Genomic DNA, 70438 nt, shown 5'->3' on the forward strand with positions numbered 1-70438 from the left:
CCCTTAAAAACAGCTTCGTATTTTGTGGCAAACAACGTGTTGCCATGGCAACGGCTTTTGGTGAAAACTCAAAAGCTTCACGAGTTATCATCATCAAGGTGTTACACCTTGGCTAACCGAATTTGATGTGTTTCTGACTAACCTGCTAGGAGTAGTTAGCAAGAGAGGCGCTTCAAACTTCCTGTTGCCAGTAGGTAGCCAAGAGACTTTTTGGTGCGTCTGGTCATGATACATATGTATACCGAATTTCGTTCTTCTACGACAATCCGTGTCGAGGGGCTCAATTGTCTTAATGTTCTAGGGGGCGCTGTCGAGACATTTTGCTCCGCCTTTTTGCGAGACCCATAAAATATTAAATTTTCTGCAACCACTTCTGATGTATGTGCAAAGTTTAACAACTTTTCGTGCATGTTTAGGCCCTCAAAAATGCGTTTGTTTTGGAAGAATAATAATATAGAAGAAAAATAATTATTCCTTCAGATCCAATAGGGCCTTTGCACCGCTTGGTGCTTGGGCCCTAATTATAATAATGCTAATAATTATAATAGTAATGCTAATAATAATGATAATAATAATAATAATATAACTTGTATGTATATAGCACCTTTTGAAACTACAGTTGCAAAATGCTTCACAAACAAAGACAAATAAAAGAAAGCAGGAGAACAGTCAAATACAAAATTACAGTCAACAAATTAAATAACACATGAAACAATTAAAAGTAAAGATAAAATAATGGATAAAAGTAACAAATAAAAGTACCAGGCTTGGAGCCCTAATAGCAAAAGCCCTGTCACCCTTGGTCTTCAGCCTTGACTGAGGAATAGCTAGCAGGGCCTTAAAAGAGGATCTCAAGCTACGGGCTGGTAAGAAATGATTTAGAAGTTTGATTTAGTAGCTTTGTGCCATACCATGCAGGGCCTTAAAAGTCAAGACTAAAATTTTAAAGCAAATTTTAAAGCAAGAAAGGGAAGCTTAAAAATTGGACGCTGGTTGCTATGGTTGGAGTGATCAGAACCAGGTTTTTTGAGAAGTAGCTGGACACTAGCGGTCTTAAAATAATCGGGAACACATCCAGAAAATAAAGAACTGTTGATGATAGAGCAGGCATGGGCTACAGTATCTAGAACCTCTAATAAAAATTTGGTAGGTATTTTGTCCAGTGGGCTTGATGATGGTGTCATATGTGCAATAGTTCCAGTTAATTATTGGATAGTTATTTCCTTAAAAACATATAAAGTATTCAGCTGAGGACAATACATGGCAGACACAGAAGTGGGGGTGTTAAATTTTGATGGAATGTCATCAATCTTGTCTATGAAAAAGGTTAAAAACCTTTGACAGTCTGCATTTGAAGTAATAGGCACACCAGGAGAACCAGTGGTCGATCAGTGGACTTGAATGGGCATCTAGGCTTGTGCTGGTTGGAAGTGATGAGCTCTGAAAAATATTTTGCTCTTGCATCTTTAATTGCACTGTTATAAGATTGTAATAAAAATTTTATAGCTCATAGTGTACCGAGAGCTTTGGTTTCTTCCACTGTCTCTCAACCTTCCTACATTCCCTTTTAATGCCACAGATTCTTTCAGTAATCCAAGGTGATACAATAGATTATTTGGATTTAAATAAACATTTTAGAAGAGAAACCGTATCTTAAGCAATTGTGCACATATCATTGAAGCAGTTCACTAAGTCATTTGTGTTTGAGAGCAAATGTAAGGATTCACCAGACTTCACAAATAATGAGGAAAATTTTGAAGCACTAGTGTCATTAAAGATGCGTGAGCAAATTTCCAGCTTATGAAGATTCCTGTTCACACAGAGTTAAAAACAAGACAGAGATGATTAGAGATAAAAACATCACTTAAAACCAAAGATGATAAATCCAGATTCAAAGTAAAAACTAAGTCCAATGTATGGCCACATTTATGAGTGGGGCCTGGCACATGTTGAGTGAAATTAAAAGACTCCATAATGTTTAAAAATTCAGTAGCAAAGCCATCAGAAATATCATCAACGTGGATGTCAAAGTCACCAGCAATTGAAACTCTGTCATGATAAACTGAGGATAATAACTGACAGTGTGGGCAAAATCAGTATTGCTGGATTGTGGAGGACGATAAAGGACAAACAACAGGATCTATGCAATAAGATTTTAGGACAAGGGCCTCAAAGCTAGTGAGATTGTTGGAAGGTAACAGGCCACATTTAAAAAGATTTTTTAAATACAACACCTAGCCCACCACCCCGACCACGAGCCCTGGGAGAGCTGATAAAATCATGATCCTGGCGGGTATCATTCTAAAAACAAGCTATGCTCACCTGGTTACCAGGTCTCAGCAAGAAACATAAAGTCAAGATTTTCGGATAAAATAAAATCATTTTAAATAAATGTCTTATTTTAAAGTGGGCATATATTTAAAAGAGCTAATTTGACATCAGAAGTAATAGGCACGGCAGTTTTAGCAACTAGAGAAATACGCCAAAGGTTCCTCTTGGTTAGGTGAGTCTTTCTAAGTACCTGATTTTCAGGCAGGATGACCAAAATTAGAAATTTCAGGTTTCACCAGGTGAAGTTTAAAAACTCTTTATTTTCAAGATTTTTTTTTTTTTTTTTTTTTTTTACAATAAAACCACATATCCGAGAGTACATTTACATTTTCTTCAGAGTATGAATCACAAACATTTTACAGTTTCCACTCCATGACAGCAGTTATAGTTCAAGTGTAAAAACATTTGATTTGTATATTAATATTTTCATGAACAAGTAAATGAAGTGCAAACTATTCTGCATTTTATTGTACTATTCAAAAAGAACAGGGGAGTTAATCAGCTGCAGGTACTTATTTTGAATGACTTGAATGCTGTAGAGAAAAGGGCATTAAATCAAATAATATCCCATGTACTGATAAATGTGGCACATCACATGACAACATCATTCATCTTCAGGCTGACAGGAGACATTCTGTGTGTCAAAGGGGATCCTGAGGTGATGGATGGAGATGTTCTCCTGACAGCAGGCTGGTTTGTCCCATCTTCACTCACTGCTACTCTTCATCCAAACAGCAACAGCAGCACGATACAGACCGAATTCACTGCAATCAATGGCACTGCAGGGCAAGTAGACACACAGTAGACGACATGATCAGCATCAGCCATTAGACTTGTGAACAGCCACAGTACAAGAAAGGGTCAGTTTACCTCGTGTATAGACTGATAAATGCACTTTGCCTTTGTGGTGTTGGATATTGTTGGCCAGCTACAGACCGGCCTCTGCCATGAATCCTGTATTTAAACTCTTTCTAACACTGTCATATTTGTATTCTTTCTTTTTATTATGTGTGTTAATGAATTGTATTGTGTAGTATGTGTCACTCATCGTTTAAGAGTGAGTGAATGAGTGTGTGTGTGTGGACACATACCTCTCATCACTGTCCTCACAGAGCGAATAAGGTTCATCAGCTGCTCTTTGATACCTGGTTCATCACCAAACCCTCCGACACTTTGGTCCACTCCCCAGCCAACTAATGATCAGATAATGTAAATAAAAGAAACATAGATTATGCTTAGAATGAGTAGTTTTCTTTAAATTAGAAAGACACTTTTGAAATCGTCATGCTCATTTAGATTATTATTTGAAGAAACTGCAACACGTTTTCTGTCTATTTGTTGTTTTATCAGTATTTTCATTCCAGTTTTGTACTTCAGTCTGTACTGTATCATTGTAGCGCCTCGGCTTTGCTAATAAAGTTTATTGAAGTAGGCTATTTAAACCAGTAGGCTATTAAACCAATATTCATCTGCTATATTAAAACGATATAGAAACTCTCTCTCAGCTGTCCATTGAAGGCAGGTATACCAACTTTAAGCTGCGTTACCTTTTACTGAACATTAAAATGTTTTTACATTTCCTCTGTTTGGTTGCTAGCTGGTTACCACTAGCTAATTTAATGACTAGTTGAAATGACACTTGACGGCGTATATTATTTTACAGCCACTTACTTTTACTTAGAAATCTTTCCTCGTGTAATACAGCCACCGCATTCACACACAGGATTGCAGCTTGAATGAGGGAGTACAAGGAAAAAGCCATGATGTCTCAACAAGCAGTTAGCTGTGAGTTAGCCGAAACTGTTTAGGTCTGACGTAGCCTACGGTGGTGGAGGAAGGACAAACTTCATGAATGCTAAGCATGTTGATTTTTCGCGGTCGTACAGATCAGATACACATTTACCAGGGTGCATTTATCTTGAGTATGCTTAAATAAAAGTATCACCACAATGCAAAATTAGTCAAAAATTAAGTCCTGAATTAAAAGTGTATAAAGTACAATAACCATTATTATGGAAAAAGCATTATCTGTAAAATGACTTAAAGATCCCCTCTTGTTTTCATGTGCTTGGAATAATAAATGGTATAATAAAGTCCTAAAAAAAATCCAGAATCTATGAATACACAAATGCTGTTAATTTCAAGTTTAACTGTTGGACACAAGATGTCGCCTACTTCACTGTTAAGTCCAGTGTTTGTGCACTGGAGGCCTCAAGTTTCCACATCACACTGGCCCTCAATTGGCTCCAAACTAGTCATGATGTCACAAATCATGCTCACAGATACACCCCTTAACTCAGATTTAAGGTGAGCACAGAGAAATTTTCCCCCTTCAGCAGATGAATGTGAAAACAGCCTTTTAATGTCAGCCTCTGCACACACATCGTCCTACACAGTGAAGCTCAAACATCCAACTCTAGGAACAAGAAGAAAAACACATTTTTGACTAGAGGGGGACTTTAAAGCAGCATAAGTAAAATGATGCAAAATGATCTCATCCATAGTATTTAATTGTATTGTTGGATTATAATTGATGCAATAATGTTGGAGGCGTTTTAAATGTAGCTGGTCATGGGGAAGCTAATTTGATTAGTTATATACTGTTGGTAGTTTAATTAGTAAGAATTGCAAACTAGGAACTACAGCTGTCACATAAAGTGGAGTAAAAAGTTTTTCCTGTAAAATGTAGTGAGGTGGATATAAAGTATCATACAATAAACATACTCAAATACCTCAAATTTGTGCTGTAGTAGAGTACTTCGGTAGATGTAGTTACTTCCCACCACTGCTTAGCTACCATCAGTACCTGTGCTACTCCACAAATTAAAACATCTGTTTACAAAAGAGTTATGGTGCAAGTTCAGATAAGTTACAACAAATATACAGAAGTTCTTGTGTTTATCTGAGCAAATACTGTGCAGACTGAATCCATACAGTTTCCCTTATTTAATACAGAATTTGCTGCCAGTCTTCAGCTGTGCAAAAATGATCCACATCATCTACAATCAACAAACACATCCCAGACAGAATCATGAGAATAAAAATCTTTATTAGTGTTTTATGAAGTCTGCATAATATGCCACACGCCTGAGAAGCTTATGGTCAGAAAAAAAAAAAAAAAAAAAGAACTGCTCTATCAATACCGCCCTCTACTGGTAAAACAACTGCGACATCTACTGTACTGACTGCTTTGCAAAAAGATTACTGTTAAATACACACATACTGTACTACTGTTATGTATATGTACGTCTGGTCCACGTCAGTTTTTGTAATGTATTTTTTCACATTCATATGTTGTAGGCCAAAGATAAAAACAATGTAACACTGGACCCTAACACATGGTTCATTTCCCCAAATCCAAACTTGACTAGGTGCACTTAAAGTACAATCACTAGTGCCAAAAGGTAAACACATTTACACCAAAAAGAAGGGAAATTCTGCCATTATTGTCATTATGTGGCTGTCACAGCATCAGCCACATAATGACAATAATGGCAGAGTTTAAGATAAAAAGTCTTGTTGTACATACTGTATTTTATAGACAGAACAAATACAATACACACATTAACACAGAATGTCCCAGTGTGCAGGCACATTTGCGCTTCTTTCCTCATGGAAGAACACTGGTCTCCTCCCATGTTTCTGTAACATTTGCAAAGCCAATTATATCTGGTTGACCTTAACCCGCTTGACTAAGCACCAAAAGGCTACAAGAGGTCATGTGGTTTATTCAAAAAAAGTGAAGAGATGAATGAACGGCCATTGCCAAGTTTTACATGCCTCTGGAATCATTAAAACCTTTACAAGAAAGTAGATTTGGGGTTTTAGGCAAATCAGTTATTTTGTGTACTTTAAATGCACCAGATTTCTTTGGAAAAACAATGAATAGAAACAGGCTACACATCATGTGGGGCAGTGATTTCTTTTTTTTACTTTTTTTTTTCTTTTTTTTTTTAAACCAAGACAAAGAGCTGCAATTGGAAATGAATTTCAACTAAACCTTTTGGGTAAAACGAAGGAATGATCCATGCCCTCCATGTCACTTTAGAAACAGCTGTGGTCTTGAAAATATTACTTTAATAAAAAGTGAACGACAGAAAATTTTAAGTATATTTATATATAAAAATACATGAGAATACAAAAAAGTAGCAAAACAATGGGGATATAGGCTAAAAACAGAATGAATTCATTGATACCTTCAATTTCTCCTGGTGAGACTTTTTAATGCTTCGCCTTGGAGAGCCCCAGGACTCCCAGTGTCGTGTCAAAGAGAGAAAAAAAGCTTTTGCTAACAGCTGATATTCTCTGGTCCCTGCCCAGTGCACCCTGCAAAAAGCCTGGCCAATGTCTCATTAGCTTCTGTACCAGGCTGTTCAGTGGGGATGCAAATCAACTAAACCCAGGACACTAAGAGTGCCATATAATGACAAAGAAATAAACTACAGCCTGACTGAGTTTGCAGTTTGTTTAGGGATTTACTTTTTTTAAACTAACATTCCTATTTGTCCGTTAAGAAGTATGTCTTACAACGACACACATCAAGAGTTATAAAAGGGCCGTTCTGGCAAACAGTGAAGTCAATTCAATCAAATTTCATAAACACATTGTGGCGTTTCCCTCAGAAGAGAACGGCCACCAAGGCCATCATTTCTTCACTAAGCCAACTCCCCCTGACAAAAAGATGGGGCCAAGTTTCCCAGAGAAAAGTAAACTTAGGTTCAGAACAATGGTTGGGGTGGGCTGGAACAAAAATCATTTTAGCATTCAAGCTCGTGTTACTCATACAAGCAATCTTCAATACTGAGAAACTATTCACAGATATTTTTGGTATTTCCCCTACTTCCTGGACTAAAAACCAATATACATTTTATTTGTACCACAAATAGATCTAATATTAAGGATTTGGGGAAAAGCAATTTAACAAGGTGCATGACATAGATGGGTAACAAAGTGCCAATTTTTTTTTTTTTACTGAAAAGTCTGTATGTGTGTGTTGTGAGTGCAACAGTGTAGGTGCATTTGTGTGAGTGTGTGTGTAAAGTTAAAAGAGGGATGTGGAACTGGGCCACAAATACTATGAAGAATGTTACAGAAAACTCATTCTGTGGGGTTTCCATTTTTTTCATGAAAGGACTTACAAGTTTAGAATTTAATGATCTTTGTAATGGGCTGCGTTTTTTGGGGGCGTTTCCTTAGCTGTTTAGGACATACTGGAGCAGCGTGCAGACGGGGAACCCATCTGGGTCAGAACCTTGTCCAGCCACTGCAGGGGACCGTTCAAATGCAGCTCGATCCAGCATGGAGTGCTTGTGACAGTCTGCCGCCTGTGAAACCAAAGACATACATTTTAATGTCTGAGCTGTGCTGACGCAGCCTTTTCACTCCTAACCACATGTGACTTGAGATATTTAATGCTGTGTTTTAGTATGAACAGTATGTATTACTGTTTCCAAGAAGAGGATGTTGTGGTTAATAGGTCTCCACTTGAAATGTATTGTGAAGGAAATGTGTGTGAAAACAAGTCTGACTCCCCTTCCCAAATGACAAGAAACATTCCTGGGTTGGATTTAACTATCTGAGTCAAGTGTGATGATGTCCTACATTGTCATTAATGACATAAGCTTCATGCTCCAAATGATAAAATAAATAAAACAAGTAAAAACTTAACAATGCAGCTACTGAGGAAGCATTGACCTAATTCATTCATTAAAATTTCATTTCTCAATATATCCTTTCTTTAGTGGTAATAAAGCCATTATATGACCAGTAAGTCCAGTCAAAAATCTTTAACTAAAAAATTTCACATTAAACAATTATTTGGTGTATATTTGGTTAAAAATAGTCATAACTACAATGAAATTTTCCACGTTTGAAAATCTTTTTTTTCATTTCAAAGTGCTACATATCCATTCATTTTTAAACAAGGCCAGTTTTGGTGGCAGTGCTCACCTGTACTCGGCTCCCCAGCCTTTGACAAAGCTCATGCGGATGGTGCACATCCTTGTGAGCTGGTAGACGGCCTCGAAGCCCTGGTTCACTGACTGAGCAAGCAGGGCTGCAAATTCCTGGTTGTTGAAGATTTTTAGATTACAACCTGAGGGGACAAAGACGTACGCCGGGCAGCAGTTAATGTGGGTTGTCCCAGTGGCTCATAGGGACCAAAAACAGAAAAAAATCTTTGGGCCGTAACACACCAAGGTGGCATTTGGCCTTTGTGTGCCAGTGACCAACTTTTGTCCACTGATTTTGTGGCATATTCATCATTATTGCATCTAGTCTTAATTGGTTTGAACTGATCACAAAGACGCCAACTACAAGCTTTCCTGAGATATCTTTCAAGCATAATGGATGTAGATAATTGATACTGAAGCTACATTTTTGAGGTGTTTCAGGGTACATCTGCTGAGTGTGCACAGCCTTGTTCAGCACTGTTTTGATTTACCTGGAAACAGCTACTAATAGTTCTTAAGGTCAACAGACAATTTTTTAAAAAATCCAGCTAATTTCACTGATTGCTACACATGTGACAACTTCAGCTCTTTACCTGGAGGAATTTTACACACTGTTGCTGGATGCCAGCCATACCGCTGATTGCAGTTTGGACTCTGGACAAAGATGGCGCTATCACTTAGGCACTCAGCAAATACTTCCCCTCCAATGTAGTAGAGTCTAACTCCTCTTCCTGTAAACACAGAGACATACACACATCAGAATCCATTTGCTCATCAAGTACAATAAACCTTTGTCTTAAAACAAGATTTGAGAGTATGCATGTCTATACTGGGGAAATTGTTTTGAAAGCTAATGCAAACTGGAGGAGGCTAACAGGTGGGTTACTGACAATTTATTACTGTGAAGCTACATGAAGCTGTGCCATACCTATGTGCCTCCGGGTCATCTCCACAGTGGCATTCCTGTTGACATTAGACAGCAGGCCCAGGCAGAAACGTTCAGAGTTTGATGGGTCTGTGAATCCGTCCACTGTCAGTGAGGGCTGAGAGGCATGGAACGTCTCCCCCACACGTTGGTTGAGCTCGTAGTAGGCTATTGAGCACCAAAAGGCCGGCTCTGAGTAAGTCACCGGCTGCAGGTCTACAGTAGAGGAAAGGCCAGTGAGATTCACCTCAAATACCCTCAATTTGATAAAACACTGTTTACATTCTGATAAAAAGATCTTACTAGGTGACAGACTATGATGTACTAATTGTCGTTTGCTCTGTCTGGCATCAGTGTTTATATCGTTTCAGTTGGGAAAGATTTGCATCTTACCCATGCTGTGATTGACAGGAGACAGAGTGCTGGGGGAAAGCTCTGCTGGAGAACCTGGCAAAGCAAACAGGAAGTCAACAATCTGACTGAGTGCACAAGAGGTCATAACATAGGTAAAAGGTGGATCAGATCAAAGATTCATGATGAAGCTGGTGACTGACTTGCAATGGAATGCTAAAATGCTACTGTAAACAGACTTGTTTACATCAGGATGATTACCAAAGATGCTGTTTCCATGACACTAGCCTTGTCTCCACTTCCCAAATATTTGTTTGTTGAGATTATACAGTTTCAGTATATCTTAATTGATTGCATAATGAATTAAATAAATGATGCACAGACAATATTCAGCATGTTGCTGCTGTTATCGTTACTCTTTACGGCACATCAAAAATGCAAACACACTTGGATCTACAAGCTGCTATGTTGTGATCCAAAGGATGTGCCATGCTTTAAAAGTATAACTTTTACTCAAATGTATTTTACAGTCAAAAACTCAAGATGCCACCAGCTTTGAATGGAATAATAGGTAGCATTGCAACGCTCTCAAACTATTTGGTATTGTCATGAATCTTTGATATAAGATTGGCTTTTAATAACTGTGTTGCCTAATATTAATTTAACTATTTGGTGGGGAAAAAAACCAACAGATCTATTCCATGTAAACAAACATTTTGACCTGGCTGGAGTGGAGAGGCAGACAGACGAGGGATGTAGGAGGGGGTGCTAGTCTAGTGTACCTGTGTCCATACTTTGATTCATCTGTTGATCGCTGGCCTCCCCATCCTCACTGATGTAGCCTGGCGGAGGTGTTTCTGTTCAAATGATACAGGGAGAAAAAAAAAAAAAAAAGATTTGGTGTTATCATAATTTAATACAGCTGTTCAACCGACTGAACACAGATAAACATACTTTTACTAATATCACCATTTCTCTCCTGAAGTGATGTAAATAGTAGAAGCAGACGAAATTCACAGCTTTTACTTGTATTTCAAAAATAATGCACCTCATACTAACCCCAGAATAAAGAGAATCACTTTACATAAACAAACTAGAGATACTAAATAATATAGTGCATACTTCACTTTCAGACTTCTTTCAGCACATCTTGTAACCAGCAGTGCATTGTCAAATATAATCACTCACATCCAGTGCAAAGATAAACTAACCTGGTATATAGTTGTTTGGAGGTTCAATTCCTGCAGGAAAGTTTGTGTTCTCAGGTATGGAATGAGTGTAGTCATCCAGAGGTGGCAGCTCTGTCAGGATTTCTGAGTGTCTTGGCACAAGAACAGGAGGCAGCACTACATTGTTGGGTAAAAGAGTCAAAAGATCAGTGGAGATGAATTAGACTCATATCAGCTGTATACTTTTCCAAAATGATTGTCAATTATTTTAGTTAACAAGTTCTTTGAAAGAAATTTTACTTTTTTTACATTCGCAACAGCAAAGATGGAATACTCGAACTTCCCATTGAAACATAAACTGAAATCTTAAACTAATTGATGGCTTTTTAAGGCAGGATGAAGCAGGTTCTATTGCAGAAACTGAAACTCTCATGAGAAAAGTTCGATATTTTGAAAAATATGCTTCTTCACTTTGTTGCTGAGAGTTAGATGAGAAGATTGACACACTCTCATGTCTGTACAATAAACATGAAGTTACAACCAGCAGCCAGTTGGCTAAGCAGAAAGACTGTAAACAGCTAGCCTGGCTCTGTCCACAGGTAACAAAATCCACCTAACAGCACCTCTACAGTTCACTAATTAACATGTTTTATCTCCTTTGTTTAATCTCTTCAAAAACTGGGGTGTTTTCTGGAATTTTGTTACCCATTTTGCCAGTCTTTATGCTACACTTAACGAACCAGCTGCTGTCTGTAGCTTCAATATAAGTGTACAGACATGACCTTGTATTGATTGCATTTCCCAAAGTGTCGAACTATTCTTTCAGTTGACAAAAAGGAGGAAGTCTCAAAATAAAAAAAAGAAAAAAAAGTGTGCAACAGAGACTTGCCCATTTTTCAGATAATGGGCCAAAACTGTCTCAGTTTGCATCACACTAATGCTGTGGTCACTGTTAAGTTAAAGAAAATGCTACAAAGTCAAATAACAAATATATTTAAAATATTACTGCTCAGCATTCAGTTAAACTTTACTGATCTCAGTGGATGCCAACAGATTTAAGAGGAAACAATCATGCAGAAAACATTGAAATATGAGGACATGTCTATGTTTGAAGTGATAAACATCCACAGGACAGAATCATCTCACCTGGGGTCTCCACCCTCTGGTAGTGGTAGGGGTTGATGCAGACCTCATCCTTCTTGAGGTGGAAGGCATACTCACAGGCCTCGATGGCGCGCAGCTCGTGGTGGCTGTGAAGGTCCGGCCATCGCCACAAACGGCAGTAGATAACATGGGGAAGCCCCTTCCTGTGGGAGACCTGCAGGCGGCCATCCAGGGATCTGATTGGACAGCAAACAGGAGATGGAGGTGAGACAGGTAGGAGATACACAGGGGAGGGAGATGACATAATATGGCCAGGTAAGGGAGGGAAATGGAAATGGATTGGATTGAGTGGCGAGAACGAAACAAAGATGTTCTCAATGTCCGTCACCTCAAACATTGTAATGACAACTCTCCCACATCAAAGTTGTATGCAACACCATACAATAGTTGAGGATAGTCACCTGGTTTGGTCAGGGTAGCTGTATAGGCCTGATGTATCCCACTGTTCTATCGTATTTGGTGTACTCAGTCCCCATATTTCAGAGCAATTGCTGTGCACAGAGAAAACAACAAAACAAAAACAAAAAACAAATGATAAACATGGGACATGGCTCATTGAGAATTATCAGTATGGGTAATGTGAACATTAAAAGGCCTCTTTTATTGGAGTCTTGTGGCAAAATAAAGACATCAAATTAGGGATGCAAATTTTAAGCAGTTTCTTTAATTGACAGTCAGCCGTGTTACCAATCGATTATCGGTTAATCATTAACAATTTCTGAAATACGCTGGACGCTTTTCCATTATAAAACCATATTAAACACTAACTAGACCTATGTTCCACACAAAATCATGAGGCTACATTAGTAATTAGTTCAAATAACAGATGAAAACCAAGTTACTTGAATGATAAATTAAATAACAAAATAATGACTTTAAGGTATAATGTTGAAGATTTTCATTTAAATAAATGTCTGTTAAGTCACTATCCATTGCTGAATGAGATGACACAATGGTGACTGAGCCTATGATCTGCTGATGAACGCTCCTGTATTTTTAGTATTATGATCATTACGAACCGGGTGTCGATGGTGACTTTCCTGCCATGCATTCAAATCACAAGCGGCGCAGATAGTGACGCGTTTTCCATCACTCAGTGGTTGATCCACCAGAGAGGGTAGGCAGACCTAACACAACAGACTCGCTTTTTGATTTGCTTGCGCTAGCGTGACATCAAACAGCGATAGGGGGCGGAGCTGTAGCGAGGTTACATCGCCGTCTATGTCTCTCTCCTCTGCTCGCCTCTGTCTATCTCTGTGTCGTGGATGTATAAATAGCTGCAGGTCTGAGCTTTGGCTGAGGGGTCAGTGCAGTCGTCTGTGGTCTGGGAGACTGGGGTTAGAGACTTGGTGTGGGAAACCTACTTTGCAAAATAGTTTATTGAAGAACTCTTATTTTAACACTTTAATATCCTAAAATTAAAAGTGTAATAAATACAAAAAACAGATTGTTATGCCTATTTGTGCTTATTCAAATACAAATAACTTTGCTGCCTCAACAAATACAGATACAAATACAAATACCAGGCTCTCTGCACATCCCTGACAGCGACACTGTTTGGATCTCTGGGAGTGAGGTCAAGTGAGGTCTAAAAACACACCTACAATTAAAGCTGGATGCCATATGGTGCCGCCAGAGTAAACAAAACTAAGATCTTCGAGATTGCCACTTTAATTTAAAATAATGGAGCTGCCACTCTGGTCTGTTGCTGTCTATTCAACAACTGGCCAGAAAAACACAGCAAATGGTTGCACAAGTTCCAGCTTCATTAGAGAACATAATTAGATCAGACTAGATGTGTTTACATTTAATCAACATTGCTGCAACCTTCAATAGTAAATACCCCCTTAGGTTATCGTATAAATGTAAAAACAAGTTACCCCAAGACAGACTTCAGTCTGACTGGTTTAATATAAAATAATCTGCATACCTGATCTACATGATGGAGTGATGTGTGTTCACTGCAGCTAACATTAGTCCAGCTGCTAGTAACAGCATAGACGCACAAATACTGTCACTCTAACTTTATCAGTCCATTTATTGCCACCACTAAAATGCATTTATACTCAGACCAGGGGAATGTCACTCATATAGTTGATTACTTTTGTGTTGATTTTATTGGAAAAGTGTAATTAGAGTCCTGCTTATCCTGGATGTTAGCATCGTAGCGCTGCTTACTGTTGTCTGACACTCAGCTCTCAGCCTGCATTAGTCGAGCAGCTGCTTCTGTTCAAGATGCTAGTTTAGCGTTAGCATGAGCCTCAGATAGCTCAACTGGACATCCACCAGCCAACAACTCTGTGAAATTTTCAGAACTTTATGCTTCAAAGTTCATCAACACGACACAGTGAGCAGAGCGAGGCACGCTGCAACTTTTTTCTTCCTTGAATGGCAGGGAGGTGCATTTGTTTTACAATTAGTGTGGCCCTTACAGCCAGTCATCAAACACACCTGTAACTCCAACTAATTAAAGCGTAAGAAGCTCCACCTAGTGGCGCAACCGTGTACAACAGCAAATCTACACATTTTGACTGTCATACCGCATGTCCCCCATCTTCTGCATTATTGGTTGTTATATTTTTAATTGGTTAAATTATTAATGGCAATTAATCGATAATCGAGTAATCATTGACATCCCTACATCAAATTCATTTTCAGTGTGGAAATGAAAGATGACAACTTCAAATAAGAGAAGCCTTTCTTGACAGAATTAAGGAAAGAAACATAACATGAAATCTGCTAACACACAATGAGACTGCTGGTGAGACAAAGAGCATTCTTCGACAGTGTGGCATTGTATCAAACACTGGAAAAAAAACTTTCTCACTACAGTCATTTATGTCAGAAGTTATCTGGAGACATTCAAACAAACACTGAAGACACACAATGGCACAACAGAGGGGAAAAACAGGGGACCTTGGGGAAAAAAATCTTTTTCAGACATTCTCAAAACATTCACAAGAAAATGGCCAAAAAAATAAGACATCAAAACATGGAATGAGAAAGAATGAGAGTCTTGCTTCTGAATAACAGGACAATAACACAATTCTACATGTTAAATACTACAAAAACACAACAACATGTACTAGATTTAATTACTTTAGTGGGATCTCAACTACCAAAATTGCAATACTCTGCTTCATGATAGGACAGGAAACCAACTTTTGTCCACCAGCCATAGTAGCACCTAGAGCCTAAAATCCATGGCTATTTTCACTATTTTCAGGAAACAAGGTGTTAAGAGTAGAATCAACCCAGATGATGAATGGGCAATAGCCGAAGTGGCGAGCAGGTTAGACAAGCTCCCCATTCACAATCAAAATGTAATAACATATGTATGGCTGGTGGCAATGCCCCAATCTGGCATTATTTTGTGTTTGTAACTCACTCTTTCTCATGTAGATATCCTCTACAAGAAATAAAGTCATTCACATCAAGCCAGCCACTGTATCTCTACAAACATAACAGGGCAGCCTAGAACAATTCTCAGGCGATAACAACCAACTCGCTATCTGTAGACACACAAACATCTTACGTGGTGCTTGGCGGCACATCAGTGAGGAATGAATCTGTTAACACAGTGTTCCCACTGAACATGAGTCTGGCCATCAAGGCTGGCTGGCTGATAAAGAGAACATCTTCTCCCATGAAAGTAATAGTAACCACCCAACTGTTAGTACAGTTGTAAACAAATAGTGATTTTCTTCATTTTGTACTCAATTTGAATGGCTTGATTTTATGCTTTAATATTTTTCATCCCCTACACACGCCATTTCACATTTTGCCAATTATGGCCAGAAATTATAAAAACTGAATTAAGAGAAGTTCAAGATCAGCATCTACTAAGCAACGAAGGTTTCATGGTTTTATGTTAGGCAGTGAACTAAACACACAGAAAGAAGTGCAAACAGCAGCAAGCTTTTCTTTGACCCATGGTTAAACACAAATTAAGTATTAGACGGTATACCTGGGGATGGTGACACACTTGGTGTTGCAGTTCTGTGTGGTAATAGCTTTCTCCAGCTCATCTAGCTGGCCTGTCTTCTTCAGCTTCTTCACTAAGCTCTTCACAGCCTTCTCGCACCATTTCTCCTCTTGCCCGTTCTGCTCTCCACCACCCGCACCACCTGGTCCGCTGGTTGACTTCTTCCAGCCCAGCAGCCTCTTCACCACAGGCGGGGTGAACGGCAAGATGGAGGACATCTTGGTTGGTCAAGCCGGGAGTCTCCAGAGGACTCAACACAAGCTCTCTCTCTCTCTCTCTCTCCCTCCCTCTCTCTTTCTCTCTCTCTCTCTCTCTCTCTCTCACACACACACACACACAGGCAGAGGGGACCAGGAGGCTACAGTTTGGGCCCTTGCTCTGATGGGGGCCCCTCTACTGACCAATGAGTCACAGGGTGGACGCCAGTGCTAGCAGGATATATTCAAAAGAGATGGAGACCTTAGGAGAAAGTCACACACAAAGTATTTCATTACAAACAAACATATAGTGGAGAATAACAGTATCTAAAAGCATCATCAATACAATAAAAAAGGCAGGTGTTGAAAATGAATAAAATAATAAGATTGCTTTGTCAGTAGCACTGGTAACGTTACATACAGTAAGTGCCTCTTGTATGAAGTTAAGCATTAGGTGAGTTGACCAAGCAGAAATGTCCACTTGTCACAAACACTGTTAGCAGGCTTGCAAAAACTTCTAAAGTTAACAGACGGGGTGTGCCTCATACTGTCGACTCCCACACACGCAATCACGACAAGCTATGGATGAATATATCATCAATAACACGGGCATTGTGAGCGCTACCAAACGGATTTGAACAAGGGGAGTTATTTTGTGACAGGCCTGCTACCTGGTGGGGGGCCCTCAAATCACAACAGTCAGTTCACCAACGTTAGCAATGAGAGTGAAACAACAAAAGACTGAAATAGTCTCAACTAAAACCGAAAAGCAATAAACTATAGTTAACGTAACTAAGCAGATATGAAGAGATTCGTGTCTCTCATCTGGCTAGGTGAGCTAACGTTAGCATAACTACGCTAGCTGGCAGCTTGTTATCAGAAATCCTTTTGTTGTGATCCGTGAAAAAAAGCTCCTGTGCAACAGTCCAGCCGCGCTACTTTGCTACCAAACGGCAGCTTGTCAAATAGATAAATACAAGCTGCGAACCCTCACGTAACATAAAACGCCGCTATAGGTATTTAAGCAGGATCATAACGTTTTATTTCAACGTAACATTGGCCATTAAATGAATGTGACTTTTACTAATATAGAGACTACGGCACCAAAATGAGTTAGCATCTGGGACGAACTCTTCCAAACTGAGCTAACGGAGCTACATCTCTCACACTAAACAACATGCTTCAAAGTCGACAAAACAGCTCAAAGCAGTGCAATACTTACCCCAGTTTTTCACTCCAAAGCTCCGCTTTTTTAGGAAAAGCCTTGTAAACGCCCTGTTGGCATAAAAATGCCTGAACTATGTTGTACTGCTGCTGATTTTTGACCAGGCTTGTAGGCTCTTCTCAAGTTGCTACTAGTGCTAGTTACTGGAGGCTAGTTAGCCAGGGTAGGTAGACCGGAACAACATAACAAACATGATTGTTACGTAGGAGCGCTTTATCCCTCCTATCCAAAAAAACGATTGGAGGATTATAAAAAGACGTACTCTGAATACTGGCTGGTGTCCTTGACAATCCTTATTGTTTATTTGAAAGCATGAGTTTATAATCATTTGGTTTGGAAGCAAAAGCAGTTTTCATTTTTGACAGGACATTAAGTTTTCATTTACAGTTTCTGAATTTCCGACAACAAAACAAAGCAAAAAATGAATGTCAATAGCTATTTATTATTTGAGGTAGTCCAGTATGAGTTTTAATGTTTTTACTTCCATTTATGTATGACATATCAACAACTAAATGTTCAACATAATATATAATTGTCACATAATAATATATGCCAAGAGGACATAGCTCCTCCCCTCACTCAGGTGTTCCAATTAGGTTGTATTGAGCTCACCTGGTGCCATTATAAAACGCAACATTAGTGCAATTGGCAGCATTTGGTCCGTTTTATTTTATCTGTAGCCATGGTATGTTTTTTTCTTTGTGCAGCGTTATTGCAGTTGTCAGGGTCCTTTCGAGGTGAGACAGGTTTACCAAAACTATTTTTACCCCTTCTACAAAAATATAATTATTAGACTTTTTATATCGTTGATGTTTTCCTAGTAAAGAATATATATAACGAATATATATATATATATATATATATATATATATATATATATATATATATATATATATATATATATATATATATATATATATATATATATATATATATATATATATATATATATATATATATATATATATATATATATATATATATATATATATATATATATATATATATATATATATATATATATATATATATATATATATATATATATTACAGTAACAGCGAGTGAATTTTGTCCCATTCTTGTAACTTGATACAAACAGATGTTTCAGCTGGAAGCAGTCCTTTAAAGTGCGGCCTGGGCTCTAAACAGTGCAAGGATGGCTCAGAGTGTGTTCTTTACAGCCATGTGTGTGACGGGGAGCGTGACTGCAGGGACGGATCAGATGAAGAGGACTGTGCAACAGAATGCAATGAAGGTACTGGACTGACTCCACTGATAATACATTGTAAAGTCAAATACTATTTAGGGCCTGAGCCCAAAGGGCGAAGACCCTATTGTATTTCGTATGTTTGTTTCTTTCTTCTTCTTCTTATTCATTCTTTATTAATCCGCCACTTCAACTCTAAATTTGACCCCCAAAACATGCTCAAAAACTCACCAAATTTGGCACGCACCTCAGGTCTGGTGAAAAATTTGATAAAATGTAAAAATTAACCCCCAAAGTGCCAAAATGTGCTCGAGAGCGCCACCTATATATCTAAAATGGCCGCTACGGCCCGTAGGAATGTCGTAGAGAGATCGAACCAAAACTCAATTATTCGTCTCATCAAGACCTACAAATCATACGCTGACACCCCTGACCTAAATCCAACGGGAAGTCCGCAGTTCACCCATGAAAGTATGACTTTGTGCCAATTTTGGACCTTGAGTAAACGCCATCTCCTCCTAGGGCGTTAATGTAATGTACAATGTAAACCAATGGGGAGGCAAACAGACCTGTCAGCCCAGGTCTGAAAACATCTACATGCCTGTGACAGAAGCCCTTGGACTGCGCCACACTCCAGTTACTTAGTGTTTCTACACATCTGACAGCAGTGTTCAATCCTTACTTTTTTTCAAGGAGTACATGTGCTCCTAAATGAAAATTGGATCACAATTATTTAACACATCACTTTTTGACTGTCATTTTTGCCAATTGCCGATGTTGATATATGCACATATTTTTTCCACTTGGCTTAGGAGACTGTTACACATGCAGTCATATATTGTACTAATGATCAAAAGAGACTATAGCCTATATGAGGGAAGAACTTTAATGCTGAGCTACTGAACTCCAGTCTTCCTAAGTTCTTCCTTCATATATTGTCTTTCTTGATCATAGTGTAATCTATGCTTGCATGCATAATAGCCTCCTCAGCCAGCTGGTTAAAAATATGTGCATATATCGGCAATCGGCCACAATGAGTTGGAAATATCAGCATATCGGATATCGGCAAAAATCCAATGTCGTGCATCCCTAGTTAAGTCTTTACATTCCTAAAAATAGACTTGATGAAAATTAGGAAATTAATTTATTTTACACACAAACTCATCAAGGGTTTTCAATTTACTAATTGAAATTCAAGTGAATGGGCACAAAACTTGCATGATTTTTATGACACAGGTGTGAGCAAGGCAGCCATGTCTCACCCTGCAGAAAATTCTCATCCTCACACTGAGATTTGATGTTTCGCCATGACAGAGGAAGTTGCTATAACTTTTTTGTAAATGCTCCAGTCTGCACCAAACTTAACATGTTTGATAAGACTCCCAGCCTGAACATGTGTACATGACAATATTCCATCAGTGATGCAAACTGGCTGAATAGCACCCCCTATGAAATTTCAGTAAAGCAGCCCCAACAGCGGGCAAAATAGTGGACAAAGGAAGTGATGTTTATCTCCTTCTTGTACTATCTGAAAACAGCCCGGGTCTGAAGACCTCTACATGCCCATCACAGAAGCCCTTCAATTGTGCCGGGGCCCAACGCTTTAATTGCCATTGCTTTCTATGGTTGTTTTGACCTACTCTGTCTGATATACTGTTTACCACATATACTGTTTAAGAACCCCCCCCCCCCAAAAAAAAATGTTAAGTTCCCTGTCCTGCAAAAAAATCCTGTCATATTAAATTGAGCAAAATATCACATTACCTCATTAAGTCACTGCATGTTTCAGTGTTCTCTTTGGCATCTAAACTAACACAGGGCTTGTAATAAATAGTTGGGTCAAAAACTTGCCTGCATTCAAATAGACCAGTTCCAGTGTGCCCATGGGAAGAAGTGTATAGACACGGACCAGGTGTGTGATGGTGTGCCTCAGTGTCAGGACCGTTCTGATGAACTGCAGTGCATGAAGCAAACTGAGGGCTGTGTTCACCACTGTGACAACAAGAGTCGCTGCTTGCCTGCAAACTTCCTCTGTGATGGAGAGAGGGATTGTTTAGACGGCACAGATGAGGCAAACTGTGGTAGGTAATAATGACTGAAGAGCATTGATCTTTTTACAAGAAATAATCATCTGTTTTGAGGACTACAGCCATGAATTGTAATGTTTACCCATCTGAATCAGAGGACCAAGAGGAAGACAAATATGAAAAGGAAGAAGGGACCAGTGCAACCTCTAAGCCTCCTGTACCTACACCCATCAAGTGTCCTTTGGGCTCCAAACCCTGCAAAGACGAAGCAGAGTGTGTCCTCTACAACCATGTCTGTGATGGAGAGGCAGACTGCAGAGATGGCTCAGATGAAGAGGAATGCTTATCAGTTTGTGAACCAGGTAATCTGGTGTGTTTTGTTTTTGTGTGCTTATCTGCTGTGTATGGGTTAAAATGTCTTTACTGCCCTCTAGTGAGCACAATAATCCAAGTGTATGAAAAGGAATTTGCTTCAAGTAAAAGTAACTCTGCTGACCAGATTCTTTTTTTTTATCTTTGGCAAAGTAGAAACAGAACATGTGTACAAACATACAGGTAACAAGAGCACATATGAAGGGAAGGGGGGGGGGGGGGAAATCAAACAAAGCATAATGCATGTTTTGAAGCTCTGAGTCCAGCAGTTTTATGGATCTTACTGGATGCAAATGAGGAATATTTTTGCTTGCGTAAGAAAGGTTTGGTTTTTTGCCATCAAAACAAAAATCAACCATATATCCAAGTGTTTAATACTGTGTCAAAACTTATTTATTTATGGAGAACTGTTGGATCCACTAAAACTGGGTAAACTCTACACAATTTGAAGTCCAATCATAACCTCAGTCTTGTCAGCTTCCTGATGATGTCATGTCCTCTGCAGACCAGTTCCAGTGTGCTCATGGAAAGAAGTGTATAGAGCAGAGCCAGGTGTGTGATGGCGTGCCTCAGTGTCAGGACCGCTCGGATGAAATGGGATGTGCTAAGCACATGGAGGGCTGTGCTCACCAATGTGATGACAAGACCCGCTGCATTCCTAACAGCTTCCTTTGTGACGGGGAGAGGGACTGTTTGGACGGCAGTGACGAAGCAAACTGTGGTATGTTGTCATACCTGTACTAGAAAATGGGAATCATGCTACTTGGATTATTTGGCCTGTTTTTTTTTTTTTTTTTTTTTTTTTTTTTAATTTTATATAGGAGACTTGTATGATATGTGTGCCCCCCACCAACCTCTTTAGCTGAAGAGGACTGCAGTGACAATGAGTTTAAGTGCACCAGTGGCCAGTGTGTGTCCACTACAATGCGCTGTGATGGCCACCCGGACTGCCAGGATCGCTCAGATGAGGAGAGCTGCACCAAAGCACCAGTGTGCACCACCAAGCACCGCTGTCCCCATAGCAAGGAGTGCCTGGTGCAGGAGTGGATCTGTGATGGAGACGAGGACTGCAAAGATGGCACAGATGAGAAGGTGGGTGTCTGAGGCAATACCACACAAGAGAAGACTTTTTTTTTTTTTTTTTTTTTTAAAAAGTTGAAGTTTTGAGTACTAAGCTTATAGAAGTAAAAATGCAACCCAAAAAAGTCAAGTTTTCTGGGTTGGATGTAGCATCTTGTTTACTTATTTTAACTAATGTGTTTTGGGTGGGAACAATTTAAAGTACATGATGATCTTTGAGATAAAAAAAGAGGAATGTTTATGCAGTGGTACATCTTGAATTTTTCTCATTATTCTTTGCTACATGAAGGTCAAAGGTCAGTCAGTACAGAGCAGTACTGATGGAGCAGCTGGGTTTTCTGCATGTAGCTTTAGCTTAATGGTACTTGATGCCATAGCCAGGTCCTCCAATGGACTACACATTCAACATCCAATTGCCTCATCAATTTTTAAAAATGTTCATGAAAAGTTATAAATTGTGAAATGCAACTTTGGATGATGGATGAATAATCCATTGGTTCTTTGTGCAGGACTGTCCTGTGGCTCCTCTGAACTGTGGCATATTCCAGTGGTCATGTAAATCCAAGACCGAGTGTATTCCCACAGCCTGGAGGTGTGATGGCATGAAGGACTGTGAGGATGGCAGTGACGAGACTGAATGTGAGTAGTTTGGTGAAAGAAATTAAACAAAACTCAAAATGGACATTGGCAAAAATAAGGGAAAGGCATTTTTTAATGCGGAATACCGGATCCATTCTGAACTTCAAAATGCAGTGATGTTTTACCCCTCATTGCTCTTGGTTTCACCCTGAAAGCATTTACACTGAAGGGTTTTCCTTTTTGTAAAACTGTAGCTGAATACTTGCTAAATTTGTATTAAACATGTAAATGGTGTGTGTGTCTGCATACCAGGTGGGGTGGTGAAATGCCTCCCTCACCAGTTCCAGTGTGGCAGTCAGGAGTGCCTGGATCCAGTCCTGTTGTGCAACGGCATTACCAACTGCGCTGATGGCTCAGATGAGGGAGGGAGCTGCCAGATAAACTGCTCAGAAGCAGATAACAGACGCTGCTCCCAGAGCTGCCACAGCACGCCACAGGGAACGGTGAGGATCCTGCATCTCCACAAGTTTGTGTGGTAGAGATTAATTTGGTGGGTGGCAGCAGGCTTATGTTGAAAGTTTGGAAAATCTGATTTTAGACCATGACTGTCCTGCAGGTCAGTTTTTTTTTTTTTTTTTTTTTTAAATGGGAAGGTAAAAAATGCAAATTAAACAGCTCCCGAGGGACCCTTCTGAATAAACAAACCCTCTTTCAAAAACTAAGTCTGTACATTGAGTATCATGTGGTTTTTATATAATATCATAATATCTGACCTTCTGATCAGTACGTAATGAAGATGTTGCAGCTCCGGACTTGTATTTGTTGCTTGTTGTGTAGCGTTGTCACTGTGCAGGGGGGTTCAGGCTCATGGAAGACGAGCTGACCTGTGCCGATATCGATGAGTGTGAAGGCCAGAGCTCAAGTGTGTGCAGTCAGCTGTGCATTAACACTCCTGGCTCCTACCAGTGTGACTGCCACCCAGGGTACATAAAGGAGGCAGGAGGACACCACTGCAAGATCACTGGTAAAGTCCTTTAGCAGAGAATATCTTATAGTTTGTGTTTTGGAGGGGAAGCATTTGTAGAAACGAGTATGACTATACATGTATACATATATGCAAATATTGCAACTCAAGGGAATATTTCAAGCATTTTTTGAAATGGGCTTATTTGCTGTCTTGTCTACAGTTAAGTGGTATCAGTCTTCTCATTTATGTCTATGGTAAATAAGAAGCTACAACCAGCAGTAGGTTAGCTTAGCATAAAGACAGGGAACAGATTTTTGTCACAATGTCATATGATTTATAACAATTTGGCTCCATGGTTCAATAAGATGTGACTTCTCCTGTCAGTGAGATGATCCTTATTTGAACCACTTTAACAAACTTTTCATGATTTAAGAATGCACACTGAATGGGATTAGTGAAGTATCACAATTATGATGATTCTCCTTTCATCATACCATAGGTGAACCCTTCCTGTTGTCGTCAGTGCAAACAGACCTCTTTCTGTTTGGCCTGCGCAGCGGCAGCCTGGATGTGTTGTCCTCTTCTGCCAAGAAGGCAGTCCTCTCTCTGGACTATGACTGGAGGGATCAGAGAGTCTTCTGGGTCTGTCTGGACACTGAGAGCATCAGGTGGTCCTCGCTGGACCAGAAGACCACAGAAATTCTGATTAGAGGTTGGTGCAACATGACTGGCATATTGGAGTCATTGGTTTAATATTAATTAATGTAGATGTTAGTGAAATGTAGGTATTCGCGGTCTTGCATGAGGATAGCTCTTCATAACACGTTGCTATTAACTGACATGATGATGGCTGTTGCAAGGATCAAACCTGTGACCTGCAGCTGAGGTAAAGTCTGTAACCACTAGTCAACCCTGCCACCCTCTGTTTCCACAGGTGTCCGGGCTGATTCTGTTGCGGTGGACTGGCTTGGGAGGAATCTGTACTGGATCGATGGAGTGAACAGTCAGATAGTTGCCGTCCGACTGGCCACAGCCATTAAGAAGTTACTGGACCACAGTGTCATCCTGGATGAAGACCTGGATCAGCCCCGCTCCCTGGCACTGATACCACAAAAGGGGTCAATATGAACTTATTTGCTCTTAAAAAAAAAAAACAAAAAAAAAAACATTCCACAATATTTATAAAAACCTTAAGACCAGTATTAACTTTTTTTTTTTTTTTTTTTTTTCCTCTACCAGGCTAATGTTCTGGACTGAAATTGGTAATGTAGTGAAGATTGAGCGGGCTGGGATGGACGGGTCAGAGAGGAGGGCAGTGGTGTACTCAAGTTTGGGCTGGCCAGGTGGTGTGGCTGTGGACACCATCTCTGACAGGGTCTACTGGACAGATGAAATGCTGAGATCAATAGGATCTGCAACGCTCGATGGAGATGACATTCAGGTTAAACATTTCAGAAGGAGAACATCATTTTTTTTTTTTTTTTTTTTTTTTTTTTTTTGCTTAATATGCACCCATTGCAAAGCTTGTTACAGAACATTTTGGAACTTCAAATTTTAAACACTACAACACGCACTACATTTGTTCAGAAAAAGGTTGTCTTGTTCTCTTTACAACTAGAGGTACCCCAAAAGTGGCACTTCATGGGAGGTTTTTTTTTTTTGTTTGTTTTTTTTGTTTTTTTTTCCCCCCAAAATGGCTGCAGTATAGTCAGATGATGTCATGTTTGTGTAAAAACAGCAAGACACTGAAATCTAACAAACTAAGTCAAGTTAATGAAGTCAGATGCACAAATTGTAAAAATGTACAAGTAAACTGCTTCTGTTCTGTTATATTTAAGATCCTACAGATGAAAGAGACCACCAACCCTTTCTCCCTGGCAGTGTTCAATGACATGCTCTACTGGTCCGATACCAAGAACCGAGTGGTGCAGGTTGCCCATAAAATCACTGGCAAAAACCACCAAGTTCTCCTGAAGAGGCTGAGACAACCTTTTGCCATAAAGGCAAGTAAAATATTCATAATTAAGGATGTTTAGACACAGTTGGAAATGGGGCTGATTATTGTATAATCAATGAGATACTGAAACTAAATTTGGAGCACTGTGTGTGTGAAGTATGCAAAGTAGCTTGCTGAAGAGCCTAAATACAGCTATAACCTTGTACATTTGAAATGTACAAGGTTGCTGTATTTACAATTTTTGGGTTATTATCAAATTCCAGTGTTGTAGGTCAACTAAAACTGCAGTATTGGTGTAATAAATATAAATATAGCACTTTGTACATGTATCATTTCTTTCAGGTCAATAGGATTTTATCTGCATTAATTTTTAAAAATTCATAACTTTCTTATTCCCTACAGATCATCCACCCAATGCTCCAGATGGGCACTGAGAGTCCCTGCAAGAAGATCAACTGTTCCCACATGTGTGTGTTGGCCCCGGGACCCAGGGCTGTGTGCAAATGTCCCTCTGGTCTTTTACTGGCTGAGGATGGCCTGACCTGTTCCAGCTTGGTCAATTCGGCATTCCTGCTGATGCTGTCTCCCTCCACTGTCACCCAGGTTTTGTTTATAATGCATAGTTTCACTCAGTCTAATGTGCTTTAATAGGATATACTTTTAAAATAATAGTTCAACATTGTGGGGAATGTGATTATTATTATTTTTTTTTTTATTTCTGCTGAGATTTGGGTGAGAAGATTAGTATCACATGTTTGTATGGTAAATATGAAGCTGCAGCCAGTTAGCTCAGCTTAGCATACAGACTGGAAACAGGGGGAAAATGGCTAGCTTGCTCTGACCAAAGGAAACGATCCACTGACAACCACCTCTAAAGCTCACTGATTAACATGTTTCATGTTTGTTTGTTTTTAATTCATACAAAAACTTAGTGTAAAAACAACAATTTGACTATTTCCAGGCCAACACACTGGTACTGTTACCTTTTTACACTTCAGCTTTTGTATTGAAGATTTAACAAGATTTAATGTTAACTGGTGAGCTTTTGAGGTGCTAAACGATTTTTTTTTTCTTTTTTGCACCTTTTAGATAGAGCCAGGCTAGCTGTTTTCTCCAGTTTCCAATCATTATGCTAAGCTAACCATCTGCTGGCTCTTGTGTCATTTACTGTACTGGTATCCAACACTCTAATCCAACTTCCTGCAAGAAAGTGAATAATCATATTTCCCAAAATGTTGAACTAATATGCAGTTACATGAAAGTGAAAGTATCAAATTACTCTAAATTCCTGCTGTAACTGTTCTAATATCTGCTGCGTAACATGATCATAAAATAACACAACAATATTGTACTTCTGCTAACATGACTTTCATTTTTATCAGAGTATGACAATGTTCGGATTTATTTATCAGATAATTTTATATTTAATCTCCAATTATCTCTGCAGATCTACCTGCAGTCCAGACACACAGCAGCTGGGCTGAAGGTCTGGCCTGAACACCTGGCCCTGCAGGTGCCCATTGTCAATAAGGCAGCCATCATGGACTACAGCCTACGTGACCACACCCTGTTCTTGACAGATGATGGCTCAACTTCACTCCGCTCCTTCAAACTGAAGGACTCAGTCTTGGCCTCTCAGGGCCAGCTTTTCAAACTCCTGGGCGACACCATCACTGCCATGGCCCTGGACTGGGTAACGCTCAATATCTACTGGAGCAGCACCAAACAGCCCCGCCTGCAGGTCACCTCCATCACAAGAGCACATACCGCTGTCCTACTAAAGGAAGGTATCGGTAGAGTGGAGTCCATCGCCCTCCACCCTCCCAGTGGGAGAGTGTGTTTTACCAACCTGGGTCTGCAGGGTACAGGTACCGTGGCTACTGTAGAGTGTGCCAACATGGATGGTGCTGAGCGCCATGTGGTGTGGAAGGATGCTGTCCAGCCCATATCTCTAGTTTTCTCCAGTAACGGGGCTACTATCTACTGGGCTGACACTAGTAAGAATTTTTAAATTTTTGTTTGTAGTTGTGGGAAATTCTTGTCACAAGTGTTTTCATGTTCAAGTCAAATGCTGTTCACACATTTTCTTACAAGACTATCATTATTTTGAGGATTCAGTCTGTAAAAAAATTCCCTTTAGTGAGTTCACCATTAGTGAGTTGGTCAAAAAGTACTTCAGATGTGAAATGAAGTTGTAATTTGTTGAAATAAGCAGTGACATTGAATGGATTCTTTCCCAGGTTTAGATGTCATTGGTTCCGTACAGCTTGATGGATCTGGATACAAAGAGTTGAAGGTTGGCGATGGCCTGGCTGCTTTGGCTCTGAGTGATGACATGCTGCTCTGGATGACCGTCAGTGGTAATGCCTTATATAGTTGTGTACTGTACGTAAACACCCAATGGCATGTTATGTGTACCAACTACCTAGAGAGGTACTTGGTAGACAACATTCAGTCTCACTCTGAATGCCCGAATAAGAAACTGTTTAATATTTGAGCCTGACATGCAATCATCCTGTGTGATAGAGTATTGTCTCTAAAAGGACAAGCTATGAATTGCCACTTGCAAACATCTGAATGTTTTCTGTAGATTTCTTTTTTTTCTGTTTTGTTTTTTTTCTTTCAGATAAGACTAGGCTGTGGTACAGAGATGAGCAGCAGCAGAACAGGTTGTGGTATGAGGTTGGCACAGAAGTGGTCGGCTTGAAGGCAGTCAGCAAGCCTAGCCAGACCGGTATGCAAGAAAACCACACAAGGACACCTGTTTTTTTTTTTTGTTTGTTTGTTTGTTTTTTGGGTGTCATTATAGCCTCTTTAGAGTTTACCTATTGACAACAGTTTTAGATGGTGTTAATGTCATATAGTGCCACAAACAATCCCCTTATTTTGGCAGGTTCTAACCAGTGTACAGAAAACAATGGCAACTGCCAGCACTTTTGCCTTGCCACACCAGCAGGCCGGACATGCAAGTGTGCCCATGACAACATCCTTGTGAACGGCACCCACTGTGGTCCAGAGCAGAGCTGCCCAGCTGGTAGCAGGCTGTGTCTGGATCACCTCTCATGCCAGCCCGTTGAGAAATTCTGTAACGGGCATGTAGACTGTTCTGACCACTCAGACGAGAACTGTGAGTCATTGTACCTCCATTTTTAAAAAAAAAAAAAAAAAAAAAAAGTACAATTCATTTGATTAGAAATGGAAAATCATTTCCGGTTTGTCTGAAACTCTCGAGTGTCTCCTTCACAGGTATTAATCTGAAGCTGTGGTCAGGAGTCAAGGTCCCTGCTCCCACCCAGTCCCACAGCTCCTCTTCTCCTCCCTCTCCCCCTCCTTTGTCAGAAGGCACTGACCTCAAAATCTCCCTGAACACCAGCAGTCAGCTCTTGAACCTGGACACCCAGAAGTGCAGCCAGAGACGCTGCAGTGGCAATGGGCGCTGTGTGGAGATCAATGGGAACACGGCGTGCGTGTGTTCACTGGGCCACAGCGGTGATTCCTGTCAGGACCATCTCCTCAAGACCATGCAGGGTCCCATTGTCTATGGCGCTGCTGGCCTCTGTGCAGGAGTGGTGGTCATTGCTGTGATAGCAGTGGTGGTTAAGAGGAAGAAGAATGCCAACACAAGGTCTTTCTGATTACTGATTCATGACAAACCCACCTGACACAAACATGAACATTTTACATTTCCTTACAAGACATAAAAACTTTTTTTAAAACAAGACTGCATCTGCAGCCATGCTAGCAGCTCTGAGGCTGTACTTGGCCTGACTGGGCCACAGTGGTGCTGTGAGCTAAATGCTAACATGCTGACGTTTAGAGGTATGTTTACCATGTTCACCCTCTTAGCATTCTAACACTGGCTAATTGCCACATAGTTTTGCAGGTATTTCGTCATAAACAAAAACCATCATCCAGCTGTACTTTGTGTTTAGTGCTAACTAGCAAATGTTGGCAAGCTAACAAGCTGAATTAAAATGGTGAACAAAGTAAAAATCAGCATGTGAGCGCTGCCATTCTTCTGATAACATTTAGCTCAAAGTACCACTGTGCCCAAGTATCCTCATAGAGCCACTAGCATGACAGTAGACTAGTCTTGTCCTACTGTTACTGTATCTCATGTGCTGTGGCCTTGGTGCAGTGGTGGAATATACATACAAAATTACACTTACTCAAGTACTATAGTTACTGTACTACATATTTGTACTCAACATTTCTGGAGGATATATTATACATTTATTTTCACCGTACTTAACAGTTAGCCACTTTGCAAATGAACATAAAAACATGTAATATCCTTATATAATGCATTGCTATAGATAATACGCCAACAGAATATATGTTGGAAAAATTAACTCCACCTCAACCAGCCACAGTATTAAAAGTTGCTTACATGTTAACGCATCAATAATCCAGTCATAAATAAAGGTGAAAGGGACCATTCTACATAATGACTGGCTAATTGGCACATAGTTTTGAAGGTATTTTGTCATAAACCCAAATATCTGACAAATTAAAATCCTGGCCTGATGGACTTAGAGGAAAAATTAAGCAATTACCAAAGTTATTACAATTGATCCTGACAGGGAAAATAAGATTAAAGGTAAAGGATCACCAAAGTCTGTAGGCTTCACGCTCTGGGGACATGAATGTCTGTACAAAATTTAATGGCATCCATCCAATAGTTGAGAGATTTGGTCATTGCCATCCCTAGAGCTTTGCCACTAGCATGGCTAAAATATCAAAGATGCACAGACATCATTAAATGTCCATTAGCTACAGTGTCAAGATAGACCAACCAATCTTAGGAAGACTGATGTAAACATTGTGCATATCTAAATTTGATGTTTTGTGGGAAGAATGTTAAGTGTTTGCCACAAGTAGCAATATCTGACTGTGTTGGCACAGGATGACATTTCTGTATTTCCTTCCTGCAGGAGAACTAGCCCAGCAGCAGTGAAGGAAACGAGTATGACTGACCTGGAAAACAAAGCTGAGACCGCCCCCAGTACGCAGACTTCCCCAGCAGACACAGACAAGCCAGAGGTGGACCTCCCTGAAAACTCTAAACTAGCAGTTGTCTAATTGTGCTTGTGGGATGACAAGTCTGACTCTTTTTTTTCTTTGCAGGAAGCGGTATCTTCTGTGGACTGATTTATGGGCATGCAATATTTTAAATAAATGGTCTGCATTTTCTACTTTTTCCTGTGAAGTTATTTTAGCATTTGTTTACTGTCACACCAGATGGTTATGCCACTGGCTTGAACATTATTCACTGATCAAAAAAGAATTTCACACAATGGTGGGGGCAGTGCCATGAGGTCAATGGGTAACATCAGAGAGGCTGGTGACCACCAGGTAGACCCTCATTTGTTTGGATAATGACAAAGGACATGGATCTAGCATTGGAGGCAAACAAACAAACGTCTCTCTAACCTTGGTGTTCAAAGATTCTTCATACAAAACACTGTTCCTTATGCAACCACATGTCCCCCACAACTTACATGTTAAGTGTCACAAAGGACCAAATATCAGTTCCTTCTTACACATAGCTTTTGCCAAAGCCATGCTGCTAATAAGACACACAGGCCTTATTAGCAGCATGGCTTTGGCAAAGGCTATGTCTCTGTCCACCACTTTGGTCCATACTGAAACATCTCAATTATTGGATGAATTTTCACAAAACTCTGTACAAACATTCATGGTCCCCTCAGATGAACTGACTTGTCATTATGCTCAATCAAGCCAAAATTTAAATTTATTTAATATTTTGGTTTATGACCAAATACCCTTAAAAATGATGACATTCCTATCATCCAGCTGTACTTTGAGTTTAGTGCTAACTAGCAAATGTTGGCAAGCTAACAAGCTGAATTAAAATGGTGAACAAAGTAAAAATCAGCATGTGAGCGCTGCTATTCTAACATTTAGCTCAAAGTACCACTGTGCCCAAGTATCCTCATAGAGCCACTAGCATGGCAGTAGACTAGTCTTGTCTTACTGTTACTGTATCTGATGTGCTGTGGCCTTGGTGGAGTGGTGGAATATACATACAAAATTATACTTAAGTACTATAGTTACTGTACTACATATTTGTACTCAACATTTCTGGAGGATATATTATACATTTATTTTCACTATAGTTAACAGCTAGCTACTTTGCAAATGAACATAAAAACATGTAATATCCTTATTTAATGCATTGCTATAGATAATATGCCAACAGAATATATGTTGGAAAAATTAACTCCACCTCAACCAGCCACAGTATTAAAAGTTGCTTACATGTTAACGCATCAATAATCCAGTCATGAATAAAGGTGAAAGGGACCATTCTACATAATGAGTACTTTTGTTCTTGTTTAAGCACATTTTGCTGGTTATACTGTGCTTTTACTTAAGTAAAAGTTTTAATGCAGGACTAACAGAATTAGTACTTTTACTTGAATAATAAGTTAAATATTAAACAGAAAATCTGAGTATTTATTCCACCGCTGCTTTGGTTCTCACATTTTTGATTTGTACAGTAAAGTTGGTGAATTGACTGTTGCTGTCATTGTAAACTATGAGAGTAAATGTGGATATGGGACATGTAACTGGTGTGTATTCAGGACAGTATGTTTTAGTGGAAGCAAATCATTACATTTTTAAGTACAAAATGTATGAACTCAGCACATATGTCATATTTAACTGCTGGAAATGAAACAATGGCATTAGTGGATACTGTGGCAGATTTAAATATATTGAAGAAAAATCTAAATTGTTTTTTTCCCTGTAGGGCAGCTCTCTTTGTTGCCAGTGCAGTGATGCATGCTAAGACATGACCAAGGAGTTGTGATTTAGTGTCTCAACCACATTCTTCCTATTGTTTACATCAAAACCACAAAAAACATGTTTATGTTGTTTATGAATAGGAACTTCTGGTTTGCTTATTCTCTTATTGTTTTATTGTTTTAGCACTCTCTAATTTTACTGTGTCTGGGGTTAAGTTTTAATTGTTAGTGATTCACAGTTTGAGTGTCTATTTTATATTGTATTGCTATGAACATAAACCGGATGATGAATTACTGCCATATTCTACCCACACAGATCAAAAGCCATATAAGAAGATGTCTAACTCGGCTTCTCTGCAGCTTTTGTCGGAGTTAAGACGTTTCAGAATTAGTCTGGCAGATCTCTATGGTGTGGAGGAAGAAGTGGATACTCAAACTATTACAGTAAGTTTTAAAGCTGGAATACTGTATCATTTAAAAATAATATAGCTTGAATATTCTACTATCTTCAGTAGTGCTTAACAGTGTATTTAGTTTTCATGACAAACTTATAATGTAAGATGTACATATGTTTAATGAACTGATGCTTCATTCTAGTATAAAAAACAATTTCAATTAACCAATATGGTGTTTATAATTTATTTGTTTCAGCAAATACAGGAAAGACAGCAATGGCTATTCTAAGGGCTACACTTTGTGCTGTCCTCATGGTGACTGTAGCAATGTCTAAACCAGTAAGTAGCTCTACTGTTCTGCAACTAACTTATTCCAATTGTAAAGCAGACTAAGAGGACTTGTTTCAATGCTTATAACATTCCCTGTTACAACACTAGGTCTGTCTAAATGAGAGTGAGGATTCATCCATGCTATCAGAGTCCAGTGAGTCCAGTTCATCAGAGGAGACTGTGACTCATGCTAAACCTTCACAGGAACCCCTGCAGCCAGCATTGAAAGAGACAGATATGTCTAATTCTATGGAGGAGACCGACCCAACGGATACCCCTGCTCTACTCCCCTCTGCAGACTCAGAACCTTCTCCAACCATGCTCGATACTTCAGCCCTGCCAGACCCTGAAGACCCACAAACCTCCACTGACATTGACGCTTTACAGCTCATGCCAGATGACCCTTCACACACCGCCCTGTGTGTAGACATTGCTCAGGATATGCCTGCAGTTAACGCTGACACTGTATGTGTTGAAGACACTGAGGGCTCACTACACCCAGGCCTTGCAGAAACTGACACTGTTATAGATATTGGTGGCACAAATCAACCACAAGTCACCTCCACCACATACCAAAGAATCCCCCAGGGAGCCACTCCACCCTTTCCTCCACACATCAAACCAACACGTCCACCATCCTCTCCAGCCCCTCCCATGCCAATCCCCATCGGAACCACCCAAGACTTGACCAGTGTTCCTGACCCCTGAGTTAGATCCACCTAGAGGAGATAGCATTTGACCCTAATAGCAAAAAACTGAACAGAAATTAAACAAATGTTATCCACTAATATCTTTTACACAATTTCAGTGTTTTATTCTTTTGTTTTCACACATTCTTAGTGGTTGGGAATCATTTCAATTTTGGTCTAATGTTGGAATACTTAGTCCTCTTAAGGTGCTTATTAGTTTGATTTTGCACTAATGTATCAAATGAATTGACACCTTAACTAACACTTCAAATGTATTCATATTAGCAGTTGAAAATGAAAATGTGATTAAACATTCATATCTTCAAATCATGAATGAGGATTGAATGAACTCAATAGTTCACAAGACAAGATAATACAAAATTGTTTAGTAAAATTATGTTTTTTATTGCCACCATTGTAAAAGTAGCCAAACATTACACCTGCGAGTACGGTAACAAAGATGTAAAAAAAACACGATTCTGGAGCTATTTAAGCATTTGTTACAGCAGCTCAACAGAAACTACGGTAGGTACAGCATGTTGTAACTGTATAATTTTAGGACTAAATGAGGAGGTAATACTCAATGTGGTTCTTGTGTAGCAGTTATAGTTAATGTTATAATGTTAAATCAGTTTGTTAAAATAGGCTAAGAACACATTCCCATTGCAAAATGTTAGACCAAACTGTCATCTCCTTAACTGGCTTTAGAAGATAAGCTGGTCAACGGCCCAGTCAGCAGCTTTTCCACCATACAAATTACAGGTGCATTCATATACTGTACATAACAGGATTATTTGACTTCTCAGTGAAAAATAATTATTTTGAATATTTCTCAGCTTGTCATAATGTGACAGGTTTAAAAGACAAAAATTTAAAGACCTGCAAGGTCTGATCTTGTGCTTTGAATTTTGAGGGAGGGGCCCTTTTGTTTCCATTTAGATAATTACTTGTGCCTTTAGACACAAATTTGACATAAAATGAGACAGAAATTTTACAAATGTCATCACTTATAGCATACATTTCTGATCAAAGATTATCAACTTAAAATATGAGAAATCAAATTGAGAAAAATGCTGTTTAATTTTTTGAAACAATGGTGCTAGTGGTGTAAATGTACTGAGGACATCTGCACCTTTTGCAGTTTGTTTTTACACAAATGCCATGTGAATTTTTGTTGTTGTTTTCTTTCAATTACTCCATGTGTGCCTCCCACTTTTACTTATCCTACATTTCCTACTGACCTGTTCACTTGGTCTTTAAGAAAATTTTCTGTATTATTTACTTATTACTGTATTTATTTCAATGTACAGTTCTGTTTCTGCAGTTATCACCAAAACGCTGCCTTGTGCCTCTAGGATGTCATTTACAGTTCATGTACAGACTTTCTGAATTGTTAACATGGTCTTCTCTTCTGGCTGAGGTCTTAATTTTCATTTGTGTCCTACACATTTTTTCAAAACTGATGCTGTGTCAAAGGTAGATAAAGTATAAGTAGACACCTTTATTCACACAATCTTTTATTGAGAACTTTTAAGTAGGACATATGGCACAACCCCCTGAACTCAACAGAAAGTAGTCACAGCCTCAAAACACCAGCAGCTGAAGTAGTTACCCTGCTCATTTCTTCATCATGGTGGCACGAGGAAGCTCAGTGGTTAGACTGTCACTCCTCAGAAAAACTGTCCTGGGTTTGAATCAGACACTTGGCCGGGGCATAAAGTGTGGAGTCTGCAAGTTCTCCCAGCATCTGCAGGGGGTCTTCCCACAACCCCAAGACATGCATGTCAGATAGACATGACTCTAAATTGCCTGTAGGTGTATGAGTGTTAAGTCCTGTGATAGAGTGACAACATGTCTATGATGTACTCTGCATCTCGCCCAGTGGATGCTGCGAGAGGCTCCAGCCCCCTCCAGCCCTGTAGAGTACAAGCAGGTACAGAAAATAGATTGATTTTTTGTAAGGTGTACAATCTAGGAATACTGGCTCATACTGTTACAGTCAGTGTACCTTACTACAACTAAGTGCACCAGCCAAATATCTAAAATAATAGATGTCAACGTCATGTACTGGTAATGTTGTATGTTGTGTGTTCTATGTTATTAATACTGTAGCACTTTGAGTTTCACTATGAATGAAAAGTGTGGTACAAATTAAATGTATTATTTATTATTATGTGGCAGGTTGATCTTGCTGCTCTGACTCTGTGTCTGTTTCTGCCTCATTCTCATTGTCCAGCTCTGTCTGCTGTTGTGGAGGCGGTTGGATGAGTCCTCCATCCTGTGCTGTGTTGTAGGAGCCGCAGCCACTGCACTTCATCCCCAGGACATGGAAAGGCACTGTGCAGTGAGCTTGGCAGTCATTACATATAATCTATAACCAGGCAAAACAAAAGTAATGGATTACAAATAAAGACAACTAATGGGACAATTACTCATAACAATTTTTAATTAACTGTACTACTCGATCACTGGTTAAACCTTACTTTTTAAATTATTCTTAATTACTTGTGAATTTTGTTGCATTACTGAGGTCTTACTTTGACAGTAGCACCCTGGTATTCAGTGGGCATCGGTGACTGGGCGATCTCTTTGTCTATCTCATCCCAGTGGTCCTCCATCTGCCAGGCAGAATGCATACAAAGAGGGCAGCGATACGCACTACAACAAATAAGGAGACAGTACAGTACATTCAGTGGAGGGACTCATCTATGCAGGACTGAATTGTTTCAACAATGAAATCTTTATGTCAAACAAAAATCAAAAACATTGTCCTAGAACAAGACTTTCTTTTACTCGACTAAACAATTACCAAGCAAAAAAAACTCATTGGACATACCCAGTTCTGATCATGTCATCAAAGCAGGTCCTGCAGAAAATGTGAACAAACAGAATCATTGGTACCTTTATGCCGTAACAGTGCTTGAACAATGATAACTAACAAAAGGTAAACTAGTAAAATATATAACAATCATGTAGGGCTTAAAAACATCACGTTGATGTATTTGCCTCTATCAAGAATCTTTTCAACTGTCCTCTCTTCATGGTTCTAATAACCAATTTTACACAGGATACCGAGTAATCAATCTGTTTTTAGTATAATTACAATAAGTATAATTAAAGTTGGGATAGATACAAATCTTGCACAGTAGCAAAATAAGCCCAATTAAATTCCCCAACCACACATTGATGGTGTGTAGACAATAATGAGTCATACTTATGTAGAAGATGGCCGCATGGAAGAACATGTGCTCCAATTCTAGAAGTGTGAATGTCCTGTAATTACAAAAAAATCATATCAAATTTGAAAGACAGTAAATAATAACTTTAAAGTCCAACATCCCCCTCCATCCCATGCCTTTTTTATATCCATATGCCATACATTTTATATCTTTCATTACCTCCATACACACTGGGCAGTTCTGCCTTGAAACATTTTCAACACACTGAAAGATAGAAAAAAAAAAAAAAGTTAAACAGAAGCAGTGATGATAATGATATTCGCTCATCATAAAATGATACATATGATTTGGGTGAGTGAGAAACAGCTATGAGTTAATGATCACCTTGTGGTTTCCCCGCAGATCCTGCGCTAAACACAGATTGCACTTCTCACAGTGGAAATACTTCTCCCTGGGCCCAATCCTGTAAGGGTCAGGATGGAGGGTTACAGATACAGATGACAAACAACTCATGCATGATTAAAATATAAAATTACAGTATGTTAGGAGGACAACACACCAATACTCGTGTGAGTGAGTTTGATGCACTGAAGCAAAAAAAACAAAAAACAAAAAAAAAAACACTCATCAACATCATTTTTTTTTTGCGTATCTAAGTATTTAAATGATAAAAGAGAAATGAGGAGGAATATGACAATTGTGAAGACATCAAAAGGGACTTTTGATACCATTTCACTATTACAAAATTAAAATAAAAAGTCATCGGTGGAATATCACAGATACAGTACATTGTAAAATTGTTCCCCAGTTTTTTTGCATTGGCACTGGCACTGACGTATAAACATACATGTAGTATAAAAATGCTCAAAAATAATATTGAGACCTTAAAAACAACACATTCATCTACTTTAGTCTTTGATACTTAAATTTTGCTCACTGTTGCAAGTAAATGACATTTTTAAAGTAAATTTAAAATATCTTTATCATTGTTAATATCTTATGTACTAAGGTCATATAGTAATTAAACAGACGTTTGTTTATTTAAGAGGTATCTAAAATATGTAAACGTTGTTCTTACTCACCTGCATATTCCACAGGGTTGACAGTGATACTGTTTCTTATCCTTGTCAAACAAGTGGCAAATATCACAGTAATACTCCCCAAACTGCATGTGGCACTCTTGGCAAGTCTGCTGTGCCTAGAAGAGTGAGAACCAACATTAGAACAGTTTCTTTTTCCTCATTATCGGTTAACAAGACACGCACAAAAACAATGCACAGTGTCTCCTCTAGAGTTACCTGTTGTACTGTCTCACACGAAGAGCACTGCACCTCTCTGACTTTGAATCGATCCATCTGATGGTTCTCCTCTGCATCATGGCACAGCCGACACACATACAGTTTACCACAACAAGGTGCCTGCAGCACACAGAAACATGTGATTACACAGGACACTTGGAGGTGGGTGGTTAAACTTACATCACAGGTTATGGTAAGAATCTTAAAACAACAGTCAGGTGTCCATACGAACAGTAAGAGAGGTTTTCCTTACTGTAATCATTCCTCCTGTTCATACTGACTATTAAAAATCCCCTTCAAATGTGTTTTCAATGTAAGTGATGGGGGCAAAAATCCACAGTGTGTCCACACAGTCATTTTGTGCAAAAATGCATTTAAAAGGTGATTTGAAGCTTATATGAGGCTTCAGCAGTCTGAGTTAGTCATATCAAGTGAATATCTGCCACATTTACAGTCTTTTTAGCATCAAATTCTCTCTTTGTGTTTCCTCGGACAGTGTTTCCCTGTTTAGCTGTGGTGGAAGTATAGTAACAAAAAGAAGGACTTTGGCACTAAAAAGACTACAATGTTGAAAGATATCTACTTGATTTGACTCATTTGAATAAATTAAGCTTCATATTAGCTTCAGATAAAGTTTTAAATACATTACTGCACAGGAGGAGGACTGTGGATTTTGTCCCCCATAACTTACATTGTAAGTGCATTATGAAGGGATCTAATAACCAGTATGAACAGGAAGAATGATTACATCAAGAAAAACCTGTTTCAATGTTCATTTGGCATCCTGACTGTTGTTTTAAGACAGACTTGAAAAACTGTGAACCTGTCATTTAAGGGAGCTTCGTTACTAAGTTGCAAATTCCTTGCTTTAGCAAACGTCGAGGTTTACAGAACAGTAAAATGAACGTTTCAGTCCACTAATGCAGCATTAACACAGATCCGGCATGTATGACTGACACATCGATGATGAACCTCAATCAACAGAAAGATGAGCTCATATGATATACCATGAGCTCGTCACGCCGCTACGTTATCACGTAAGATACATAGACAAGGCATGGCAAATTTATTTATATAGCACCTTATATATACGACATATATGAAACTGACTGTGTATAACAGTATTGCTGCAGATACTTACTAGCGTTAGCTGGGTTAAGTAACGTTAGCTGTGAGACGTTCTCATAGCTGTATTATAGCGTTATAGCTACTTAAAGTGCGACATATTCAGTACTTACATACCTCCGTGTATTAGTAAGGCAAATAAAAATTACGTTTACAAAGTTAACTCACTTTCAATAAGCAGCTGCGCGTGTAGTGTTCACAACCAGCAGGTGAAGCCATTTTTTCCTTCCTCCCTTTCTTCTTCTTCTTCGTCGTCTTCGTCTTCTTCTTCCTTGCGTTTATTGGCGGATTGCAATACCAATTTATAGGTGCATACCGCCACCGACTGTACCGGCGTATGTAGAACGGGATCCAGTTTACAATAGCCTACTCAAAACAACAACAACAAAAAGAAACAAAACTATATTCTGTTAAGCAATCCAATTACTAAGAGTTTAACTGCTCCTCTCTGAACTTCCCTCACCTTATCACCACTTGTTCCTAGTATCCCCTCCAAATCCCATCCTTGTTAAGCCTCTCTCACCCTTTGTTCTAACATAACTCTTCATTATATTTGACACAGTGCATTAATACGTGTTCAGCCTTCCTTCCTGTCTACTTCTAGTCGTCTTCTTCTTCTTTGGGTTTTAACGGCAGCCTGCATCCTTGGTGTTGCGTTACTCTCCTCCCTTATTTCTCTCAATACCCACTCTGTTTTGTATTGCATGTAGTTCTCTTCCTCTTATGCTGTTGCCACTCTTTGTTTTTCTTTCTTCCATGCAATAACCTTTCCCTCTGATTTTGACAGTTTAATTGGGGTGTCTATGCTTTCTTTTTTTTTTTTTTTACAGCTTGTTTGGCTAGTTTGTCCACTCTGTTATTACCCATAATGCCCATGTGCACAGGAACCCAACTGAACCACAGCGCCTTGTTTAATTACTCATGAGTGTATTTCCATTATTTCAAACTGTAGGTCTTGGCGATTACTGGATGTATCGAGCTTTAGGCTGTTCAGAAGATGCTGAGTCACTACAGATCAGAGCTCTGTTGGGTTTGGCTTGTTCAACCCACTCTAAAGTCATCCAAGTGGCATACAACTCAATCGTGTACATCTTCTTGTCTTGTTGTTCTGTCAGAGTTGAGGCTTATTGCTGTGCTTCTCATTTTGGGGATATAAATAATTGCGTCCAATGGAAAACTCCAAACAATACATGCAGAGCAAAATTAGGATGATACCCACTAATTATTAAAATTCAAAAGAGAGCATTTCAATTTTATAATGGCCTGAAAGAAAGTGACCCTGACACACTCCATAACAAAGCCCTCACCTACAGAGAGACCCTTGAGAGAAGCCCCCTCAGTCAGCTGGTTCTGGGACTCTGTTCATAACATAAGCAGAGCCCCCAAACAAAAACCCCATTAAAGTAAATCAAATTATAAGAAAACAAAAAGAAAAATATTTGACACATTGGAAATAATCAACCAAAAACCAAAGCAAGCTGGAATGCTATTTGGCCCTAAACAGAGAATAGTCAGTGGCAGATTACCTGATCACTGTGACTGATCCTACTAAACTAAGGAAATTCTTGACCATGTACAGACAGGGTTCCAATATCTTCTTAAACATCCAATTCAAGGACTTTTCAAAGACTTTCCAGGCCCTATTCCCTCAAATTCAAGGACCCAACATGGCATAGTTTGAGACACAGATCAAGGTTTATTACTGTTACAACACAGAATTTTTTATGAGAACTCCAATGAGAACACAGCAAAACATTTTTCTATTCTTGCACAAAATATATAAATTCAAGTACTTTCAGTGACCCATGTCTATTTATGTCTACTTTCAAGAATTTCAAGGACCCGTGGGAACCCAGACAGTCTCAGTGAGCATATCCTCGCCATGGAAAGAGGCCGCCACAGGCAGACATGGCTCCCCAGAGCAGACAGACTGTGCACCCACTGCACACAGCAGGAGGTGGAAACTCAACTGCACTTTTTAGCCACCTGCCTGCCAACTGTACCAAGACATTAGAGACATAAACTACAGACAGATTACAACCACCCAAAAAGACTTTGAAAACATAGCTAAAAAAAGTTTCCATATCTGTGGGCGAAATACAGCAATGTGCAAATAGAAGCAAGATTTGTGAGCTGTTGTGACCAGAAAAGGGCATCAAATGGAATAAAACTACCATGAAGACTGTCAATCAGCTGTGTATTCCTGCACTGACCATTTGCACTGTGTTGATCTCTGTACATAGATCTCTGTACTTACTGTACATACATACAGACCAAATATCTTTAAATACATCCATTAAAAATAAAAAATAAAAAATTGTTGCAGTGTTTATATAGTTCACACTTATGCGTATCTGTATTTTTCTATTTAAGTTATCTTTACTTATCTGTATATATAAATTTCTAACAGCAAAATCACAGTTCTTCTGTTTATGTACATTTTTTCATGTTTTTATTTCACACTTGCTCTGGCAGTGTAAACATCTGTTTCCCATGCTAATAAAATCCCTTTTTAATTGAATTGGTTCAATATAGCTTCTCGTACCTCCTTCAACATTTGCTAAAAGCATTTGCAAAAAATCTTACTTTCATTATATATATATCATTATATATTAAAATAAAAATAAACTGGCTATGACAAGCAGGATAATATGACAGAATATCAGATACAACAGTGGCACAAATCCATTCCTCTTTCTCTGTCTGCAACAGTAATTTTAAATACAAATGTTTCATGTTTTGAAATTAGATAAAATAAAGTATTCCTTGAGAAGCTCTTTAAAGACATTTTATAAAACATAGAATCCCTTCCTGAATCACATTAAAGAAGAAGAAGAAAGAAGAAGATTCAACTGCCCGCTGTCCCATAGTCCCAAAGTCCTACCCACTCAATTTAAAAACCACCATACTTCATTCCTCCTGATTTTCACGTGTGTCATATGATATCACCTTGGGTGAATTCAGGTATAGTGGAACTACAGGTAAATTGGGACACTGTAAGAAAACAGCATTGTACTTCTGCCCTGAAAAGTGTAAGTCAAAGCAATTGGTGCTGAGACCTTGCTGTAGAAGCACATGACCAGTCAAGTTGACCCCGAAACACAAGAGGTATGAGAAATGACATGTGTTTCAGCTTGATTTTAATATAAAGGTGTAAAGAATATGAACAAAATCCAAATGTTGTTTCATATGTTTAGTGTGCAAGTAGTGGCGTTACAAGGAATTTAGTCATATCAAGCAGCAATGTTTGTGCCTGCTGATGCAGGTGTAGCCTACAGAACTATTGATCACTTTGTTCAATCCATGGTTTAACCCCTATCCATGATGAATTTAAGGCCTATTGCAGAATAGAACGGCAGCCAGGAAACAGGCAGCCAGATCAAGGGTGAGAGTGCAAGGGGGAGTGTAAAAACATGGAGAAATTGTAGAGAAGAAGAGGTACAACAAGTGGAATGAGGACAAAATGAAGGGAGCTATTGATGAATATAGACAAATGGCGAAGGCAGGTAGCAGACCCCTACATTTTCTGGCCAGGTCATGGAGTATTCCCAAGTCCACCCTCCAAAGATGAGTGAAAAGTCTCATACAGGGACACAAACATGTGGCAGGAAGGAAGACCATCATCTCAGCACAGGATGAGGCCAACCTGGCTGAGTTCATTGCAAGTCTAGCAAAGTGAAGATTTCTGATGAGGAAGATGGAAGTTCAGAAGCTAGCATTTCAATTAGCAAAAGTCAATGGCCTGAAATGCTTCTCTGGGAGCAAGGGACTAGCAGGGATTCATGCAGAGACACCCCAGTCTCGACATGAGGAAGCCAGAAGCCCTCTCCACATCCTGGGCTGCTTCTTCAATCCAACTGTTATGGGGCAGTGGTTCAGGTCCTATGAGGATATCATCTCTGAGCGTGGCATCCAAGATGTACTGAGCCATTTGTGGAACTGTGACGAGACAGGGTTGCAGGATCATTTTGTGTGTGTGAGAGTGGTGTCACCAGTAGGATCTTCCTGCTTTGAGGTCAACACGAATGAGACAGAAGAGACCACCACCCTACTTGCAGGTCTCAACAGGGTGGGGGAATACGGCCCACTCACGAGTGGTGCTATGGGGCTCCCGACAACATGCTGGTCAAAGCAACGGAGACCAGGTGGATCAATGCAGATGTGTTTCCTACTAAAATAAAATATGACCCCTTCCCACATGTTCTTCTCCTGGATGGGCACAGCCCCCATGTGTTTAATTTGGAACCCTTGGAACTAATGAGAAACCATAATGCACATTTAATTTGCTTTCCTGCACACCCCACCCACATTCTACAGCCAGCAGACAGGGCCTTTTTCAGGAGTCTAAAGTACAACCAGAACCTGGAGGCCTGTATCTTCACCAGGGTGAATGATGGGCAGAAGCTGTAGAAGCCTTTGTTTCTTAGAGTGTTTTCAAAAGCATGGAAAAGTGCAGCAACAGCTTGGGAAGCCCAGGCAGGGTTTAGGGACAGTGGGATCTACCCTATGGACCCAACTTGCGTTGACAGGTCTCTGTTTTCTCCAAGCCTGACTACTGAGGAGTGGATGTTCTCCATGGATGTCGTCCATTGGACTGCAAAAAAAAGTTTACATGTCATGTCAACAAAATGTTGATGACATTGATGAATACACTGTTGTGTGTTTTGTAATGTTTTGATGATTTTTGACAAATTAATGAGTTGATGAACAGATATGAATATGTTTCAAAATATACATATATACATATACATTGATGGATTTAAGTACTGAATAAAATTACAAGTGTCCCAATATAGCTGAATTCACCCTACTTGTCTTTTGTTGTTGTTGTTGTTTATTTTGATTTTGTACTTTTCTTTTCTTGGGGTATAATTTATTTTTTTATTCTTTATTGTATATTGTCATCTTTTTTTTACTGTTTTGTGTGTTTTTTCTGCCATTATATCTGTCTCTGTACACAGAATGTGACCCTGAACTTGTTGTACTTTTGCATCAGATTTTATTAAAATCCTAATAAACAAAGCATTAAAAAAACAAATATGTTACACATTCAGATGAAACTCGAATTGTCAAGCTTTATAACAGTATCATCATTTATTGCTCTGTATTTAACATGTGCACCAAATGGACTCGGTGACCTTTTGATGCACAGCATTCAAAATATTGTCTTTTCTATTTTCTTCTCTTTGTTTTGCTATTTCTACTGTCGTATTCCCGGTGTTGTCGGGATGTGGTGGAACTTGATAACCCATCTTCCCACTCCCCTTAGAATGGGCGCCGCTGGTGTAGTGGTATCATGCAAGATTCCCATTCTTGCGACCCGGGTTCGATTCCCGGGCGGCGCACGTGTTTTTTACTCGGTTACATTTAAGGAAAAAAATAGTAAAATGTCACAATGTAGCATCTCATAGTTGGGGAAACTGTAGCAAATGACTCTGAATTTCTAAATAACCGCGCTGTGTGATATAATCTAGTATCTCTAGCTGCGCTTCCCAGATGTGTGCAGCTGTTATTTCCTCTAACGTTGCCTGATTGAGCTACAATCACGATAAGGTTAATGAGAAATTTTCTGCACCATTATACAAAGCTTCCAGTGAGTCGGTGTGTTTTCAGATTATGCATACACAGATGTGGAGGCACATCTCTGTGTGAGTGGGAGAAAGAGCGCTTGATTTTTGGCTTCATTTCAGCGCGCAGGTTGACGCTGCTGACGCCGCTCCTCCGCCATCTTCAACTTCCTATTGTTTGCATCAGACTGAGGCTGTCTGCGGTGTGTGTGAGCGCAGAGTCGGCCACAGATTTATCCTGTAATAGTAGATATAACCTTTACGTTCGCCGTCGTTCGAGCTCAGCCACAAACCATTTGTATGTCATTGAATTAAGGACCTCTCAGGACGCGACCACTAAAACCTTGATGATGGAGGACGATCAACCCAGAACCTTGTGAGTAGCAGCGGGGTCCCCGTGTATGTCCTGGAGTGCGAAAGGGCTCCGTCTAACTACAGCGCGTCCGAAATGTTTCCACGTTGTTGTTTCAGTTAAAAAACTATAAAACCTTGTAATATAGACACACATGGCCATTGTATTCTACATTATATTTTCATGTCGACACTAGCGACATTTCAAAATGCAGCAAAACTACACAGCATGCTTTGATATGGACGTGAAGTTGTGTGTTTTATCCGTATAAATAGACGGTAACTAGTCTGAAAATGAAACTGAATGGCTCGCTAATGCTAGCGTTCGTTAGCTTCCGATGCTAATCAGCCACTTGTTCTAAAACGCTCATACATTTACGCTGGGGTGATAGCTATACTCGGAAAAACAATCGTGTTTTAATATAATTGAACAGTCCTTAATTATAGCACCGCGGATGGGATGTAATTTTGTAAAGCATCGTCAGCAGCCAGCTCACTTAGCATGAGGCCCGTTTGTACCGGCTAGCGTTATCTTTAGCTAGCTGGCAGACAAGCCACGTCAACGCTCAGAGAGACGGCCCGGGACTACTCCACGAAGGGGGTGACCCCAGTCCAGTTGCGTGTGTAAAATGAACATTATCCACATTAGTATTTAGTCCACTAATGGTGTTGTTTTTGTGTTTAGTACAATGGGTTGTTGTGGGTTGTAGCTAGCCCTGTTAACTAGCCTTTGTTTGCATGCTACTTCCTGTTTGACAAAGACTCAATTCCCCCCATCTCTCTCCTTGTCTGCAGGTATGTGGGGAATCTGTCCAGGGATGTTACAGAACCCCTCATTCTGCAGGTCTTCACACAGATAGGACCCTGCAAGAGCTGTAAAATGATAGTTGATGTGAGTATCACCCCCCCCCCCCCCCCCCCCCCACCCCACCTCATGGTATATAGTCTTTTGACTGTACGAAGTAACAGTCAACAGTGGCTTGACGGTTTGTGGTGCAGCTTATTATCCGTTTGATGGTCTCAATCTACAGATATACGTTTTTGCTTTTCCTCTCCCAGTCTGTTATGTCAGGCCTAACACTCCTAAACTACTGTAGGTGGCTTTTGTCATCTGCAGTGAGTAAATTGATATCTGTGCTGTAGACTTAATGTCAGTCTTGTTTTCCCATTGACAGACAGCTGGAAATGATCCGTACTGCTTTGTGGAGTTCTATGACCACAGGCATGCTGCTGCCTCATTGGCAGCTATGAATGGAAGGAAAATAATGGGTAAGGTAAGCTATCGTATCTACAGGGTGAGTGGGGATGGGTGGGCTTCGGGTGTGGGGAATATAGGTTGTGTGCCTTTCCAAAAGAAAATAAAGTGGACTGCTAACATGCACATTCTGGTAATCAGATAATCAGATAGGGCATCCTAACCAACAAGTGGCAGCTGAAGTAACCAGGGTCCAAACTATATCTTGAGCATAACTACTACCAAAAAGTAATCGCTCTGTTGTTGAAACCAATTCTATTGCTGCCTTCCAAACATATTAATCTTGAAATATTGGAAGCTGTGATAATGACCTGAATGTATTAAGCATGTGAGATTTGGGCTTTGAGAAGATGTATATGAAAAGAACATAATTCAGGTGTCCATTGAACAGACTAATGCTTTACTGTAAATAAAATCCTCAAGATAAATGTAAGAAAAGGTTGCAAAACAACAAGTCTGAGAGGAGCTGATAAAGCCTGGTTATCAAGAACAGTGGAGCAGACCATTAACAACTTAATCTGCAACATTTAAGAGACCACAGGGCCTTATAAAAGAATATTAAAGTGGTGCTGGACGGTGTAATAATGAGTCGAGTGCTGGATTCAGTGCTAAGACAAAAACACAGCTGCCCACGACTGTGGTGTTTCGCTCAACAACCACCATGTTTAAGGTGACGTGTGAGTTGTTGGTAACCCTCCTGGTGCAATGATTCATTCATGCCCCTTTCATGGTTACTGTATTCTCTTTGGTTTTTGCAAAGTAATTCCCTTGTCCACAACAATTTGTTGTAGACATAATCTTCAGATCATAGGGTGATGAATGTATTTTACGCATATCCTAGAACCTAGAAGTAAAAATATCGTAAGGTAACTGAGATCTTTAAATTCAATAGAAGATATATTTGCTTACATTATGCTAATTGACAAACTCAGGACAGAAGTGAGGGAAAAGGCACCATAGCACAATAAATTTACAGTCTACTTAAATGTTGATTTGATCATTTTTCAGTACCTTTCAGTCAGCCTTTAAAACATACACGATTATAGTCCCAGGATTTATTGTAAATGATGTAAACATACCCCACCTGGCCTGTTCTTTCTCTGCCCCTCTCTGCAGGAAGTCAAAGTCAACTGGGCCACGACGCCAACCAGCCAAAAAAAAGACACAAGTAGTAAGTACAAGGGTTTCTCAGTGGGGATATACTGTATACTGTATCACATTGTTACACTGGAAAAATCTGATTTATTAGTACAGAAATGTTGCACATTACAGGAAAACATGGTGTTTGTTTACATTGCATGTCTGGAATGTGGTTTTGCCAAGTCGACACTCCTTTTGTTCTTCCCCTATTAACAAACTGATAAAAATTTGCATATCCAAGTAGAAACTCACAGTCTTGGAAAAAATCAAAGTTTTTAATGTAGTGTGCATTATAACATATGTCATGTCTAAAATGTGTTTTTAAATTGTTTTTATTTTTATTTAACAGATCACTTTCATGTGTTCGTTGGAGACCTCAGCCCAGAAATAACTACAGAAGACGTCAAAGCTGCCTTCGGTCCATTTGGCAGGATATCGTAAGTATCAAGCTAATTGACAAACATGATTAAATCAAGGATAGATGAAAGAAAATGATGCTGGGCTGTGGTAACGAGAAATATTATTATTCACTGTACTGCGTCATACCGATAAAACCTGTTGAGAAAAAAAACAATGGAAGAAACCTTGGGAAGTTACATTCATAGAGGGATCGCTCCGTGACATGGGATTTATGGTTTCAATTAGAGATTTCATGGAGAAACTTAAAGTGATGCATTCATGTTGTTTCTGATGTTATGCCATTGGTGTTTGTCCACAGAGATGCCCGTGTTGTGAAAGATATGGCTACAGGGAAATCTAAAGGCTATGGCTTTGTGTCTTTCTTCAACAAATGGGTAAGTAGACAAGAAACCTGACTTGCCAAATTATTGTTCTTGGTGCAACATCACATTAATACTGATGTTAATGGCGGGATTTTCATTTCCATTAAACATGCACCCTGGAAAAAAAAAAGATTCAAACAGTGTTAGACTGCAGCTCAATGGAATAACCAGATTCTCTCTTGTTTGCAGGATGCAGAGAACGCTATTCAGCAGATGGGTGGTCAGTGGTTAGGGGGCAGACAGATCCGAACTAATTGGGCCACAAGAAAGCCCCCCGCCCCAAAGACCACCTATGAAAGTGCGTTATCACAAATAAGCACATTATTTGCTTGCTTCCACTGGATGTTGGATTCATGTGTTAACAGTAGTATTGTGTCTGTCTTTTTTTCCCGGCAGATAACTCCAAGCACCTATCCTTTGATGAAGTAGTGAGTCAGTCCAGCCCCAGTAACTGCACCGTGTACTGTGGTGGAGTCAGCACAGGACTGACAGGTCAGAATACCATGGGCATTATTAATGATGCTGACGCTAGTAGTGCTAAGTACATTCAGCAAACAGCTCAAAGACTTATGATAAATAAAATGGCAAATAAGCCAATGAGCACGACTTTCAAGGATAAATCTGTCGTTATTATATATTTATCATAAATTCCCTCAAAGAGGCCAAAACCAAGAATGAATTGATTGTACCAACAAGTATTGTTTGTATCAACGTAGGTTAAACCTTTGTGCCACATAACTCAAATGATGTCCAAAAACAACTAAAAACACATACTGTTGGATTGGGTAATTTATATTCCATCATTAAAATGAACACAACCAATGTATTTCATTACTTTCAGCTTGTCAAACTAACAAAGCAGTGTAAAAACAGAAGAGCATGTTCAGTGATGTCCTTGACACAGAGGTACTCCATATTCATATTCATCACATGAAGGAATATGTTTCCCAATGCAATAGTTTGGCTCTTGGCATTTTTTTTAATAGTTTGTGGATGACAATGAAGGTCTATGGAATGGAGGCTATATCAATACTTGGTAGCAGAATTAATTCATTTGGGATTAGGGTCTTTTCAGGGGGGTTATTGTTTCTAAAGGAAAGATCAAGTAATGCCTGCATTATCTATTAGTCATTAAAAATGTTAATTTAGTTTATTCTGCTTAGAGATGTGGCCCTGTGGTTTAAACATACGACTGACAGAGAGCCGTACCAGAGGATGTTAGTATGTAATGTCTCTCGTGCAGCAAGTGTTTTTTTTTTTTCATGACACATCAGCCACATAGAAATGATATCTGATGTTCCCTTTCTGTTTGACTTTCAGAGCAACTGATGAGACAGACCTTCTCTCCTTTTGGACAAATTATGGAAATCAGAGTTTTCCCTGACAAAGGCTATTCATTTGTGAGGTATATGGAAGTTTCATATTTATGTTCCTTTTATTCTTTTTTTTTCTTTTCTTTTAAGCACGGTCAAAGTATGCTGGAGTAGTTGCCAGTGACTTAGCCATATAATCAAGGACTGACACCTGGAGTGCAGGGAAATGTAGTTCACTGCAAGGTAGGAGAGAAAACCTACAGTACTCTGGACACTGAGGACCTGGATTGAGAACCACTGATAACAAATGTTTTAAGTGATACGAGCAGCATGGATTATATTCACATGCAAGATTTTGGTCTCCTTTGTATTCTTGTGGCAGGAATAATCTTAAAGGTTAATGCAAAGTTTCCTCTATCCTATGAAAGTATCAACTTAAATTGATCTCTATGTTTCTTCAGTGAACAAGTAACACATCAAAAGACCATTCTTCCTCTTCTCACAGTTTTTTAATAGAACACATCTCCAGCAGTGGTCAGGTCACCATTGCAGAGTAAATATACATGGAATGAGGTTCAGCATTTCCTTACTGTCTCTGTTTTTGTCCAGGTTTAACTCCCATGAGTCAGCAGCCCATGCCATTGTGTCGGTGAATGGCACCGCATTAGAGGGCCACATAGTCAAATGCTACTGGGGTAAAGAGACCCCGGACATGATGAACCCAATGCAGCAGATGCCAATGCCCCAGGTAAGGAAATCATGTACTGTGAATGCTGTATATAGAAATAAAACTGAAGAAAACATAAGATGACATCTGACACTACAGTCTGTAGAACTTGAACATTAGTAGATTTAAAACGCAAACCAAGAAATGGTTCAGTTTATTTTAATGGGACATCAATAAGGAAGAGAATACTTGTATGTAATGGGATCGTTATAGAGACAGCGCAGTGGTTGGAATTGTGATACAAACACTGAAGTGCAATCAAGGCAACACAACAATTTTGATTTATAAATAAGAGAGATGCACCGATCAATTGGCCACCTATTGAAAACAGCCAGTTTTCAGCTGATCAGCCATGATGGGTGACTGGCCCCGATCAGTCTCATATATCCGATTTTTGTTTTTTGTTTTTTTTGCTGGTCAAATTCACACATGTGCTGCACAATGGTTCATGTCATGCACACAGCGGCACAGACCAACATTACAGCCACACACACGCATTAAAACTAAATGATATGAATTGCTGCAGAGACTCGCCGTCGACTGGAAACGTTTATAGCACGTCTGCTGTAGTTTTTAACTTGTTTAAATATTAATTTACCCATTTTATTTACTGGCAACATGTCGCACACCGTCACCAGGACCACCAATAGGCAGAGCTCAGATGACGGCCTGAACATGGCCTACACCCGGACCATCCTGGGTCTGCTCAGGACCCATAATTATTTAATTGACACTGACATGAATCCTGCTGTGTGTTTCAATCTGTAGAAATTTTTCTAATAAAATTTAATTTTTTAATTATTTAATTAATTTAATTAAATATTAATCTAGATATGATGACCAAATAAGTAGAACCGAGAGGAAAAAACTGTACACCTGTTGAGTGCTACAAACACTATTAAAGTGACATGAGATTTGATATTTGCTTGCTTGTGCTTTTTGATTACACTAAAAAGACATAATGTTTAGGAAATTACTGAACATTATGGGTGAAAAACAGGGTGGGAAAGTACCCACCGGGGTTTATCTGCACCACTGACAAATATTTTATCAGTATTTTACTTTAAGTTGACTTTAATGAACTTAAAAGTTCATCATGTAGTTAGAAAACCAAATACTGTGTTACATGTTTTATATGAACAATGTTTGTTTATGCTGTCAATCATAGTTCTTACAAAGAAAGAAAATGGGAATTGGCAGGTCAGACTAAAAAAAAACAAAACAGAAATTGGAATTGGCCAAGAAAATTGCAATCGGTGCATCTCTAATAAATAAACAAGACCATGTCATTTTTTATTTTACTCTGTGTCTTATGACAAAAACAGTCAACCAACAGAACTTCTAAGAGAACTTCAGAACTTCTCTCTATTTCTATTGTGGTTTTATAGCTATGCTCCCCCCAATGACACACACTTTTGTCCTGGCTGAAGTGGTGTTTTTTTAAAACACATCATCGCATCACGTGGTGGGCTGATGTTTGTCCAGTCAGTTATTCATGTAGAAGTTGTGCAACTTCTCAGCAGGAAAACACAGTCATGAAATTTCCTGGTAAAGTTATGATTGACCCTGAATGGCACTGAAAAAATAATATTCTGTACAGTGTTCTGTCTGAAATATTAATACCAGTGTATTAGTTGATGATTAAAATCAGACACTAGTGAAACCTTTAGTGAGCAATGTATTTTTGGTGGGTTGATCTGATGCCTGAAACCATACTTAAACCATTCTTTGTTGCCCCACAGCAGAACAAGATGGGCTTCCCTGCAGCCCAGCCCTATGGCCAGTGGGGCCAGTGGTACGGCAACGGGCCTCAAATCGGCCAGTATGTCCCGAATGGGTGGCAGGTCCCCACCTACGGCGTCTATGGCCAGGCCTGGAACCAGCAGGGCTTCAAGTAAGTAGCACGGTGTGCACAGGGCTCCCCTTCACCGCCTCCTCCTACTCCAGCACCACCAGAGTCCCCCATCAAGACCGGGGCAGCAAGAGCCAGCTCTGGCCACAGGAGGGAGCCATGACCTCCCTCCCCCCAACCCCACCACCTCCCTTTTTCCCCTCACCTTGCTCATCTTGAGAAGATTGAGGGCAAAAACAGCACACACATACACACCAAACAATCTGAACTTTAATTTTGTTGTTGATCATGTTTCAGTGTGCACAGCACATTCTGATAATTGAAGGGTTTTGTTCCAAAATGGCATCTCTGATCTGTTTTTGTCACATGAATTCTAGCTCATAATAGTTCAAAACTGTCAGCCGTTCCAAAAATAATTGTTATAAAACTGCCTTAAACTAGCAAAAAGCTTACTTTTGAATTTCAATGGACTTGCAGATTAATTATTACATATAAAGTCTAAAAGCCCAGATCTCAGCTTCTCACTCACTGTCCTCACTCAGAGGTAGTTTGTTGATGAAGAATGCATTTCCCTTTTGTCCCACTGTGTGTAAGGACTGTGTTCTTTAAGTTGTTTTTGTATGTCAACATTCATGTGATAGCTTTTTACATTATTTTCATTTTGGTTTCAATGATCTATTTTTACAAGGACCTGAAGATTTGATCTGTATATGAATGTCAGTCGGACATGTTAAATATCATTTGTAGGTTGTTATCCAATTTTGTTTTTATTTAGACAGCCTATGTGTAGTGGCGTTTTGTGCACCCAAGAAAAATAAAGGAAAGGCCATATGTTGTTGACCGTCTAACATTCTTGGTGAACAGCTGTATAAATAGGCTGAAGGTGTGAGGTAGATGTAACTGAAAGCAGTGATGGTGTGTTTGATTGTCAAATGTACAGTAAATGCACAATTCTTAAGACAGAGGCCAGGCCTCTCTTGACTTGAAATTTGAAGATAAACTTACCTGTATAAGCTGTCAATCTCCACACTGAACTTAGAATTTTCTTTTACTACGTGAATGATAAAGGCCTTAACATACATCATGTGAATTAGGTTACTTCTTTGCTATACTTTGTGGCCAAATGTAGAAATGTTGGAAGAGAAGTGAAGATAATCCACTCTGTTCTTTACAGTGCGGCTTATCTCTGTAGGCTTGCTACAGTTGGGGGTGGGGTTAGAAAGGAATATTTAGCTTGCTGCGCTTAGCCTGTATGCTCTTTGTCTGCTTGTCCACCCATGTTTAATCAAATTACACTTACCTTTGGCCCCCTCCCGAGATCCCTCCACTTTCTGTTTTTTTCCCTTGTTTTTTGCTAGCTTGATTTTTGCCCAGCCTGCCTTACCCTCACAACTTCTGATAACTTGCCTTCTTGTTCTCATTCTAGCCTGTCCAGATTCTAGTAGCTCTAATATATACCGTCCCTTTGGCTCCCTTTCGCCTTGTCTCTTCTAACCTGCTGGCATTTTGTCTTTCTGTCTCTCTCTCCCTCTCCCTCTCTCTCTGTCTCTCTCTCTCTCTCTCTCTCTCTCTCTCTCTGTCTGTCTCTCTCTCCCCCTCTCTCTCTCCCTCTCTCTCTCTTTACCTTGTTTTTTGCAGTCACTTACCGGCCAGTGCTGGGTGGACTGGCATGAGCGCCATCAGTAACGGTGGGGTTATGGAGCCTACACAGGGATTGAATGGGAGTATGCTAGCCAACCAGCCCGGTATGGGAGCCGCAGGATACCCCACACACTGATAAGGGGGCAGGGTGGGAGATTTGTCAACCATCAGCCTCTTATTGGCTGTAAGGTGCCCTGCGGGGCTGTGTAACACCGCCTCCACTTGTGGCAGGACTAAGACTTTTACTGGGATGTGGAACCTAATGGGAAGGTTGTCTATAGGAGATGTAAATGGGATTTCATTGGGGGGGGTTGAGGTAACGGGAGCCAGGGAGGAGCGATTTGACCCACACAGGTATTTACACCCTTTGTGGTAGCCAAGACTGGCCATGAACCAGGGCTCTTACCATTTTTAAGTTAACTGTAAATGAGTATAAAACTGTAAAGGAGAAACTTTTGGATTTTTTTTTTGTCAGGTTTTACAAATTGCTTCCATTTTCACATCTTTCCTCTCCGAAAGACACTGAGAGGTTTGTCATTTTTTTTAAAGAAACTGTTAAAGTCTGAGTCGTGCTAAGTTATGAACCTTAGATATTATTTGAGGAATGGAAATCTGTTTAATTTGTTCTCATTCTCTCTTGGATTAAAATCAATTGCAGGGATTGTTGCCACTGCTGTTTCTCTGTAAGGGCAGATAAATATTGCACAGTTTTTCCTCTCTTGTACTGGGACAAATTTGACAACCAAGAGTGTTTCCTTTTTTTTTTTTTTTTTTTTTTTTTGGGCATTCCATTTCTCCTTCATATCTTTCGGACAACCTGCAAATCTTTTCGCCACGTGTAAATAACCATTCATTCATTTGAAACGATGTAAGTAAAATGCTACTGTTAACTGTGGGTGCTTGCTTTCTTTTTTGTTTTGATAACTCAACAGTTAACTCCAACATTGTACGTAGCAGAGTGGCACTATTTAATGTGACACTGGCACAGTGCAACACACATGATTCTTCCATGCAGGGATAAGACAGCATTGCCATGCAGTGCATACTTAAAATTTAACACACTTCAAATGTTAAAGGGTGAACATGTTTGACACTTCTGATGTTTTTTAAATATCTATTGAAACGCCAGTATTTTATATCAAACATCTGAGTGGATTCAACCTTTACACTTGCTCTTTTTGCCAGAGAAATGGGGAGGCCTACAATGTAACTGTTGCCTTATAGAGCTGGTTTCTTTTAGCTGACAAGATACTCTTTTTAATTAGGCAGTGCCTACAGACATTTTCAGACCCTTTTGTTTAGAAAGGTGTTAGCCCTGAGAACTGATGACTCTGCTACTGTAATCAATGTTTTCTTGCTTTGTCCAATTAAAATGCTAATGCACATAAACCACAATATGTGTTGGTTTTCATTTTTGTTATGGATGGGTTATTCTGCAGAGCCTCGATGGAGTTTTTACTCAAAAACTACATTTTATTGTAAGACTTATTTTTTACTTTTGAGAGCGGTAGGGTAAGTACATCACGTGCAGCCATCTCGAAAGTTGATTGTGGTTGTACAAGTTCTGAAGCCACCTGACCTGTTTACTGTTACTCAAGCTGTAACGGCTTTATTTTATAAGACCGGCTTTCATCTTACAAGTAGCCTTCTTACTCTGTCAATGTGCACTTCAACATTAGAGATAATTTACAAAGTGTAGAAATCTGGATGTTTTACATGCTGATTAACTGTTTCACTACTAGTGTTACCTGCACAGACATATTTGTTATGAAGAAAAGCCTCAAGCATATGGCCTATAGCTGGGCCATATTGTGTAGATATTGTCCTTCCTATTTATTGTTGGCTGGAAGATTTTGTATATGTTAAAGACACAAAGATATTATCAGACTGAGGTGGAAAGTTTTTATTTGGTGGCAGAACATTAAAGCTAGGGTAGGTGATGTATTTAGAAGCATTTTTTGTTACATTTGTTGAAATTCTCTGCACACCCTGACAGCAAACAATAAATCAAATGCTCTGATAATAAAAAGAAAAAAAGTTTGGTATCTCTGGCTGGCGCAGGCCTGTAATAAGTCCGTCCAATCAGTTTATTCGGGCAGGTGGAGCTACCTACCTGTCCATCTACGCGCCCTGTCCGAGCACTTACTGTGCATGACACAAAGTTTGGAGACCAGCGAGCACCAGGATACCGACCAATGGGAAGTGACGGGACTGCATGAATTGCAGAAGGGGAGAGAAAAAACATGGAATATCAACAGAAAGCAGAATGAAAAGCAACATGTGATCATTGGAGTATTGCCTGTATTACAGGTGAATCTGAACAGCACATAATCTTATCAACAACACTGGAGCAAAAGACTCACTGAACTCAGCTGCCAGAAGATATCAATGAACTGAAACAGTAGTCTGTGAGTAGTTCAAACAAGTAAGAGGAGGTCCTGTTTACCGTTTCCTGTTTACTAAAGGTTGTTGTGCCTTGAGAGGAAGTTGTGTGTGTGTGTGAGTGAGAGTGCGCAGTAGTAGACACTGCTGTGTTGTGTATGGAAGAGGCGGGGCGGGGGACACTGCCTACTCCAGCTTTAACAGAGGAAAGAGGAACAGTATGACTGACAAAAGAGAAAGTGAGAAATGGCATGAAGAGGAACTTCAAGACAGTATGTTGTAACAAAAAATGAATGTTAGAACTTGTAAGTGCTTCCACTGACATAAAGAGACAGGCCTACACAGCCCGCTGCAGGATTTTACCAATAACATTAATGATGGCTGCATGCAAATGTGTCGGTACATCATGGCAGTGAGCCAGCATTGCACAATACCAGGAACCTGAAACTGCAGCACCTGAATGGAATGCAGATGTAATTGTTGATATTAATTACACCTGTGCTTTTCCTGCTATGACATGTCAAATTTCTTGAAAATGGTCTTTTATAAATGGTGGTTGTATTTTAAGCAGTTTAATACCTCAGATTTGGTCTAAAATGGTGAAAGGGAAAGTTATGAACATTTCAAAAGAAAAACACGCGCTGTATGAATGTTGGAATATAAAATGCAAACCTGACTGAATGTATTAATATTTATTGGTTGTGGCTACTAATTATGAGGTAATGACATTTAAGCAGCATTATTTAGCAAGTCAACTGATAAAGAATTACAGAAAGTTCACATTTATACTATTTTATTTGTTTGTTTATTTTGTTTTTCAACTGTTGCCTGAAATTTGGAGCTCAGGCTAATACAAGCAAGGTGTCAAAGGATTATTCATCACCGGCACCAAATTATGGAAACCCCCCCCAATCCCAATCTATTAAAACCTCCTTATCTAATTTTTGAGGGAAAAATGGAGCAATACCTTTTGCTATCTTCATAGTATTACAATTACTTCTGCTTGATCTTCACACAAGCATTCATTACATTCATATCTGTACTCCCTTAATCTTTTGCCATACTTCACTGATACAGTAGAGTGGTTTGTATCCCTGCGGTTACACTCTTCACAGGTCATCATGAATCATGAATCAGTGGAATCATCATGACATTTTTAATCTTATAAAAAGGTTCAAAACTACTTTTAAGTTTATTCCACTGGTCAACACATGCATGTGAACAGTGAGGTCACTCATGTGCCAGACCACCGGTTTGTCCAGCTAGTATCATGTACTATATGAGAGCATCCAGACAACCATCCACCTTAATATAAATTATGACAAAAGGTAACAAGGGTTTCAGTTTTTCCTTTTTTTTGTTGGTCTTTTAGGTTTAACTTAAACACTTCCTTGTAATATTGGTATACACACTAGTGATAAGATGCAGTGCAGTGATGGCGGGCTTGTGCAGTAGATGGCGCCCTCAGTCCATGTTTCCTGCATGGTGAAGTGGAGCAGGTGGCAGACTTTGCTGTAATTTTGCACATTGTCACTCAGCCCTTCAGCCAGAATGTCAGGATGTTAAATGACTAATCAGGTGTGTTTTTGAGCACGCAGTACTGTGTATGTGTGAACAAATGTCATACATTTTTTTCACGCAATTTTTTTATTTTGTGGGTCTTCTCAGTGTGAATTGACACACTTTTGCCGCCTTTTCCTTATTTCTTTCAGAAATATACAACAAACACTGTGTATACTGTGTGTTGCCTGGCTGCAATAACAGGCAGCAAGAGCTGAGAGGCTGATAAATGGTTTGTCTCTTCACAGCTGCTCAGCCAGGACCCGACTGAGCTTAATGGACGGGGAGAGAGAGAGAGAGAGAGAGAGATGTCAGGAGATGAGTTAGTGAGCAGATTACAGCTGAAATCAATCAAAACAGCCATGCTAGCTTTCTCTGTTTGTCTGTCCTGCTTCGTTTCTCTCATCTTTTATACTTCCGTTAAAGTTACGTCTTTCCTCTGAATGATATTCTTGTCATGGTTAAAAGTCCACGCTTGCACAGATAATATAGGCTCAGATAAACACTGAGGAAGAGTTACATTGCCAATCTTACAAATTATGCCAACTAGTCAACTACTGTTTATTAAGGGGTCATTCCCACTCTGACAGAAGTGAGGTGTAAAATGTGGATCAGTTTTTACAAAAAGTAGGTTTGTAATAATTTTTCAAATGATAATTGTTAGCTGATCAATGCTGAATTACTCAATTCATTTTGTCTGTTTCTTATTTTCTTTTTAAAAAAAAAATCAGTTCATGATCTTTGTATTGTTGTTTTATTTGGGAGGAGGTCCACCATATCAACCTATGGCTTCTTGACATCTCCTGGCACATCTGTTTAACAATGGTTACCTATCTCTAAGATGTTAATAAATCAATAAATAAAATAAGAATGGAAGACAAAATTTTCTGTGCAATGTGCTAGTTTTAATACTTTTCACTATATACCGGAAATTATTGCGGTTCCACTGTCACGCCAGTTATTTAAGTCTATTTCTGATAGGTGGTGATTTATGGTATTTTCTTTTTCCTGTTCCTTTCCTTTCATGCTTCCATTGTTTATCCAGACCAGTGACCTTATCTTTTTGTTTAATCTGGTTTAAACGCCGTAATTAAATGTAAATATATGAATCTGCCTGATTGAATATATTGAATACTTCTTCAGTGTGGGAAAACATCTAACACTTCTCCCATATGTCTACTTGCACTGTGACTTTCAATGGTGTCAGTTATAGTAATGATGGATGTCAGTCCACAAGAGTTTTCAGGCCCTGTTCAGCTTGAGATGCACACACGATCAGTTTCAGCTGTAAGACATAAGCTTATCTGGTGTATTTTTAAAGTGAGACTATATAACTTTGCAAGAGGAAATAACTCCTCTTACGAATGAAAAATTGAATTCACAAGCAATAAAACACACCCTCGGATCTAGTCAGTACACTCTACTACAGTCTTACAGTCTTACAGCTGAAATACACCAGGCACGAACGTGATGCATCACATAGGTGGGGCGGAGCGGGGTTTTCTACCACAGAAACAGATTGGAAATGTAATAGTAACAATGATTGAAATTAGTTATTTGAAGGTATATAAACTGCTTTGGTCATGCTATGTTTTAAACAGACCAGTCCAGTTATGTGCTGTTGTTAATAAGCACACTGTCTGCACAATTTTGAGAGATGGGGGAACACATCTGCAGTAAGTGATAGGCCCATGCATTGGCCCCGTCACCCCGTGGTTCTGGATCGTGGGAAACTGCTGGATCACGGTGTGTGTGTGTATTTCAGGTGGCTGACTGAGTACTGTATAAAGTGTGCTGAAGCAGAAACAAAAGAGCTGAGGAATATGTTGAGGGCTTGAGGGACACGAGGTGCCCTGTGAATTGTTTGAGTGAACAGCGTCTGTGTGTGTTTGTCTGTGTTCCCATGCAAGTGACAGCTTGCGGCAGTGGCTGACAGCAAATAAACATGTTCCAGTAATTAACCTTGACAGGCCCAATGTGGTGCCAACAGCAGACACCTGCTAATGACACAATTAATCCATAATTAAGGCATTCTGTCACACCACACTTGCACACATACACAGTCACTGAACATTGTGTGTGTATGTTGGAGAGTTTGGTGCACATCTGTGCAGGCAAATACAGTGCACACTAAAAAAACATAAAAGTCATATTGATGATAATACTTTGCTTTAAAGGCTTACAGACAAAGCTTAAGCTGCTCTCACAAAATATAACTTGAGTGACATAAAGCAAAATCCACAGCAATAAAAAGTATAGCAATGTAATGGACAACTACTGTTTAAATACCTGTTAACTAATATGGACAGCAGGCAAACAAATATGTATTCTTTTAAGAAGGTACTTCTACTAAATGCAGGTTTTTTGCTGAATCTGTTTTAACTGTAAGATGTTAAACACCACATTATGGTTTGTCAAAAAATGCCCCAACTCACTGTTGGAAAAAGGAAGCGAACAGTGGTCTCCTGCAGCTAAGTCCACTTTTTGCCACTTTTTCCCTTTTTTGCCATCTAACTATCTAGAGACATCCACCCAAGAGCCCCCTCCTAAGAAGGAAGTCACCTTATATAGATGTCATCTGAACTGTGTCACTTCTCCGGGTAGTAATTACTACGGCTGCTAGATGGCGTCTGTCAATCAAACGTGACTATAGGTTGATTTTGGCGACTGACTTTACGACCTATAGGGTCATTTTTCTTGGGAGGACAGGCTCCTCTGTATTACAGCGTGGATTGACACCAGCTTTTGCACTACAAGCTGGCAGCAGAGAGATATGAAGGTTTCCGTTATGAGCCAGGGACATGTATAACTGAACTGAACTGGGTGATGTACATCTGGCGTAAAGAGAGCTAAAGTTCTAGTTTTTCACTGAGAGGACAATTGAGCTGATGTTTACACTTGCTGAGGTCAACAGTGTAAGTTCCCTCGTATCCCCATTATGCTGCATGATTTGCACATAAAAGTGCAACCTTTTAAGCCTTTTTAAGATGCTTGTATTTTGCAAGAGTGAGTTTTGATTGTATTCTCTGTTTTGTGGTTCATTTAATCAGCTGCTAGGAAATTTCTTTGCATTTTCTTTGAAATTGTATGCTGCTTTCTGTTTTTTTTTTAATTAAAAGATAAGGCTAGCATTATTCTACATTTTTCTTATTGTCAGTGAATCCCATGTTATGACCAAACACAACAATAAACTAGTCTGTTGCTCTATACTTTCTGACTTCCTCACTCTGTCTGTAGAAGCCCATTGGTTCCCACTGAAGATTTAAATCTTTTAAACAAGTCAAACATATATAACCTCATTAAACAAAAAAGGTTCAGTAATTTTCTAAAACTGCTGTTGTTTTTAGCAAATATTACTCAATCAGGTATGAACAGTGAAATTGTCGGGACTATTTTCAGCTGCGGATCAATAAAAAATGATGAAGAAGTAGCAATTTATCCAGGACTGTCTTCTTTGTTGTGCTGTTTGAAGTGACCAGTTAGTGCAAGTCTGAGGCTAATACTGTATATGCAAGCTAAGCTGAAAGCAGATGAGCAGAAGCTGCAGATATATTAAAAAGAAAAAAAGCAAGCAGAAAAAAGCAACTTCCTCAATCACTTTATTTCCTATGTCTCTCTGGGCCCACTTTGTACTGTTTTGGTCGCCAGATTGAATTCTATCTGGATGCAGCACTGGCACCTTAATCCCTCTAGTGGTGCAGCCAGGTAACCTATTTATTTCTCTTTATAGCACTGGTCTGCTGAGTAAATGCTGACCATGTCTGACTGAAAGCAATTTCTATCTTGTTTCTTGATCTTTATACTGAGGATAAAAATACAAATGCATAAATCTATCCATGCTATATCTCAAGTCGATTACATCATGTCACCACTTATATTCAGTGTTCCCGCAAAGGTGATTGGTGACCTACAATATGGCTATTTATCACACTGACCAAATAATGATGATAATAATATGATATCAGTCAACAGGTAATGCTTTGTATGTCCCAGTTGTATATTTGATATTGGCTAGTATGAAAGTTTTTGTGGTAGATTATATTAGTCAGAGAAACTCTGCCCAGGTGTAGTTTTTAGTGAATTTATCCTGCTTAATATTCCAGCACAATCTATTCAGCACACCCCGAGGACATTTATTAGTGTTATACAATACATCCAGTTTAAATATTAAAGATTTACTTCTGCTACTAACTTTAAATAATCTAGTACGCGATTTTAAAATAAAAAATAACATGCATACTCCAAAGAGGTTACATGAAAACAGAAAAGACACATTTGTACCTGTTAAGCATTATTTGCATTTGTACTCATAACAATGTTTCCATTTAGTTTGTTAAATTTGTATTTGTGTGTGTATCTGTGTGTGTGTGCCTGTGTGGCAGGTGTATTTTAGTATTGGTCAGAGAACTGGGATAAGCCTGGTGTGAAGTGCATGGGGACTGTGATAATATTCCCAAATAAAGCCCTGCATGGACATTCTTATATAGAGTTTATACTAGATATGCTGTACTATAAATGCTGTTACATTCTTTCCCATTTTAGACTGGGAGTAATTGTCCTATAACTGGGAGCCCCAGTCATAATACATTTACTGTTGCTCAAATCTAGTTTAAGAAAGAGGTTGACAATACCAGGCAAAATCCTCTTATCCTCAAAGAACCCGGTTCACACACATTCTGGGGCTTAACTGATAATCGTTTTTGGCTTTTGAAGAGCAAATTTATACCATCATAGGACATTAAAGGAGCACTCCAGCGATTTAGTATTGCACTTTCATAAATTTGGGATATTTTAGAGAGACAGATTCTAAAAAAGAAGTATCAAAATTGGTGCAGCAGAGGCCGAAATATTTGGATTTTTAATCCTAAGCATTGGTCAAGCTCCAAAAAAGCAGGATCCTACATTTCCCATAATGCAACTCAATAACATACTTCATTATACCCTCCTTGGTAAATGCCCATGTGTTTCAAACCTCACTACCTCATTTTGTAAAGGAGGCTTTTTAAAAAAATCTGAAGTGTCAAGCCCAACCTGGGATAACACAGAGACTTATTCTATCAGACTTGACAAAACTCCCCCAGTGGCTTATAACAGGGGTTCTCAACCCTTGTAACTCAAGGTCCACTTCTGATTGTTAAAAAATTTCTGAGGACCACTTTCCCAAATAACAAAAAAACTAGGCTGTACACTGTCGCTGTAATGACCAAAATAAATACTCTTCTTACCTTCAGTGAAGCACTTGGACTTGCTTCTGGGAAATAATGAGATCTAGTTGTGGTGGGATGGGTGAGAGGCTGACATGCAGAGTAGAGTTCCAAGTTGCTTTCAGTTTGTTCCTTGCCTTTGATTTTGTGACAGTCACAATGGAAAACTGACTCACATAAATGTGAGTTTTGACAGAGAGAGATATTGACTGGCAGTCAGTATCCAGAATGAAGCAAGGTCAACTTGTGTGAGCTGAAGCTTCAGGCTGCTGTCTGCTGATAGTTCCATCAGTTCATTTTCCAACACAGTGGATAGAGCCATGTCTTCTGAAGCAGGATCCACAGAGATAGCTAGCAAGCTAACAGTCGCAAAACATGTTTGTCTCTGCCTAATGATGAGTTGTTATTGGCGTGGTGATGTTAAAATATAGCTGGTCATTGAAATTATGCATTTTAATTAGACATTATTTATGTGTATACTTGAGCACATTTAGATATAAAAAAACTAGCTTTGTAAACTTTGTAATTTACCAGGAAAAAATATTTTAACCATTTGGCAGTACCACTGCCTCCACGGCCCACTAGATGGCGCTCTGAGGCCCCCCAGTGGGCTGCAGCCCACTGGTTGAGAATGGCTGGCTTATAACATGTTGTACAAATTTTTTTCACAGGCTAAGTAGTACTCTTAAAAATCGCATGAGTGCCCCTTTAAAAATCTCAAATTTTCACCAAACGATCAAATTAGTAAGTAGTTCTGTGAACTATCCAGAGTATCGAGTGACACTGTTTTTGGGACTTTGAATAGTTTAGATACCATTTTTCAATGCTGTGAGCGCCACAAATTTAATTGTGTTGTCGTCCATTGTTTAGGGGTGGAAGCAGACAGTGTAGAGACTGATATCTTAAAACTTGGACAAATAAAACTATCTGCATGGTTATGTTACTCAAAAAGAAAGTCTGAAAATATATGTTTTGTAATTTGGGTAAACTGACCCAGCCAGACTAATGAAACTGGGCCAAAAGCTCTTTAAAGCAGAGTGAGGAAGGTGTCATTGCAGGTCTTACAGTCTGTCAAGTCTGTTGAATAATACAAGGAGATCATACATTTATCATATATGACCGGCTGATATCCTGTTCTTCATGAAATACCAACACTGGCCTGACTTTGAGTTAACCGTTATATCAGTCCAACTGTACTGACGCTACACAAACTTTACAGTGCCAACTCTTGTTTAGAGCTCTGCTGCCCTGTTTATAACTTTGACAGCTTTTTTATGTACTTTGTATACAGCTTCAGCAGCAAGTCAGATTCCTGGCATGTGTAAATAGACTTACAGGTGATTTTGTGGCTGTCAGGGTGTTCGCCAGACAGTCATGACTGATTTATAGGCAGCACGTCAAACACAACCTGAATAATCCAGCAGGCAAATAAAGATGAAACTGTTCTCTCAGTTACACTCCAGCTGCAACTGCTTCCAAAGTAAACACAGACATGCAGGCACACACACACACACAATAGTACATCTACTTGCAGAAAAGCGATATACAGGTCAAGACAGTTGTGTGTTAAAAATCTGGTTGAAATGTGTGTTTTTATATAGGGGTGTATTTGTGTTTGTGTCTTTGCAGCTGTTTGTGTTTGTGTACATGTGTGTGAACTATTCACCCACCTTGTGTTTGTGTGTGTGTGTGTGTATCTGTCAGGGTGTGTCAGGCTCAGCGCTGACAGGTGTGTGTCACCTCATCATTCAAGATGTCGGCGCCGCCGACGGGCAGGAGGAGACGAGACGGCGATGAAGGACACTGGTTGGCTGTCGCTCAGCCCGAGCCACTTCCTGTGCGTATAAACGCACTGTTTAGAGCCAGTCTTGGAGAAGTCCTATGTAGGACAAAGGCAGCCTGCGGCTAACTCCCCCCCCCCCATTACCACTGTCTGTAACGCTCCAAATAAGAAAAAAAAAAACCCATCTGACTTGACTCATCGCTCATCACCAGCACAGAGACTAAGAGAGAGCTCCATGGATCAAAGACTAGATGTCACATCCCCTCCCTTTCCTTAAATTCATCCAAAAAAGCAAGAGCCGGGGCTGTATGTATGTGTCTTGGAAGGGTGCAGCTTGCCAAGCTCCTCAACTTGAAGCGTGTGTTTATGTACTTTGTCACTCAGGAAAATGAGATGTGTAAATCCAAATGTCAGCGAAGAAGAGGAGATTTCTGACAGCGCTGTGCATCATGTTCCAGTTTTTTCCCCCCTGCCTTTTCTCCTTCTCCCCTTCACTTTTGGCCTGCTGGACGCACTGCTGACAGCTTCGTGGCTGACAGAGAGAGAAGAGAGAAGATCTGAACACTCATAGAAAGAAAAAGGAAAAGGGAGGAATGATGGTAGATGATGTTTTTTGAATGTATACACATACACACATACACACAAACACACACACACACACACACACACACACACACACACACACACACACACACACAAAGGGAACCATATAACAGCCAAGGTCAATGCTGCATGTCTGACTGTCTGTGTTTGACAGCATATACTTAGTTCTTATGGATGGTGTGTGTGCGAGTGTGTGTGTGTGTGTGTGTGCAGATGCTTTCAAGTACAAAATGAACCGAGGCCTCTGCAGTATTCGGGTGACACAGTAATGGAGGGTAGGATATGTATGTGGATTGTGTGTGTGTGCCTGTCGCCAGCGTTCAGTGACTCTGCCATTCAGTGGTACATACACAGGGTTGACAGCTCCCGCTTAAATGTGTCACTCGACATTACCCATAAACCACCACCAGAGAGAGAGAGAGAGGGGAAGGGTGGGTGGAGTGGAGGATGGGGTGGTAGATATGTGTGTATGTGTGTCACTGGCAAGGAAACAGAAATAGAAAGGAATGGGTTGTCTTTTTTTTCTTTTTAGTTTTATCTGCCATTAGCCAAATGCTGCTGTTCAATTCTGGGTTGTCTACTCCACTGGACCTCAAATTTAGGGTTGGAGGCACCCAAGGGCCCTTAAGGTAGGTCCTGCACCCACTCATGGAAAATGAGAAACAGTTACTTTCACTTTTTTATATTCCCTTTCTCAGTGAAAAGCAGTCTTGTACAATGCTGCCACTCAACTAGAACTTGCCAGGAAGCCACCTGAAAAGAGTTTAGATGTCAGAAATGATTTATACAGAATGATTGTGCTGCATTGACAGTAATTCTAGAAGGAATCACTGAATCTAAATACAATACAAATGCAGGGCTATAGTTTAAAGGTGCATTATGTACCACTGCAAAGATCAGTGTCATTGTAAAAGGAATTGTGTATCACAATTGTGTATTTGTGTCCCTTCCTGTACTCTAGGATAGTTAAATGAAGTAGGAGGAGATATCCAAAGTTTCCAGAAGTAAAAGTCCTGTTCAATTTCTGTGTAGACTAGTTTAGATGACTGACAGTTGAGGCACTTTTGAGGCTTGGATAGACATCATGAAACTAAATTATCAGTACAACAAATAGCCTACATTAGAAAATATGTTTTTTTTTTTTATTACAAAGTCAAAGATACAAGCCTGTGTGAATAAAAAGGTAATTAGAGATGTTAACTCTCACTGTACAATTTCCAAGTTCCAATATAGTAAGAAGCATCCAATCACTGGGCTTGAAATTCTGTTACATGTTCTGCTAACAACGAGCAGAAGCTAAAGATGACATTTCTTAGATAACTATGAACACAATCTGCAGCTTAAATTAATTTTCTTTTGGATTCTGGTTCAATTGTGGAGGAATTCAGAAACTAACATTATAACTAAGAATGTTGAAACAAATGAAAACTGAAGGGTATAACATAAGCCTGTAATATTATATTATTATTATATATATATGCAGGAGACTCTTGTTTCTTGAGCAAGAGTATATAATTACAAGAAAGATTAAAGCAGGAATTTAAATTGGGGGAAGCACTTCTGGAACCAGCAGCTTCTTCCACTTCACAACTCTATAGAAACTATAGACATCAGCAATGTAATGTATTATTTTGCTACACCAATGTCACGCAAAGCAAGAGCAAATGTATGTTCAGATGGTTGCTTTTTCTGTGCTCAAGATGGGTTTAAATGTTTTCCCAACGCTATATCACAGCCGTCAGAAACAGCATGACCCTTCGTTTTTTTAACAGATGGAAGTCACTAAATGCTAACAATCATATCTGCTAACAATGAGATTTGTTAGTATTCTGAGACATCAAGAGAAAGATCCCGCAGCACTTTGTTTTGGCTTCTTCTTCACTCTTCTTATCTTCTTTTTTATGTTTGTTTGTTTTCTTTTTGGTTCTCGTGACAGAGATAGGCATGTTGGAGTTGATTCCATCTGGCAAGTTCTTCCACCATCTGCCATTTTCACAAACTTGATCTGTTTGTGGAGGAAGAACAGCACCTTCTTTTTGTTTTGTGCAGTTCTGCAGTGTTCCCCTAAAACGCTGACACAATAGCACATACTGCTAAATGGGATCTAAAGACTGATGGAGGCTGCTTGTTTTCCCCAGTAAAGGTCTTGGTTGCATATGGTAATTAAGCTTATTCCTCAACATCAATGCAATGATGACTTGCTAATGTTAAAGTGATATATGTGCAATGCATTTGGACTGAGGGTCCTCCAGGTGAAAATGTACCTGGTCTACTCTACTGTACTGTCTCTTGGACACATATTGATTGTTAGAGTAGTAGTAGAAGGGTAAATTTCACCTACTATTGTTGACTGTGAACAAAAAAGGTTTCTTTCTTGCTCTGTTTATGCTTGTTATGGTAAATTGACACATACAGTAGGTGTTTGGCTGTGTAAAGCGGTCAGATCAAGCTGGATTATGGGAGTTAAGGGCCACATGTCAAAACATGTCTTTCAGTCTGCCCTGGGGCGCCATAACAACAACCCCCATCCCTCAAAAATTCAACCACCACCATTCTCCTCATGTCACTCAGTCCCTATCTGAGGGCACAATCAACTCTCTCAGCTCCATTTCCTGCCAATGTGCGTACTGATGGGACACACACAAACACACACACGTATGTATGCACACTCAGAGACACAAAAGGTAATATCAGTTACTGGCAGTGCCTCGATACATGCAGAAACTAGCATGAAGTGTGACAGCGTTGTGTGGTGCCTGAAGTGTGTTTGTGTGTGTCAGTCAACAAGAAGATCGCATGGGTTTCTCACATATTGAATCAGTTAAGATAATCTTCACTGTCAGTGTTCTGAGGTGTCTCGTGTTTGGTCACATATCTGGATTTATGAACCATTTTTTAGATGAATTTATACTTTATCGGGCATTTCATTGTCTTTTGTATTTGTTGTACGGAAGTTTATCTTGTGTGCTAAGTCTTATACCCTAATTTCTGTACCCGACATCCTATATCCAAAGTTCCACATCATATGTTATGCTCTACTCTACATCCTTCATGTTATACATAATACTTAATTTCCTATGGTGTATTTCTGTTGTTCTATATCCCACAACTTAGCATCTGAGGTTTCACACCCTACATCACATGTCTTGTACCACCTAGATGCACAAATCAACCATCATATGGAGTGACTTGAGTTGAAGCAATACTGACATATTGCCTCATGATTTCTTTAATGTAAGTTATTGACCAAAGGGACAAGTCTGAGTACCTAAATATAATTCTGTTAATCCATTTTTTTCACACATAATAAATGGGAAGAAATGTTATGTTTTGTTATCCAACCTGTACTAAATTCATAACAAAATGTGAGCTTTTCATACTGCGGTGCATACTGAATTTTGTGTACTGATTTACCCTGCAGATATATATATATATATATGTATATATGTTAGCAGACACTTAGAGGACAGGGTAAAGAAGTGAATTTGTGACAGTTGTTTGTTCTTCAGATTCTCTCACTTCTGTCTTTGCTGTTCTCCATCAAGTTTAGCTTGGCAACTCCTTTCAGCCCCTCAGGCAAAAACACTGCAGACGCCACCAGACACCAGATTTTCTCCACTCCACTCCAGGGGAAGGATGAGGGTGCTTTGCATATTCTTTTTACTTAGCTGAACTTCTGTTTTGGCTTTGCAGCAGTCATTATAAGTAGTTCAGTAAAAATCAGTATTCTGTCCAAGGCTGCCAATTCTCATGAGGGCCCCACAGTGAAATTTTGATCCTTGATTACATAAATTACAAAGGCAGGATGTTGTAGACCCAGTTGGTATAGGGGAAAATGTGTAAACTGTTTTTTGTGTAGCTCAAAGGGTGAAACGGGTCCACTGGAGGTCAATGGGTAGAGCATGTCAGTAACACTGCCAGGGGTCAAGAGATCAACTCTCACTTGGCCAGCCACATTAAAAATGTATGCATTCATAGTACTGGGAGGCCCTTTGGATAAAAATGGCAGCTATTATGTTTCTATTTCACATCCTGTCCTTGATTTAACTGAGAGAGAAAAAAAGATACTTTAAGAGGCAATATTTCAACTTCCATCATGACAGATGGCAGACAGAAAAGAAGGAGAGGACTAGCGGAAGGAGATAAAATTGATGGACGGCATGTTAAGTGGATATTTTACTCCAGTGTAACTGTGTCGTGATGGGGAGGATTATGATGTGACACACAGCAGCTTGGTAGGCCTAAAGCCATTGATTGACACATGTCAGTGATATTTGTAAAGGCTCAACCAATAGAAGTCAGATAAGTCAATCAGGCTGAGTGAAACAACATGTGTCTGACATTGTCGGCTATGAATTTTACATGAACCCACTGCTGCAGTGCTGCATATGCCCAGGGGCAGGTCGGTAGGGGGGTGGGGCACAGTTGGGGTACCAGCTGTTACTGAATTTGATTGGCTGTCCCTGGTGCTCCTCCCCTCACATATAGTATTCTGAACATGTTTGCTAATTGGCTTGTGATTAATAATGAGGAAAGCACACGTAGCACAATCAGTAAAGCCAGTAAATTAAGAGAAAGCTACACTGGATGATATAATGAACCAAACATTTAAAGGGCCCTTTAGGTGTCTTATCTACTTGCAGTGCTTATTTGCTATGATGGGTGCACTGTAGTCATCAGCCACCCAAGCTCAGAATTGGCAACCTACAATAGTAAAATATTTTTACACATTGTATCAGTATTAAGAATCTCATACTGAAATATATATCAGTCATACATATTTCTGCAGAACAACTTTTACTTTTGATATTTTGGCTTACATTACCCACAAAGCAACTCAACCACTGACAGTTAAGTCTGAGATTGCGGTGTGTTATGTGAGTAGCGGCTAATGTAGCCTGGAGCTGCTCGCCTCAAGCAGAGATGAAGAGCAGACTACAAAGGTTTGGTAACCTCACTTCTTTTGACCTCCACACCCCCAGATTTTTTCATTTTCAAACTTGT

General features: G+C 39.5%; 6 protein-coding genes and 1 non-coding gene across 11 annotated transcripts; 4 read left to right on the forward strand and 3 right to left on the reverse strand.

The window, feature by feature from the left end:
- Positions 1-2571: 2571 nt before the first annotated feature.
- Positions 2572-4166, reverse strand: LOC137192104 (immediate early response 3-interacting protein 1). The gene is made up of 3 exons (XM_067602628.1): positions 4003-4166; positions 3423-3524; positions 2572-3110 (listed from the first exon to the last, which is right to left on the reverse strand). The coding sequence occupies exons 1-3, from the start codon at positions 4091-4093 to the stop codon at positions 3055-3057; spliced, it is 249 nt and encodes an 82-aa protein (XP_067458729.1). The 5' UTR covers positions 4094-4166; the 3' UTR covers positions 2572-3054.
- Positions 4167-5360: 1194 nt separating this feature from the next.
- LOC137192092 (mothers against decapentaplegic homolog 2) lies at positions 5361-17479 on the reverse strand. Its single transcript, XM_067602620.1, has 11 exons — positions 17296-17479; positions 15859-16335; positions 12293-12382; positions 11874-12067; positions 10770-10904; positions 10341-10415; positions 9601-9654; positions 9211-9423; positions 8876-9013; positions 8281-8425; positions 5361-7655 (listed from the first exon to the last, which is right to left on the reverse strand). The coding sequence occupies exons 2-11, from the start codon at positions 16092-16094 to the stop codon at positions 7532-7534; spliced, it is 1404 nt and encodes a 467-aa protein (XP_067458721.1). The 5' UTR covers positions 16095-16335; positions 17296-17479; the 3' UTR covers positions 5361-7531.
- Positions 17480-17929: 450 nt separating this feature from the next.
- Positions 17930-30683, forward strand: lrp13 (low-density lipoprotein receptor related-protein 13). 3 transcript variants are annotated; one of them, XM_067602607.1, is made up of 21 exons: positions 17930-18035; positions 18399-18554; positions 20341-20587; positions 20689-20895; positions 21411-21626; positions 21768-21997; positions 22495-22624; positions 22877-23067; positions 23402-23588; positions 24031-24243; positions 24466-24649; positions 24771-24972; positions 25370-25534; positions 25891-26091; positions 26936-27485; positions 27729-27848; positions 28115-28222; positions 28382-28615; positions 28735-29113; positions 30423-30531; positions 30616-30683. In XM_067602607.1, exons 2-21 carry the CDS (start codon positions 18456-18458, stop codon positions 30637-30639), a joined length of 3996 nt encoding a protein of 1331 aa, XP_067458708.1. In that variant the 5' UTR covers positions 17930-18035; positions 18399-18455; the 3' UTR covers positions 30640-30683. The 3 variants fall into 3 exon arrangements, with proteins under 3 accessions (XP_067458708.1, XP_067458703.1, XP_067458710.1); XM_067602602.1 differs by having other exon boundaries at positions 20372-20587; XM_067602609.1 differs by lacking the exon at positions 28382-28615 and having other exon boundaries at positions 20372-20587.
- A 2232-nt stretch (positions 30684-32915) lies between these two features.
- On the forward strand, positions 32916-33691 carry LOC137171471 (coagulation factor V-like). The gene is made up of 2 exons (XM_067575407.1): positions 32916-32992; positions 33092-33691. The coding sequence occupies exons 1-2, from the start codon at positions 32930-32932 to the stop codon at positions 33689-33691; spliced, it is 663 nt and encodes a 220-aa protein (XP_067431508.1). The 5' UTR covers positions 32916-32929.
- Positions 33692-35172: 1481 nt separating this feature from the next.
- On the reverse strand, positions 35173-39625 carry rchy1 (ring finger and CHY zinc finger domain containing 1). The gene is made up of 10 exons (XM_067602636.1): positions 39443-39625; positions 38150-38269; positions 37934-38049; positions 37236-37314; positions 37071-37115; positions 36887-36945; positions 36509-36538; positions 36210-36330; positions 35874-36043; positions 35173-35588 (listed from the first exon to the last, which is right to left on the reverse strand). Exons 1-10 carry the CDS (start codon positions 39491-39493, stop codon positions 35528-35530), a joined length of 852 nt encoding a protein of 283 aa, XP_067458737.1. The 5' UTR covers positions 39494-39625; the 3' UTR covers positions 35173-35527.
- Positions 39626-44548: 4923 nt separating this feature from the next.
- trnag-ccc (transfer RNA glycine (anticodon CCC)) lies at positions 44549-44619 on the forward strand. The gene has a single exon. It is a non-coding gene; the product is annotated as a tRNA-Gly (tRNA).
- Positions 44620-44967: 348 nt separating this feature from the next.
- Positions 44968-55297, forward strand: LOC137192128 (cytotoxic granule associated RNA binding protein TIA1-like). Of its 3 annotated transcripts, none has more exons than XM_067602650.1 (12): positions 44968-45217; positions 45988-46084; positions 46368-46466; positions 47564-47618; positions 47937-48024; positions 48306-48381; positions 48559-48667; positions 48766-48861; positions 49690-49774; positions 50292-50430; positions 52155-52303; positions 53900-55297. In XM_067602650.1, exons 1-12 carry the CDS (start codon positions 45189-45191, stop codon positions 54036-54038), a joined length of 1161 nt encoding a protein of 386 aa, XP_067458751.1. In that variant the 5' UTR covers positions 44968-45188; the 3' UTR covers positions 54039-55297. The 3 variants fall into 3 exon arrangements, with proteins under 3 accessions (XP_067458751.1, XP_067458745.1, XP_067458758.1); XM_067602644.1 differs by having other exon boundaries at positions 44969-45217; positions 52152-52303; XM_067602657.1 differs by lacking the exon at positions 44968-45217 and adding an exon at positions 45789-45807 and having other exon boundaries at positions 52152-52303.
- The last annotated feature ends 15141 nt before the right edge of the window (positions 55298-70438 follow it).

Source organism: Thunnus thynnus, chromosome 2, assembly GCF_963924715.1.
Source record: "Thunnus thynnus chromosome 2, fThuThy2.1, whole genome shotgun sequence".
Classification (NCBI taxonomy): Eukaryota; Metazoa; Chordata; class Actinopteri; order Scombriformes; family Scombridae; genus Thunnus; species Thunnus thynnus.

Bases quoted from the DNA above. Each gene is read 5' to 3' on its own strand.
- LOC137192104 (XM_067602628.1), bottom strand. From the start codon at position 4,093: ATGGCTTTTTCCTTGTACTCCCTCATTCAAGCTGCAATCCTGTGTGTG. The intron at 3,525-4,002 runs GTAAGTGGCTGT...TCTGATCATTAG, and splicing joins GGAAAGATTTCTAAGTAAAA to TTGGCTGGGGAGTGGACCAA. The intron at 3,111-3,422 runs GTATGTGTCCAC...CTTGCCCTGCAG, and splicing joins TGTGAGGACAGTGATGAGAG to TGCCATTGATTGCAGTGAAT.
- LOC137192092 (XM_067602620.1), bottom strand. From the start codon at position 16,094: ATGTCCTCCATCTTGCCGTTCACCCCGCCTGTGGTGAAGAGGCTGCTG. The intron at 12,383-15,858 runs GTATACCGTCTA...CTCTGTGCACAG, and splicing joins AAGTGTGTCACCATCCCCAG to CAATTGCTCTGAAATATGGG. The intron at 7,656-8,280 runs GTGAGCACTGCC...TTGGTTTCACAG, and splicing joins GGCTGGGGAGCCGAGTACAG to GCGGCAGACTGTCACAAGCA.
- lrp13 (XM_067602602.1), top strand. From the start codon at position 17,981: ATGGTATGTTTTTTTCTTTGTGCAGCGTTATTGCAGTTGTCAGGGTCC. The intron at 18,036-18,398 runs GTGAGACAGGTT...TGATACAAACAG, and splicing joins GTTGTCAGGGTCCTTTCGAG to ATGTTTCAGCTGGAAGCAGT. The intron at 20,588-20,688 runs GTAGGTAATAAT...CATCTGAATCAG, and splicing joins CACAGATGAGGCAAACTGTG to AGGACCAAGAGGAAGACAAA.
- LOC137192128 (XM_067602644.1), top strand. From the start codon at position 45,189: ATGATGGAGGACGATCAACCCAGAACCTT. The intron at 46,085-46,367 runs GTGAGTATCACC...TCCCATTGACAG, and splicing joins GCTGTAAAATGATAGTTGAT to ACAGCTGGAAATGATCCGTA. The intron at 50,431-52,151 runs GTAAGGAAATCA...GTTGCCCCACAG, and splicing joins AGCAGATGCCAATGCCCCAG to CAGAACAAGATGGGCTTCCC.
- LOC137171471 (XM_067575407.1), top strand. From the start codon at position 32,930: ATGGCTATTCTAAGGGCTACACTTTGTGCTGTCCTCATGGTGACTGTA. The intron at 32,993-33,091 runs GTAAGTAGCTCT...TTACAACACTAG, and splicing joins CTGTAGCAATGTCTAAACCA to GTCTGTCTAAATGAGAGTGA.
- rchy1 (XM_067602636.1), bottom strand. From the start codon at position 39,493: ATGGCTTCACCTGCTGGTTGTGAACACTACACGCGCAGCTGCTTATTG. The intron at 38,270-39,442 runs GTGAGTTAACTT...TGTGTGCTGCAG, and splicing joins CGCGCAGCTGCTTATTGAAA to GCACCTTGTTGTGGTAAACT. The intron at 36,539-36,886 runs GTATGACTCATT...CATTTTCTGCAG, and splicing joins TGCGGCCATCTTCTACATAA to GACCTGCTTTGATGACATGA.